Source organism: Bombus vosnesenskii, unplaced genomic scaffold, assembly GCF_011952255.1.
Source record: "Bombus vosnesenskii isolate JDL3184/JDL3185 unplaced genomic scaffold, Bvos_JDL3184-5_v1.1 scf7180000013289, whole genome shotgun sequence".
NCBI lineage: Eukaryota > Metazoa > Arthropoda > Insecta > Hymenoptera > Apidae > Bombus > Bombus vosnesenskii.
Window position 1 is genome coordinate 2633126 of NW_022882942.1, and position 72089 is coordinate 2705214.

At 36.7% G+C, this 72089-nt stretch overlaps 1 protein-coding gene across 1 annotated transcript; it reads right to left on the reverse strand.

Annotated features, from left to right (window-relative positions):
* Nucleotides 1-1886: 1886 nt before the first annotated feature.
* Nucleotides 1887-47307, reverse strand: LOC117232484. Its single transcript, XM_033491845.1, has 4 exons — nt 47048-47307; nt 45497-45911; nt 4428-4487; nt 1887-1991 (listed from the first exon to the last, which is right to left on the reverse strand). Exons 1-4 carry the CDS (start codon nt 47278-47280, stop codon nt 1887-1889), a joined length of 813 nt encoding a protein of 270 aa, XP_033347736.1. The 5' UTR covers nt 47281-47307.
* Between the last annotated feature and the right edge of the window lie 24782 nt (nt 47308-72089).

Sequence of the window (72089 nt, forward strand, 5' to 3'; positions counted from 1 at the left end):
TCGTTTGTCTGAAAATTATATATAATAAACGTGTAAAAATGTTTCAATTCTCAAGCTTCGAAATTATTTATCCAACTTTTTGCTGCGTTCATAATTATCATTTTTGTCGTCCCGTACGTAATGTCTAGATTCTTACAGAACGATAGATTATCGATAAACAATCAAATTATCGGTATAAGGAATAAGAAAACGGGAAATAAAAATCAATGGTGTGAACAATTCCAGTGACTAGATAGCCGCCGTTCGACCCTAATTTCAATCGGCGATACGTTTAGTAAATTCCGAGAAGAAATTACTCGCACCGTTCTCGTATTAATCCCGTTGCATGACAATGACCGTACAAGCGGCACGCTACTGCTTGCTCTTCCATTTCGGTAAACGCATGGCGGGAAAATCTGCTATGTAACCTCGAACGTGAACGTGATCACGCCGTGCGAACACGTAAATTCAAAACGATCCGCTGCTCATTCTGGTTAGCATCAATCGGCATGATGCGTCCCGCCTATTTGCGCTTCGTGCTTTTTCAATCGTGTTACGTGATCCGGAGGACTGGTTAAAGGCAAACGTAAAGAATTTAGGAACTTCTGTCCCGCTATATACATCGTTCGAATGAAAAAAAAGAGTAAATTCTATCGATTTTATCCTTTGAACAAACGTCAAAGTATTTTAACGAATAAAAAGTAACTCTAGAAATTAACTGTTTCGTTTGCCATATTTTTAGTTTCGCGTAGTTGCATCCTTTTGTCGTACGTCTCTCTCCAAGACGAATCAGTTTCAAGCAAAGAAAAATTTGAACAGACTCGAGTTCTAATTTTTAATTTTGAAGATATTTCTTTGATTTTGAGAACAAATGGACATTGAATGTTGTTTAAACGAGGTATGCTATGGAGCTTGAAAGCTCAACGTTTCTTATCCGATTAAAGCACATTATTTAAATTATATCGACTAGTAGTCACCTCCATATTATCAATTGTATAATCATATAATCTTTTCTCTTAGAATATAATCTTAAATATAAGCAATATAAGCTTAAATATAATATTGCTTATATAACATTGCTTAAATATAAGCGATAAAACTTCATACGCTCGACCCAAACAATCGACTTATAGAAAACCAGGAGTGGAAAATCTCGCAATAAGACGCTCCTTAAGGAATCTTTAAATTGCTGGCTGAATAAAGAGTTTGGAATCCATCCTCTTTCGATCAGAAGTCGAATCACGCGTTATCTCCGGTATCATTAAACAACCAATGCAGCGATGGAAATTGCCGTCAGTAAGCGTTCTCCGGCGTCGCGATAAAAGTCCAACGGATCGGATAAATTCATGAATGTTAGATGCCTGTTGGCTCGAGAGGAACGCGCATTGATCCCTGAAACGTATCACAATTTCCGCAGCCAGACACGGGTCGACTCGACTTCAGTCGATTCTGATGAATATTTAATTCACGAACCACGATAAACGGTGTGCTAGCAGAGTCTCGGAGAAAAGCGTGAATTTTTTCCCTCCAAATGCAAGGATATTCCTTGAGCGGGATCTTTAGCTTCTAGCGATGATTTGGATGAATAATTACGTGAAAAAATCAATCTTTTTGGAGCGATGGTTTGCCGATAACCAGAGTAGCTATACATCTATTATTTTCAAATTTATCCGATATTGAATATTTTTTTTTTTTTTCTTTGTCAAATAAATTTTGAGACGTCGACTTGTATCGGTAAAGGTGCAAGAAAGCAGCTGGAGAAGGTGTTTTACATGATCGAACATTTGGTATACTAAGCCGATTAAACGTGAAATATATCCCTATGATAAAGTGTTAGTTTGGAGTAGGTAAAGTGGTGCGAAGAGCGTTCTACAATTTAGCAAGGCTCTATGATTTATGATTCAGATTTATTGGTCTTTGTCAAGAGATCTGTGGTTCATTGATGCTCGTTGATCGATTGTGTTCAAGGATTTAATAGTTAATTTACCATACACATTTAGTGCCATCTTTTTCTGCAAAGATTATATAATTACAGTTCGTAAGATTATGTTTCGATCGAAAAGATTATGTAATTATAGCTCGTAATATTGAAACGTGTAGTGGGTATTCGTCGATATAATTTAATTTCAAGCTTACGTAGAATCTATAAATTTAAATTAAGATCTGAACGTTCTTTTACAATTAATGTCGTAGATTTAACTGACCGAGTATGGACAAGGAAGGTCCTGAAAAATTTCACTGTACCCTCAGTAGAGTATCAAATACATCCATTTTGTTAAAACTACAAGTGCCCATCTTAATGTTTCAATTTTCTTCGCTTTCGATCAAAAGCGATTTAATATTAATAAATACCAGGATCTTAGTATTAACATTTCCCAATGCTTTTTAAATTATAATATTTAAAAAGTCTCTCATCCGTACACATTCCATAGTTCATAGAGAAATTTCTTTAAACGATTAATTCCATCGGAGGGGACACTCCATTGCCTTCGAACGAGTAATTGGAGGTACGACTGTCAAAACGATATACGAGTCACAGAAAATCGAGCATAGCGACTATGAAATGAAAATATTTATTTGAGAATCGACAAATCGCGACGCTCACGGCGATCGAACGATCGAGTATTTTCAACGTTTACCAATTACAAAGGAAAATAGCGAAATTTAGAATCACGGTGTAACGAACTTTCCAGCTGGAGAGCGCTGACTTCGCGAAATAACAACCAGTGTTCCGATTAAATTAGTTTTCGGCTCGCGTATGTGTCCCCGCAAACTGTAACAATATTTATCTCTGCACACACGTGAATTGCAGCATAAAAGGAAAGAGTGTCAACCAGACAGTTGGAAAACTGCGGCTGATAAAATACGCAGGAATAACGAAATTAAATGGATTATGTTTCGATCACTAAACGATTAATCGTATTATTATAAGAACGTAACAAACGATATCTCCGTAATGAAATTTTCATATTGTCAAATTTTTATTTTTAATTGTCTACTAATTTTATTTCATATTTAATTTTGAAATTTTAATATTTAATTAGATATCAATGTTCTAGCATTTAATTCTTCCTTATGAAAATACGTGGAAAAAGTGGTAAAATAAGAGTACCAAGAATATCAAAATTTCTCTAAAAGCACGAGCTTCTCTACACATGCTGTACCAAGGAGCCGTGATACTCTGCATGATTTCGCAATTACGAAAAATTTATGGAAGGTATAAAGCGACTTTGTGCGTTAAGAACGCCGCAGAAAAGGTTTCAGGACTGAATGACTTGGTTGCCCCGGCAGTTACTTTTAATTAGAGCGCTAGAAACGCTCTATCTTCGAGCGTTTAAAGAGGGAGAAAGCAGAACAGCGACTTAGCAGCAATTTTTACCCATTAAGACTCGAGCAAAAGCCCCACGAGACTCGTTCTATGAAGAATAAGACGAAGATTTTCTTATACAGATCTTGTCTGCCTTTCGTCCCATTCTTAGAAAACTTTTGCTTTCTCCTCTCTCATAATTACTCGAATATTCGATTCGCAATTATTCTCACCATTATCATGAAAGGTTTACTCTGCAGAAGGAGCAGAATAATTTCTTATCTTCCGATCTATTGTTTATTAATGAAATGCAGAATGTTATTCATAATAGGGTTCGACAGAAACGTAATGATAAAAGTGGATTTTATGGAAATTGTTTTAATATCAATATTAATTTATGTCTCCATTTTAACACAATTTATGGCGCATTGATACTTTTTCGGAAAGATTTCAATAATTTTCATCAACATAATTTTCATATGAAATTAATACGTTTTGAAGCAAACGTATTTTGCGAGGAAAGTTATCCTATTTCATCGCCTTACTTTTGATATACACGAAGTTACTGAACTTTTGACAAGCATAACTTCAACGATATTTCCCTAATTTTTTTAATCGTAAAAGTTACGCTCTATCTAGCCAGTTGTCATTCTACTAAAGTTTCAGGTAATATGTTATAATACTGTACGTATTTATAAATATGGCAATGATTTTTGTGATGATCGTTGATTGCCTCTTTCGTATATTGCATATTTCGTTTATTAATTTATCGCAATAAATATGAAAGTGTATGTAACGAGATACGAGATACGGCCAAGTACTATTATTTTATTGCTAATTATTTATTAATTAATTATTAATTACCGTTTAACTGCAAGTAATTACATTAACGTCGACCTTGCAGAAAATTTGAAATATTCCAACAAAACGTCTGATCGGAAAGTAATATTCATGTTTTAACCATATTAAAAGAGAAAATAAATTGATATTTTTCATTTTCAGTAACTTCTGATAATTTAAAACGTTTAATATCGAACAAAATATAATTACGAAATGTTTAATTTATTAGAACTGAAACCGAGTCGCGTCAAAGAATTAATTACCATCGATATATGAAATTTTATCGTTCTTTGACACTCACCCTTCGACTGTTGCCATCCTTCGGGGTCAGATCCGAGGCCACCGTGCCGAAAATGGTTGGCTGTAACAGGAAACACATAGTTTCTAATCGATCGGAATTAATTTATGTAAAAACATTTCTACGTACACTATCGTTTATAGATATTCGGACGCACTGATTAATTATGTTAATAATATATAAATTTGATCAGAGTGTTCAGATTCTTTCCTGTCAATTTAGAAGATCATCCCTAATCTGACATAAATGTGAATACGATTGCTTAAACATTTTCACTTTACTCAAATGTATAAATTCTGATCGAATAAGTACACTTATACACTTTATATATATTTTTATAAACATGTTATACGATATTTTTTAATTTTTCCTTATCGCTACGAACTCTGCAAAAAACTCAGTGGAATAATTATAACGAATAAAACCGCTGCAATTCTTTTTATCCGTAACTTCACAATTAAGATACATTTTATCAAAAACAAGCAAGCGTCCGCATATTTTTGAACGGTAATGTATATAATTCTAAAGTAAGAAACTTCCAGGATAATGGAAGGAACTGGTGTTTTGGAAATAGAAAATTTCGCGAAAGAAACGCGTTATCGGACGAAATTCATAGAAGAGAAGCGAGTCGATTTAGGGAGGCCGGAAAAACTTCGGCGATCGGCCATTAGAAAAGCGGCAATTACATCTCGCAGCTTTTAGGTGGCCAGAAATATCGTGCTTTTTGACATCGATCGAAGAGCTGTCAATTCGAAATAGAGGCATGATTTCCCTCCGTGAAATCGTCCGGATGTTACGGGCAAAACTGGGAATCCCGAAACGCGGCCTGTAAAAGCTGTCGCCTCGTAAATCTGCGGGATGCCATCTAGTTCGGTGGTTGCAGTCCAGCCATTAACTGCCCCTGACCGAGAAAATGCATTCGCCTAGTTTCATCGAACAAGGAACGAGTAAGGGGCAGAGGAGCAATGTAAAATATAAAACAGGATGTAGAACGGAGTGGGAGAAGATAAGAATTACAGTCTGAATATATGGTTTATGTAGAAAAAGGAAGCGGAAAGTGGGTGATTTAACGATGCAATTTCGCTTAATTCGACCCTCCTTCGGAGCAAGTATATACCGAAGTAACAACTGCGATGTCTCATTATTTGCGCAATGGTTGGTAGTCGTACTTAGATGGCGTAACGTTTCTGAGAACTGGACACGGTTGGTTTTTGTGCATCTTTATATTTTTACGAATGTAATTAGAAAATGGAATTTAAATAGAAAGAATGAAGTAGTATAATAAATACTCTGTTTTGAATATTTTATGTATGATATATTTTTGTATATTATATGCTTTATGTGGATTTTTACACCTTCGATTTTTCCACGAATAGATAAAAATCCACAGTCTAGTGATAACTATAGAGTTTGCACGATGTACTTTATCGTTGAAGATAAAATTGCAGCAATTGTTAACGTTAGATCGTATCTTTTTCGTTTTAATTTATTGGACATTTTTGACGATATTACGAAAAAGTTTTGACAAAACTGTTGCGATATCTTTGGAATTTGTATGATATTCTGTTTGAAAATAAAGTCGTAACATGTGTAAACGATAGACTCGATGTTTGAAAAATTTTCTAGAAATTTTGTATAATTTTATGAACTGATGAAACGACGTTACGTGTACTTAATTGTTTCTACTTTAAAATAAAGTTGCGGTAGATATAAATGTAGTACTGTATTTTTATTAAAAATTGTTGGAAATTTTTTTGCGAATTTTGGATGAAACGATGTTGCACGATGTTATGAGAAAGTTTTAATGAACGAGGAAAATGCAATTTTCTGATCACATATCAGATATCTACATGTATTATAAATAAATATCACGTTAAATGTACGCATGAGCAAAATTAATAATGTCCATTTTTTAACATTCCTTTATATACATCTGGAATATTTATATTATACATTTACGCACGTACATGAGCGATGCTTCCTTCATTTTACACTTACCATTTTGCCTCGTTTATTTTTGAGCAAACAAATTACAGCACAGTCCTGGATTAAATTTTGAAAATCAGATAATTAAACTGTATTATCAATTAAATCTCTCGAGCGAAAATCCATGTAGCTCCAAATTCTCACAAACAAAAAAATCTCATGGTATCGTCAATTCGGTAATCTAGACTTCAATTCAAATCAATCTTCCAAGCGAATCAATGGAATCGGAGCCAAAAAATGAATACGATACATCATACGAGTGCTACTTCAAAAATCAATGATTCCGTGAATTCAAGAGGAAATAATTCCGTGAATTCAAGAGAGAATATTTCCGATCGCCACCACCGAAAGTATCTTGATCAAGCTAAAAGAAATTCAGATTCATTAAGTGTTCTTCTACTACCAGAATAACAATTTCCGATAATAATTATCGTTGTACGAGACAATAAACAGTGATTAAAAAGTACGTAATATGATCGCGAATTTTACATCGAATTTAAATATTCGTGCTGTGGATAACAAAGGAATAGCAATAGAAAAGAATGCAAGAAATTGGACTTCCCATGAACTTCGCATAAATTTCCATCATTGTCTTGATGTCTGGGATATGATAATGATACTTAGAATAACAAATACATAATATTATAAATATTGTTCGCTGTTTTCGACACGCTATGTACTAGCTAGTGATTATAAATTGAAAATAAAGGTATAGGTTGATCATGAAATACGAGTTTCGTGCATAGAGCACGATTATTCCATCAGAAAATTGATCACGCATAATTTACCACGCTACTGTGTGCAAATGGCCACAAATCACCCAGCAGCACTCAATCAGTCTCGACTAATTTTCAGATGAATTGATTTGATCGACGATTATACAATCAGGATTTCCCTCGTGACCTTTAAATGACCCATTTAAATGATCTTAAGTCCTAACGACGTAACCTCGATGAACCTGCGATCTTCAAATGGCTGCTAACGACACGACCTCAATGACTTCTACGAACCTACAAATGACCGTAGTGTTTAACTATGCTTTGTTTATAAAGTAACGCAATTTAAGTGTTATGGAAAATACTGTAAGTTAATTTGCAGGATGTGTAAAGTGTTAAACAAACGCACGTTCCATTTAATTCAATTCATCTGTTTCACGTTCGCAATAACGTTCCCGTTTAACGCGCAAAGAAAACAAAATATATGATCGGCTGACTTATAAACGATCACCGATGACAGAATGATAATATTGACCTGTAAATTTCAAATAAATTTCGACGCAAATGATACGATTTCAATGATCTTCAAATAGTCGCTAATAACACGATCTCTCGAAGAATTTTCTTTTTCATTTCACGAACTAGATAATATGGGATACGAATATGGGAAGCATTGAATATGAGAACATAGTTAAAACAGAAAATATAGTTAACGCAATTAATTATTTGTCGATGACGTGCTATTCTAATCCATTGGACATTCGCGATATTTACGCGAGATTTATCGTTAAATGACAGAATAGTGCAGCAGATTGAAACACGCAGTCCGATGTTGACAACAAACGACAATCGTAGTAACGCTATTGTTTGTAATTCCAAATGGGATCGAGTCAGTTGTGAATCGATCTGACGAATACCGAGTTCGTTAATTATGATGAATCGATGGATCAAGTAGTCAATTTGGTAAAGCCTATTTCATTAAAGAATTAAGGAAAATAATCTGTTCCTGTCTTCTGTAATCTCTTATCGATTTACGTAGCAATGCTACGTTTCTTACAACATTACATCCTATATCATCAGAGACAGAATTTATGCAGCAATTCGATATTTAAAAGGCAAAACAGTAATAACTGTACCGATAACGATACCGATATCGTTGAACAATTTCTATGAATTATAAAATTAATATCGGATTTTTTCAATTATGTTTCTATAAAAATTTTTATGGTTCTGTGGAAACAGTGAATCGGCGTACGATAGAAAAAATAACTATTATCGTGTTCGGAATTGGTGGAACATCAGTGGAGAAAGGAGAGCGCGGGAATAGCACAATATCAAGCAAACAATTGCAGTTTGTAGCGCCGAATCAATATTGCGTTTCACATGGATAAATGGGACCACGGTGTATGTTCTGTATGCTACACGATGAATCGAGTTTTCCGTTATTGCGTGCATGTTATAGCAACTATGAAAATTAATTAAATCTCCGCATCCCTACGCTTAGCATTATTTATCCGGTGTTTGTACAAATTTCAAAACATGTAACTCTTTGGATCAATGAACAGCGCGTTGCCACGGACCCAAACGACACAGTGAATTATGAAACCGTTTCTCTATGACACATACGCTCGCTGCAATTATAAATCAACGAGATTAAACGAAAATAAAAATCGTCGAGCCAATAAGACGACCATAATATCTTTTTAAAATGTAACTTTCATTTCGCATGGATTAAACATCCAAAGAGATATTTTCTTTTCCTAGTTGGTAGATTTCAATCGTTCTTTATGAAAGCTTCCCATATAATTGAAAGATACGATACAATTTAATCTTCTGTAATTGGATCCTTTTCCTAAGAACGATAGAATTTTCCAATTGATTACATTTTCATTGGGGAAATTTCAAGTAATAATTGTTATAAATGAATTACTCGATAACGACACAGTGATATAATGATACAATAAAATGGGACAGTAACTAGTAAAATTATGTAGGTTCTAAATCACATGATATTATAGTGAAATCAATCAATCAAAAATTCTCACGGTATAAAAATTCGTTTGGAGTAATCGTTGTTAATATAAGTACACATTGTTATCGATTTCGAGTCAAACAGAACATTCCTATTGTCATTTGGATACGAACACTTTTGTATCCAGTATACGGCTAAACACTGAAATTTCTAAAACGTTGAAAAATGTCAAAATCTGTTGGAAATCTCTGTTGAATCGAAAAGTGCATGGCGCATTCTACAATTCGTCGGCGATATCAGGTGAAGATCCTAATGGCACTTTATAATTTATGACGTAATACGGTTAGGTACGACACGTCGAACGAGAAAAACAAGCCGAATCGATTCGAACAGTGGAACATCCGCAACACGGAATCCGCACTGAATCGCTTCATCCTTATCTATATTCGCTTCGACGGATCGGTCAACAATCGCGACCCTGATTCAAAAAGGCGAGCAGGAAAAGGCTCGGCCAACTTTCTCGCAGAAATTTCTTCCAGGACTTTCTTCCCGTGCATATCGTTACTCATTGAATCGAATTACTTTTGATACGCGCGAGCAATTGATGCACGTCGTGACAATTGGTTTCACATTAGTCTGGTAGACCGTTTTAAGAAGATGTAGATTTCCACGTTTTCAATGTATTAACATCCGTATGACTTTGCTCATTGTGTATAAAATTGTGAAAATTCTTTTAAAATCTATCGTTTGAGTTGTTAATTCTAATTTTAGATAGACAGTAGTTAATTAGGATTAAGTTGTTCGAATAAATGAAATTATTTGATAATAAAACAACGAGATGGATTTTGAAGGTGTTATTAGCAAAACGAAGTTTGATAAGATCTTTTCATTTTTCAAGAAGAAAGTTTCATACAAAATGGTACAATCGAATCACTCAGTCGCATATTTGATTTCCAGGTGCCGAAGTAAGTGCAGTGCTGTTCTTTGCACTCCTCTTACCAGAGTGCATCCACTCCCACTTTATGTCAAATCCTTTGGAGAACACCCTGTCCACAAAGAACTCCATCACTAGGGTTTTACGCGAAAAAATGCAATTTAGCATATTACACAGAGTTTTAATACTCGAGTGGTACATATGTATTTATCGAATTGGCACTGAGAAAGACGATCTGATATACGTATACACTAAGAAGATGAATATTTAAGTGGAATATAATACATTCTGCTAGTCATAAAAAAATTAGCGAACGTATTCTCTGAATTATCCACTCACAAACAGATTCGATATTTTCCACGCGAAATCTGATATAAAATATTGTATATAACCCGACATTGATTTCTAATTATTACGTTATAGATTCTTATCCAATCTCATATTGTTTATGAAAATAACTTAAAAAAGTGCAATCGAAACAGGGATTTGTTTCAAAATAAAATAATGAACATTTTATTTTGAACGTCTTCGATAGTAAAAGCTAATACATGTAATTATCGTTAACGCAATAAATGCAAACGACAAAACGCTTGAATTATTAGCTTCGTGAAAGATGCTTCGTGAAAAAATTGGATTTTAACGTATCGGTCGAAATATTGAGACGATATCACAAACTCTACGTCCAAATGCAATTGTATAAAGAATGTAAGAGATGGTTTCGTTATCGGTATCGTGCCAATTCCATTTCTCTTTGTTCTTCGTCGAATACCATCTACAATGGAAACCTGTTCGACAGCGAAATCCAGGAAACAAATGAAAACAAATATTCGAAAATTCCTAGTGAAATTTTATTCTGCAAAGAGAGGTGCATGTCACAAATAGTAGAGCCATTTTTCAGATATAAAAGTTAACCAAATGAATGCTTTTCACGAAAATAACGATTAAGAGAATAAGAGATGTGTCTCTTCTTTTTAAACAAATTTCGTTCATCTTAGAGGTAATTAAATGATTAAGTGCAATAGTCATTAGAAGATATTGTATCAATATAACACAATTTAGTAGAATTAGATATTTTACGAAATTTTGCTTGAAATTTTCTATAAAATAATATTTTTATGTGCATACCTTCTGCGACACTATAATGTGCAATCAAATCAAACTTGTATTAAATACAACTAACAGATCATACTCTGGTAAAATTTTACGCCCAGTGGAATTTAGCGAATGAAACAAACTCTTCCATTTAATATCGGCGCACATTAACGAAATAATGTTTCTACTAAAAAGAAGACAGTAACACATGGTTTGAAACTTAAGAAATAACGTAGCACCATGCGATTCTCTACGACCTCGAGTCTAAGTGGTTCTTTGAAACGGCTACCCCACTGGTTGGTTGTAAATCTTTCAGCTCGTTAAGTTATTCCGTGTTCCCAATGCAGAAGGCTCTCAAGCGGGTGATTAAGAGACTCCTTTGAGAATCCAGTAACCGATGTCCGTCTTATTTACAGAGTACTCCGGAGCCAGGTGTTCTGGGAAAAACTTGTGACGGTGACACGGAAACGTTTAAATCGGCTGTGGACCATCATTTACGAATGAAAAATTGTCCAATGAAATTTTCAACCAGAATTCATGGGAACGAAAGTTTCCCGCGCGATTATAGGCGAAATTCGCTGTAACGGCGTCGATAGTTTTTTGCCAATATCTCGGAAATTATGGCCGACCGATAGTCACGCGTGAAGGAGAAAGTTATTCAAAACGTCGAGCTTCACAACATATTAAAAAATCATCCAAATTGGAGATGACGTGGCTTTTTTACAGTTCCGTCGAATAAAATATTTGACAAATGATCGTTTAAACGATATACTGTCTTATTTGACTGAATACTATTTTGAAATAATTACGTGCTAATTTATTTAAATAATCAAATGATTTTTGTCGAATTATTTCGTTATTTAACTATCAAATGACACAATTTTGTAGTTAGATGTGATTGGACGTTTAGATAGATTTTTCTTGAAACAATGTGTCATATCGATATTGTCAACTCTGGATCCTTCTGAATTTATTTAATTTCGTATCGGACGAAAAACCGGTTCGTTATCGTTTCACTGCCATTAGAATTTTTTAACGAAATACATTTAATTATAGAACAAATACGCTTGCGAAACGGGAGAAACCATAGATATTGCCTTGGTTATCCGTGGTATAGATATAGCTAAAGGTAGAAAAGGAATGTGGTTTTCTGTTATAACGAGCTGAATATAATCTAGCAATTATCTCAATTAAGACCATAATTATGAAATACGTCAATTAGTATTATATGCAAAATAATTACATTACAATGTATAGACATAAGATATAAGTATTGCGAATAATATGTAATTTTTGAAGAATATTAAATAAAAATGTAATATAGAAATAGTAGTCAAAGCTTGTTTATCCTTTAAATATTCTTAAATTTTCGTATGAATATCTCGGTTTGTTTGAAAAATACTGTTTACGGTAAAAATCGATAGATAGTTACCTATGTAAATTGATAATGTAAATATATACAAATATTTAAAAACCCTATCATTTTTTCATCGTATCAAATATAGTATTTGTTAGTTGTGGCTTAGGTTCGGGCATCTTATATATCAGTATATATATTTTCTCGCAACATACAAGGAGGTGAACAGATCTTGTTACTTTAATGTGAAATAAGGGGAAAACTGATAAACGAGTGATCTCCTCACTGGCATGTCTGAACAAGAATTTCACGAAGCCGTTGACTCATGTCAGAAAGTTTAAAGAGAGGATATAAGAGTTAACGAGGCAAAAAGGGATACAAAGAAGGACTACAGACACGAGAGAAATGAAAATCCAATACCTGTGGGTCCGCAGCAATCTTGATGACAAGACTGCGAAGAATAGAATTTGCAGAAAGCCGAACAAAATAAGAGGCGAAGTAAAGAAAGGTCATATTCGAACAGTACCACTGGAGGAAATATTTGAATTTTTAATCATTTTTTACTTGCCTGATTGATGCGATAAAATCATTCCTAATGACGGTGCTAATTTATTCAAACGGTGTATCATTACAATTTTACTGAACTTTTAATGTTCTTTTTTTAATGTTGAATTTTATTTTCAACAATTTTACTGAAGGCTGTAGTTATTCTGTAACTAACATTCGTAATGAATGTTCGGAAAAGGAATGCTTTAAAAATGGCATTACGTGACACAATAAACTCGTATTTCTTATCGGAGCCATTTGAATTCTCGTTCGAAGTTTGTCACCATAAATTAAAGAAATCACCCAGCTACTAGTTCTTGTTATTTTCGCTAGAAGTACGACTCGATCGTTTCACGATTGTTCTCCAATAGTTCGCAACGGGTCGTAATGAGGACCGTTTGAAGGATACCTACGAAATCACTCGATAACAGCGTTGGAATCATCGTTATTCTCGAACCTCCTGTTCTCCCAAGTGTCCTGGTGGTTCAGAAATTCTGGTGGTGAACGCTTCACGACAATGGACCAACGTCTACGGATTTTGCCCGATCCCTTTTTCTTATATTTTCTTTTGTCTTGTTCATTTATTTTAGTGTCGTTTTCTTCCTTCTCTTCTCCATCCTCCCTTTCGGAAAATTTCGTGCTTCCTTCGCAACTCTGCTGAATCGACGACCTGGATGTTTTTTCAAGGAATTTTAGTACCCGTCGATCGTTCCTAAAGCTTTTGCCTCTCATTCATCCGCAATGCCTATAGGCTTTCCTTCGCAAACATCGAAGATGGATTTTTCGCACTTGCACTTACCGATCGTTTCTAGATCGATTGTCAAAGCGTTCGGAGTTTCTTAATTTCGACAATTTTTACGCGATAATCGGCTTGGCCATTGAGTAGGTAAGATTTTCGAATATTTTACTATCTTTTTAAGAAAAGATCGAAACAACTCAAAATAAATATCCTTAATTTAGATATTATTTTAATTGAAATAACGTTTCGAACGACTGAACACGTAATTCAACATACAACCCTTTGAAACGATTGCAATTTTACAGTGACTGAGAAATAATTAAACTGTACGAATTTAATTAATATTGTTTTTTTGCCAGAAATAAACATCGCATCGTGGAAGAATACATAAAAAAAAAAAAAGGAAATTCACTTCTCATGGAAAAAATTTATCATGTTTTCGTAAATGTACAAACGCACACGTGACACAGTAATAAATTTACAAAATAAATTTCCGCCGGTCAAGAGACAAACAAATTTTCGATGCTCGAATCCGACGATCCTTGCAAAATGAATGTCCCATCTCCACTGGATTTCGGCATCGTGAATACTTTTTTTTTTCAAGAGCGGAAAAAGGTGGGTGAAAAATATTTAAAAATAAAAATTAACGAGGGAACAACGTCGTTACGCGAAGTTACACGTGAAATATCGTAATTTCGAACGAGAAGAAACTAAATGATATTTACAACTGATAATAACATTATGCATTTGATACGAGAATATAAAGTTGAAGCTGGATAATTTCACTCGTGCGTAATAACACTTGCTTCTAATGAAAATAAACATTTGTTACTACTGAAACTTTACATCCGTTACAAATTAGTATGTGTTACAGCTTTGTATTATATATCGTAGTATGTTTAATAACTGAGAGCGAATTGCATTTTCTGTTCCATCAAACGCAGAGAAAATTTAAAACAGTCTATGACAAGAATCGTTTTTAATATCCTAAAAATTGAACGACGAACAAAGACGATAAAAAAATGAAATATTTTATTGAAACTAGAAACGAGAAATTGTGTAAATACATGGTAGATCCGAGGAGATTTTATTTGAAACAAAAATAAAAGATTGCAACCAGAAGCGATGAAATTCGAGATTAAATAACTTTTCAATTTAATTCCTTCTTTGAAATAAAGTAATAAATGGTTTCGAGTGTTAAATATCTAGTTTTATTTACATTTGAATTATAAACAATAAATTTGGATTATCTAATATGCTCTTGACATTACTCATAATTTTTTCTTGAATAAATATTTGATTAGATAATCGAATGAGTATGTATATATGAAGCATTATAGGAAAATCTATGTTTTTGATGCAAACGATATATGTATCAGAATTAGAGATTATTTGAGAAATTGTTTCAGGAAATATTTATTCGGATAAAAAGCAAAATAAAAAGTTATTTTATTTGATAAGGAAGTAATGAAATAATTCAGAGAAAAGTCATTTATTTTTAAAAATATCTCATTTAAATAATGTCGAATTATTGTACGTACAATACACGTACACGCATACTTATGTACACCGCCTGTCGATTTTCATGGCGTAAAATTGTCAAATATTCTAAATTAACTTCGATAAATTTAGCGAACCATAAAATTGTATCGAACAAACTTCAACCATAAAAATATCGCCTAACCTGTTTTCAGCTTTAAATTGTCATTTATAAAATTCTCGCAAACCAGTCAAAATTCGGAGCAGAATTTTATTTCGTCCGATGATACACGATAAAAGTTTTCGAACGTACGAGAGAAATTGCTCATTCTCTGTTTATGGGCTTAATTATAGCTTTTTCAAGCCTAACGAGTACGCGAAACTCGAATTCCTTCTGCGCTTCTTATTTCTTTCGTTTCTTCCTTTTTTTTTTTTTTTTTTTTTATTTTTACGAGCTCCTACTACCTTGTTCTTGACGAGGCCCCAGCAAGGAAATGTAAAAGCAGACGATCGTCAAGGAAAAATAGCGCTGAAAATAAAACGTTGTCCTGGCAGAATAAGCCACGAGAAGGATCGTCTCTAAAGTGGAAATCCCTGGGCACCGCAATAAATCCAACTGGAACGCTCAAAATTTGTTCCGTTTGACGTTGCGCGATTCTTTTTTTCTAGCGTTCGAGCCGAAGCTTGGAAGCCACTCACGAGAATTCTCGTGACTCGAATTTTCCTGATAAGTCGCTTAACGCGATTATCCTTATTAACCTATTGCTTCTTCAAAGAGAAACTATGTTTCTTATCTTTCTGTGGTAAAATTTCTATTGCTTTATTTCGTGAAACTCGCGAGACTATGACTACTGATAGGCTCAACAAAATTAATAAAAAGTCATTCCAATGTACTCTACTATGTATATAATTGATAAACAATTGCGATATCGCTATATATTTTTCAGAAAGATTAAGAAAGTATTAAAATTTTTCAATCTCGAATAATTGGTATTAATGAACAATTATTATTATTATCATTTCACGCGTAATGATTTCAATACAGAACATCAATACGTTCTTATTAGGAGTAACATTGAAGATTATCAATTCTTCGATACATTTAGTGGCCTATACGTAACACGTTATTTTCATACGAAATACGATATAAATTACAAAGAAAATATAAGTCGTAATAATCATCAGGATTTTTCAGATACTTCTAGCAATCTGATAGATAAATGCTATCCGTTTCAAGCTTTGCCAATATCTTTCTCTCAATCTCTGTCTCATCTTATTCAAACTGTTTCGCGTACACACGTAATATATTCGTAAAAGATGTCCACGAATGTTCGAATATTTTCACAAGCCTGTACATGTATCCAATCCGCAAAAATGTTTACTTCGTTTCTTAACATCGATAGTTTTCCAACTTTAATGTCATTCACTTAACGCAGTTTCGTTCGCGCGCGGAGCTGGCCCGGAGCCTTTGTCGACGTTACAATCCCCTACCTCTCAATTCATCGAAGTCGCAACGAAATTTCCTTTTCCCCGAAAAACCCGTCAAACGAAATTTCCGTCTACAATAACCACAAAGAGTCGGTTCCAGGGAGTGAAGAACACGTTCCTTGCTGGAATCGGTCGATTTAGCAAAAGGAACCAAAGGGGAAACGAGAAAGGGAGACAGAGGGGAAAAAGAGGGAGAAAAATCGTTTTAGAGGCGCGTAATGGAGAAACCAGGCTGACGATATTTACTCGCGATGGTATTTCGAATCCCTGTGCCCGGATTTACATCGCGACCCCGAGAACCCGTCTTTCGAGCTCGTGAAGAAGTCGTAAAGCGTCCACGACGCTTCATCTTCCTATCTATTAGGCACCTCTTTGCACCTCGTAACCCATCTCGTTTGATTTCATGGTATTACGACTATACGGGCCTCCACGAAACTCGAGCATCTCTTAAGAAAATAGAAGTTGTTTCTCGTGGAGCGAATTCAAAGTCTGATGTGCCATTCCTGAGTGAAATGATTTTCTAACAAACAGTGTCGATCATATTATAATTACAGAGTGAGTCACGAATGCATGTCCATACTTGAGGAACTGAATCCACATACTAGCAAACTACGAACTAGTAAAATACGTCGTATGGACATATATGTACATTCTACGTGTCGTAATTTTCCAGTTATGAATGATTAAAGAAAATATTCCAAGTGTCCGCCTCGTGCCTCAATAGAAGCTACTCCACTGAGTGTATACACTTGCTGGAAAATACATTCGTCAGATGGTTTTCTTCATTTTAGTGTATATATTCACACTTTGAAATGTGGACATGATTCGCCCATTCGCGTTTACGATTCACCCTGTATTAAGATGTCAATACTGTTATTTTATTCATATCATACGTTGTCGTATAATACAAAATACCAAGTAAAGTGAAATTTTAGATGTCAAAGTTTCACGACGATTGTCAGTTTCAGGTCCGCTCCGAAGAAGGGAACCCGCAATGTTCACGAAATTTCGAAACAAAGCGCAATGCACGGTCGAAAGCCGAAGAGCCACAAAGGCGTGAAAATAAAATTTGTTACAGTTTTCCAACGAATGTGCAACTTCGATAGAACGTCCGAATTTATCAAACTACATAGAGTGTGTTATCAATAAATCAAATTTATACATTTACAAGAGTAACGTATAGCATTTGGAGAGCAAATCGTGGAAGAGAACGCGAACTGGGAAACTCGAATTTAATGTTAGTGCAAGTAGAAGCCTGTTCTCGATCCGTGGACACGATTTTCGCGATGCTCGGTAAGCGTCGAGCACTTTAAGGCCATATTTCGTGGCTCGTTTGATTTGCTAGCCCCGTGCTTGTCGCGGAACGACGCGATAAATCTCCATGAGCCGGACGGATGTCCATTGTCGCAGCGATCGTGACGAGATTTTGGCGTCGACGCCAATATTTCGGCCAGACGCGGTTCCTACATAGTTTGCCACGCCGTCTATTAATTATTAAAGTGATAACACTGATGCAGCGCGGTACGTTGTTCCCCGTTTGTCGCTTCGTGCGACCTCATTCCTCCGAATGCAAGAACTTTGAGTGGATTGGTTATTTGTCGGACAGACTCGACTCCGTTTAAGCGTATCGAATCCTTTAACTTTTTTATTTCTTAGCATCTGAGAAATTTCTATCAGCATGATAATCCAGATTGATAAAGATAAAGCGATTTCGAATGGATTAATTTTACGTTCTCCGCATAAAAATACGGTAGAAGGATCGTTTCCAGCAGAATTAAAACAGCATTAAAATACTTTCAAAATTTGAAAGAAAAGAGCGATATTCGAACTATTTATCATTTTGCATCCGACGTCTCGTTTTATAATTATACTTTGATTCGTTCGTCGATGTAACTTCATATTTCTATTTTTCGACGAATTTGAAATAACTACGTTTACTGGTATCGTATTTTTAGAGTGTGTCACAATGTTGTGCTTGTCAGTGAAATCAATTTTCCATGCAATGAATATTTCCTCGTGCGTACACGGGATTTATTTATTTCCCGGTACAATAAAAACTTCGATCACAAATTCCATTTCGTTCTATAGTCACCGCAAATGTACACATAATACGATGTGTAGCTTTGCATAAGGATCCGAACAAGATTCTCCTTCTCTTCTTCCTCCTTCTTTCCGTTTTACGAGCGGCGATATTTCACCGAAAATAGATCGCATTGCGAGATTCCAGCTCATACAGCTTGTATACATCATACATATTAGTCAAACATACTCGACACGGCACAGACAATATCCACTATCGACCGAATTTCAAGTACAACTTTCTTGAATTACATTTACAAAGTACGAGGAATAAACGATTATCCGAAAACACGAGAGAATCATTCGTCATTCAAAATCCATCTTTTTGTGAATTTTGCAATACTACGCAACGATGGAACATATTATTTTACTTATTATGCATGGAATGCTAACATCTTTAAGAAGAAATTTAAAAAAGCAATAAACTACAGCAATATTGTATCTTAATATACAGATTTAAGATTTAAGATTTTATATCAGTTAATTATGAAAAACATTTTGTGTCGATAAATTGATGTTCGAATATGTCCCCTTTCTGGGGAGAAACTTAGAGCGTAACACGAATTAGCACGTAACAGAACTGCGAAGAAAACAAGTTAAAGCGAAACAAGAATAGCATGAATGTTCATTTTCTTCGCGTCAATTCATTTGGTCATTCCAACGAACGAAGATTAAGCCATAATCAAATACAATACTTCAAAGAAATCTACTGTATATACTTATTTGAAAGATATTCCACTGAAATATCAACTAATCAAATTTTCAGCCCGAGTTTATCGAAAATAAGGTCTTCAGGGATATAAAGTTTATTAAGCACTAAAAAGCGAACTTAAAATATCTTCGCTACGACTCTACTATTCGAAAGCTTATTTACATTTACATTACTCTATTTATATTTTATGTTTCTCAAGAAACTTCGATCGAAGGAAGAAATATTGACTGAAGTATCTTATTTAGCTACAGGCGCATTATTAGGAAATTTGTTAACGTGAAATAAAACGAGAAATGCACGATACGAATAAAAAGAAACAAGTCTTCGTAAAAAATCAATCAAATTTCGATGGGTTACTGTAGAGACGATAAAATATTTATAAAACGTCTGACAAAGAAATAGAAAATTTTGGAGGAACGTAGTGCAATTCTGAAAAGCGGAATCAAATCAAGCGTAAAAAGTGAAAATGATAAAATATCCCGATGAAATTGCTACGTGGATATAACTTTAAAGGACCGTGAAATATAAATCTGTTAAATCTGTTTCTCTCAATAAGAGGAAGGGAAAATGATAGAAAAGATTCTGACGAAGAGCAGGAAATTATGATATAAAGAAGGACAAGTACAAATATTCTTTCAATAATAATCTCAAATGAAAAGAACGTGAATGGAAACGAGTTATCGGCATTGATTAACACGATATTCGTTCTAATTAACGAGTTGTAACTCAAGTAATATTTACGCGAAAGTATTACGATTTTATAAACGTTGCACATGGAGCGAAATTTCATTGAACTGTCATTGAAAAATTAGTAAACGGCGATTAATATTTGTATCTGGTGTATAAGAACTGAGGGATATCCTCTTTTTTCGTTATATCAAATTCGTATCAAAGTAAACGCCTATCATTTCGCTGGAGCAAATATTCTATTAATACTTTAAATATACCGTAATCATAACGAGACGAGTGTAACGAAACGTCGTATTACTTGGTTTTTATTTGGTTCACTCAAGAGGCTTCATATACCTTGGTACTTGTAATGAGATATAATGTGAAAAAGAATCAGAGCTATGCTAATTAATTCGAATCGAGTGAAATATACGCAAGCGTGCGTGCAATTGCCATCGAGAAGATGTACGTTTCGTTCATTTAATCAAACAAAATGAATCTTATTTCTAATTAATTTTCACCATATTTCAGTTTAAAACTGAATAGATTCGCGCGTATGTGTATATTTTCCTCTGAAGATTAATTTCTGATTAAAAAACGGAAGTGTTCGATTTCTGTGTTTTAATTTACGATCTTAAATCCCGTCCGTTTCATTATATTCAATATTCCCCGTATTCCGGTCGTAAACTTGCTAGAGGGACAAAACGAGGAGAAAAGATACATAAAAATAGTATTACGGATACTTTATACCGGTTGCATTTTAATCCAAAGTGTATCGCAGACTGCATCGGCTTATCGTAATCGTACTTTATACGAAGCAAGGCCCGTTTGCTTCAAAGATTTTCCGTTGCATCGATGGAAAAACTGTGAAAGCAGTCACGGTTCGCCAAAGGCGATTAAAACTGTTCTATTTGGAAGCGTGTGAGCGGAACGACGACGAATCGATCGACTGTCGACTTTTGTGGCTGAATTTAGTCGACCGTGCCCGACATCACAGCGCACGGAATGAATTCTAAATTGCCGCGTCGCATACATACGTGTAAGCCTTATTTGTCCGGCAGAAGAGGCGAAAGTAAATCGAACGTGACGCATAAACGGCTTGTAATTTGCGGTAAATGGAATGGCGTGGAATTCTGACACGATACATACGCAAGGGTATTTAGTATGCGAATTGCGTTCTAACGCTTTGTATCAAAGTATCGAGAGACGATTATCCTGTAACCAATTACAAAAAAAAAAAAAAAAAATGAAATATGAATTTATTTCCGGTAAATGCGTATTTTGTACGATGATCAAAAGCACGGGATAAAGAATTACTCTCGTTGAATTTTTTAATATCTGTATTGAACAACTTGGGATTTCATTCAGTTATCGAACGTTACAGAGATGGTATGGAAGAACCTAATGGATTTAAATATTAAATAAATTTAAACTAAATCTCGGTTTGTAAGAAACGAATAATATTAGTTTATTTGTATTAAATTAACGTAATTGGTATTATCCTGCGTATAATCAACGTTATCGGTATCTTTAAATATTCGGAAGAGTGAGAAAAACATATTTTTGATTGGTATTTGATCTCAAGATAAAACAGGAAGATAGTCTTCACGTGGAATTACTTATCAACGTATTACATTTTTAAATTTCTCTTCTATAAAGGAGAAAAAAGAATTTATCGTGCGTTTCACCTATGATAGCTTCATATTCGATATAAACTTCACATTTTCCATTCGCCACGCGTAATAAGAAACCTCCGCATTACCCGTGACGAGATCACTCAATGCAAACAATCTCGAACAAACAAACAAACGAGAAATCAAGTCAAACATTACGATCCTAGTTCCGGATCAGAGACGTTAAAATTCTCCTCCATAGACGGTCTGACAGAGAGAAATCTCGCGATAGAACCACCGAAGGAGCACCTAAGTCTCCTAAATCACGAGGAAGCGCGGAAAAATCGTTAGCCCGTGTCCTGAGAGAAAAGTTAGAGAATCCGTCTGGCAAACACAAGTTCCGCGCGAAGCAGCTGTATTATTCACGGAAACGGAGGCGAGAACGGTACGAAGAGGAACAGGGCGAGAACGGTACGAAGAGGAACAGGGCGAGAACGATGAAGAAACGTATACGTCAGCAATGCCGGAAAGTATCGAACAAATCGTCGTTTTATGCCGTTCGCGGATATAAATAAAACTGAGCTCGCGAGATCATGGCTCAAGTTCGATCGTAAAGACTCGATATTTCGAGGTCCTTCTGAGAGACCGGAAAACGTCTCTTCACGGATATATTGTCCCAGATACCGCGTGCCGATTTTCCTCTCCCTCCTCTTTTTATTTCCCCATCTACCGGATTACGTCGACGTGTTTGTGGTTCGCTTAACCTGCCCGCAAGTGTTGATCTTAAAAGTTGCATCGTGGATCGCTGTGTGTCAGTGATTTTCATTTATATTATTTGCTACTGCGTCGATTTTTGCTTGAAAATTATGGGAATATACGAAAAATGTTTAAGTCTATCAAAATACATATTTACCGTATTAACGAAATGAAACGTAAATATTAGTTGATTTAATTAGTTAAAATTACGTGCTTCGGTAGTTAGATATTTACAAACGGCTCAGGTGAGATACAGTAATTGCAAAACAGAGTAAGAGTTGAATAGCGAGAGAGACATTAATTAATTGCTCCTTGAGTGCTGAAATCAACAAAGGTAAGCATTATTTCTGAGAGCTTCCCTTTCCTCCGTTGCTTCCTTCCTTACTTTCTCTTTCCTTCCTTCTCTATTTTCCGCTTCCTCCCTTCACATTCCCACCCAACTTCCTTCCTCGTCTTCCTCTTCTTGCTTATCCTCCCCTTTTCCCAGCCTGTCGTAAATTCTTCTTATTCGTCTGAGAAATATTTACGATATATGTTCCTCCTTAATCCCAAGAGATACGCACACAGGAGGATTTATTGCTAATATACATATCGGTTACTCGTCGTCTACAAACTTCACGACGTGCCGATTTGGAAATATTTTTGAGAAAATGTCGCATATATCTGTCAGATCAGTCGTAACTTCTACGTGTTAACCTGACCGTATATAAAGTTTGTTTCAGGAATAATGCGAAAAAATGTCAACGCGAGCGTGACAATTTAAAAACAATTGAGCGAGAGTACTTGATATTAGAATAAATTCGTTGTATAAGCTTGTGATGTTATGGCCGAAATTTTGTTGGCTAGCATATTGGTTTATGTATATATATGTATGTATGAAGAGTCAGTTGGATTTTACGATTATACACGAAAATTATCTAACAGCGAAATTGAAAGAAATAATTAGAAAGATATCATGGGGAAAAATTAAAGTTTCTCTCACTCATATACTCGTCAGTCTTAAGTTCTGATTTATAAAACGACGAAGAAAGTTTTATTGAAGTCGCAAATAGAATGAACTTTATTGCGTATGCCACAAACCGGTTAAATTTTAAATTTATCAAAGACGTATTAATAGAACGATTTTAAAATCTGCTGCAGTAAGATTCGGGGTCGTATCTTTTCAAAAATATCGAAGGAAAATTACAATCGAATGTACAATTATTTTCAACGTTACGTAACATCCGCGTTCACTTGCCCAACAACATAAATATATACCATGTCCTTACACGAAACCACGTTATGCATCGAAACGATGCTAGTATTCTTAGCCGGACTATAAATACGCAAGTAGAGTTCGCTACCAGCAATGTAACGAGCTTTGAAGATTTCTGCATATTCTATTTGGAGTCGAGGAGCAGCAATCCAGACGAGCCCGATTGAGAAATAGAACGTACGACCCTGAACGAGTGAACTAACTACGATCGAATTGAGAATATCGTTTAAAACGTTGCACGAAGTACGCTGTGAAAAAATTCTCAATTCCATTTTATCGACGAAACGAACGATAAATTCATTATTATTCGCTTGAAAACTCGTCGATGATGTTTCACCTCTACAAATTTAATCAGAAACTTCCGATAACAAGTGCGAACGATATTATCTTTTAGATAAATTCAGCATCCAAGAAGAAGAATTAACGTCAAGATACGTAAGTTCGGTTTAAATTTCCCGCCCATTTCTATAGTATCATCGCATATTCTAAGAACGTTGGTATATACTGTCTATTTATTCTTCGTTACACTCCGAGCAGTCGGGAATCATGAAACTAAAAGAGGAGAAATTATAATAATCACAGAAATACTACGTATTTGTTTTAGATTCTGAAAATATATACAATAATAATTTCCACTTTATTCGCCAGAGATTGATTCGTATCTCAATGTGTTTTCTATCTACACGGTTTCATTACCGTATTTGAATAGTAAGTTTCATACTAGTAAACACTACGTATGTGGTAAACTTATGTAAACGCTACAGTAAATGATGTATCAATGGCCACCGCGTACGTCCCTTACGTGTATTTCCAACCCAATTTCTGCCAATATTATATTGTTTATTACTTGTATAATTAAAATATGAATGGAAATGTCGTATAAGAATCGACCTATTATACCTGCTTCCACACACGAATCAACGTATGAATATAAAAATTCCATTTTGACAAACCGCTTCATCCATGTAGCTACAATCGCGAACCGATCGTACATAATCGTACTCGAACAACACGCGTAGCATTTGCTCCACCTGTAATTACCGGTAACAAACGATCGATGGCCATAATGCAGGCCATAATATCGTGTCATTACGTGATTACGATAATGGAGTAAGACGTAGCGCCGTAACCTCGTGACGCGTTCGTATCGAGGTGTTCCCAATGCCACGGAGATTCCAGCGGCTTGAGAAACGGTGAACAACTTCTCCGTTGGTCGCCTCGTCAGCCACTCGCATCGGTCTCGAGATCTATTTGAGTTGCTTGCTTACGCGCAGACTCTCGTGAAATTAACCACCGGCTCTCTTGCTTGTTGTTTAACGGCCGAAGATTAATCGCGCGTCTGAGTCGCGCGCAAAAGTTCGGGACACGACGTAGAAATGTTATGCTGTAAATATCGTTCCGTGACAACATGATAATGGAGACGGAAAATATAGAGAAGCTCCGAGGTGCTACGGCATTCTCAGGAATCCTTTTCTGGATTAAATTTCTGGCGCGGAGTAATTTATGAAATCGAGTACTGCCAAGCATGAATTATATGTACAACGTTGTTCATAAGTCACGGGACACTTAGCTACTTGTCGTTGGTACATTTAGAGCAGATGTAAATGGATGTTGGAATTATGAAACGAGCCTGACTTTTATTAGAAGTGTCTATTATAGAGAATAGTAAATTATACTACGGTTCCAAGATTTTATCACGTACGCAAGTAACCCAAGAAAGTCGATATACAAATCTACGAAAAGCAATCAATTTGGAAAAAGGGGTACAAATTGTACGATCGCGCGTACGTATCTCTAATCGCGTCGACCAGCTACGAAAATAATCTATTATGGAAATATTAGTGGTACACGTATTATATCATACAATGTGTATCATATAAACCGATTCGAGCGAGTATTTTTTAAACACTCGATGGCATCGATAAATATTTCAGATAAAATTGGAATGGTGTAGAGAAGATAACGTAACTGACCACGTAATTTAATAGGATCAATCTTTTTACTGGTCGACGTATTAAAAACACGTACGAAGATAAAATGTGCATTAACGAATGTAGCTTGCCATTCCCTGGAAAAAAGATACTAAACTAGATATTCAATTAATAGATATTAAGTTATCTCATTAATCACAGAACTATAATCACAGTTTCATCAAACTGAGGCAATAGCGGTAATGGCAATCAAGGCAATAACAATAACAATAAAATATGATAATAATGAAAATATTTTGCATAAGAAATACATATATAAGATATTATGAGGATCGTCGTAATCGGTAATTCACATTAGAAACATTAACGAACAATTAGCTATTTCTCAAACTTGATGCGATATATCATTTGAATAAATAATTAAAAATTATGATAACCCTCGTTCTCGCGTTCGAAATTGCTATTCTTTCACGACGTGTACTACAATTACGCGAAATAACATTAGCATAGCGTTATTGTTTGTTACGCATGTTAAGTAATATTTAAACGCCAGTGAACCGTGCATTAATTACTTCGTAGATTAAATATGCTCCATTAAAGGTCGCGTTGATTTTGCCTAATTATCTGCGAACGTTCGCAGCTTTCTGCTAGTAACTTTCTGCTCGCTGATACGTTTCAACGTAATTGTAATAACGACTGTGTCAACGCGCATAATATGGTAATTTGTTGGAGTCGTTATTTCGCTGTGACGCCATGTAACGATTCAAATAACACGGAAAACGAGGATAATCGTCGTTTGTTCTCCGCAATTTGCCTCGTGAATCATTACAAATGTTTGACGTTTGCCGGTGTTACGATGGATGCAGGAACGAAGAAACCTTCGATCGATTATTTGAAATATAATATTTGTTATGTATAAAACTTTTAAGATGTCTGCTTAAATAGAAATTGTAAGCTATGATTACCATAGGTGAATAATACGAAACTTAATTCAATTTCCTTGAAAGATATCGTCTACCTTTAAGTTGTTTAAAATCCAAGTACTACGATAATTTTTAACACGATCCCTAAGTTTATTTTAACCAACAAGAAACTAGACAATCTTCAAGACACGATCAAGCAAGTGTCTATTATTTAATTATTATTTTATCATTTATTTTATACCTGCAGTTATTCTCTGTACATCGAAAATCACTTCTTCTCAATTTCAACGAAGCATAAAGGAACCAGCTCTCGCGTAATCCCCACATCTACAAACTCAAAGCACAAGTTCTCCGTATCTCTTCCGAAGCCTCAAACACAGAACCTATCGACAGTCACAAAGAACTCTTTCCTTTTATAAAAAATCTATCCCTACTCTTCAATCCTTATCCGAACAAAAAAAAAAGAAGCGAATGTAATCAAGTCCATGAAATCCTCGTTGCCGCTCTCCGTTGGAATTTTCGCCAACAGATCCAGGAGCGATCGTAAAAATTCCCGCGCACAGTCGAAACAATATCGACGATGTAACGACCTGAATCTTCAGCCTCCGATCGCTTTCCGTCAGTTTTCAATGATCAGAACGAAACGATCCGACGGGATGCCGTTGAATTCGCGCTTGGAAAAAACATAACGATCCTCTTTCGCGGCTGGCCGGATTTCCTTTCGCCAGGCTGCGAGGGGGTTAATCGCTCTTTGATGCGCCGCCGCTTTTCCCCAACGTGCAACCTGCACTTTGTCCCATCCTCTTCCGCCAGTTTTTTTCTCCCTCCTCTTGCCTCGATGCACGCTCACCTGACCTGACCGCAGCAACGAGAGCTGATTGCTGGCGCGGCGTAACGAGCGTGCAGGCTACGCGTAAACGCAGCCGCGGTTCGCGTCGAGTGTTGAATGCACTCTCGCGGCTCCGATCCAATGGAGTTCCTGTGTCCTCGCGGGGATCGTATCGGCGAGATCGTTAGCCGAGCCATTCGCTTCGTTGATCCACTCTGACGCGCTCGATCCCCGCTGAGATCGGCAGCAACGACGAGTCACGTCGAGGATTCTTGGCGGTCATATTTATCGGTAAGTATAGTATGTAAAGTATTGGATGATCCGTTGTACGGACGATTGTTTTGGAAAAATTGATAAAAAGGCGATTGATAGAATTTGAATAAAGCGATAAGTCAAAGACGCGCTATGGCATATTTTTAAATCTCTGAAAATAATCACTCGAGAAAGAAACGAAATTGTTACTTGGCTGAACTATTTAAAAGTTGCACTAACGAAAGTAAGTCGTTTTTTTCTTCTTAAAAATTGAATATTAATTGCGGGCTCGTACATGTAGTAAAATTGACAAATTAATAGAGAGTTACAAAGTTATAAAAGTTAAGGTTAACGAGTTATACAAGCGAAGTTGCAAGATATCATCTATCTTGAAGATATTCAAGACTGAGACAGGACGATAATTTTCAATTAATTAACTCGCTAAAATTTTAGTATAAGGAAGTGTAAACTCCTTGAGGAATCTAACTGATCATAAAAATTGTTCGTCGCTTAATTAGGTCTTTTATATCTCCGGATATATTTTCAACATCAAACGTTCCTTCTCTCGTGACTCTACCGAATAGCGTTTCTGTGTCCCCACGGGGATCGAGTTGGCGAGATCGTTAACCGAGCAATTCGTTTCGTTGATCCATTTTGGCGTGTATTCGATGCCCGCTGAGATCGGGAGCAACGGTGAGCCGCGTTGGAGATTCTTATTGGTCGTGGTTATCGATCGAACAACGACCTGAAGTATGGGGTATTAATTGTTGGATGGTCGCTGATCGGAGGATTGATGTTTTTGGCTAAGTTTGCTGCGGAATTTATACAGTCGAACTTTCCAGGTACGTGCTCAACTGTACTATCGCGGCGACGTAATTAATCCTTGATTACCGTTTCATGTATGTTACGAATATCTATGATCTTTTAATAACGAATTAAATTGTTTCAGCATACGATTTGTTTTAGGGAAACCGATAAAAATTTTTGTAGGTTTAAAAGTGTACAATTTGAGGCAATTTTTAAAAACACATAATAAATTCAGTAAAGAAATCTCGGTAAAAGATAATAAAAATGGTACCACAGTGCAAACTTAGTATCTTTAATATTTCGTGTCTTCTATACGAATAACGTGTATTTGATACATGAACGAAATTTCTAAAGTGCAAACGTCACCTTTGACTCAACCATCCGAAGTAAAAAAAAAAAGCGAACACTAAAAAAAGTAAACACCAGTAAATTCATCGGTAAAAATTGTATATACGTTAACTGGTCCATGCCTCGAGTAGGCGAGGCAGTAGAAATCACGATACACGACGTACTTTAATGACGTTAATGATGTTAAAACAAAAGAGGATAGTATGTTATTTAGAGCTGCAATTACGATATCAAACTTGCGATTAGGATAATTAGTGACTATATTAGCTTTTGAATGTGATTACTCGGATTACGAGGTGACGAGGGATGCAAAGTCCAAAGTATCAATTGGTGGCTAGTTGATGATAGGTGTTGGGGACACAACACTAATGAGAGTTCCTTCAGCGTGTGGCGATCTAGGGAAGGTCATAAATCACCTTGCGAAATATCCAGTCTCCATTACCTACGTGTAGACCCATGTCTACCAATGGTAAAGCTCGCATAATGGTAGAACTAATCACAGATTTACATCCTGATGTCACTTCTACGACCATTCTCGTTGTTCGAGTCCACCTTTCGAAATTAGTTAGAAGTGCAAACTCTGGGGAGAGCTTTAATACAAACGGTATGTAACACAACAGTTCACGGTTCAATTAGGCTAAGAATTTCAACTTGAATCAATTTAAACCAACGATTACTCGAAGAATGAAATTAGCAGCAGCTAATCCATAATGTAACTCGTTCCATCGTAACTTTGCACTGAATTTATAATTCACTTTAGACGGTACACAGCAAACGTTTTTTCGGATTAAACGTACTTCGTAAGAACGTACTCGTAGGGTATCAAAAAATATCAACTTATTTGATACGTTAAAAGTGGGATTATTTATATGTATTTCCACAAAAATGTATTATTCTTAGTTGCAAAAAAATATTCAGCTTCCGAAAGTATCTGCAAATGACCGTAGTTTGAAAAAACTATTCGATCCTCGAAATCAGCCCGAAAGCAGCACAATCGGCCGTTTGCAGCTCGAGTATCGGTAATTCCAGCGATGCAACTAATTCCATTGGGTGTAGGATCATTTCCGGAAATATCATCAGAGGCAACTAACTATGTAATTCACGAAGAGCGAATTGTTGCGAACAAAAGATGATGGAGGGCGGAGAATCGCGTCGGGACGAGCTGAATATCGGTCACCATCGGAATGTAAGTTAACCCTTGTTCCAGCGTTGCGTTGCTGGACCGGATGAAACAATCGACTCGCATCTTAATTACGCGGCCATAATTTAACGGGCACCGCGTCGCATTCGCGAAATGCACGCGTGCCAACGGATTATGGTTGATGCACCAAATGCGCGCGACGATTATGGCAAACAATGCCGACGATATTGAGTGGCCCTGGTCCAAACAAGAGGCTGCGTCCGCTCTCATAAGTGGACGTCGTTGAATGATGCTTTGACTTCAAACATCGAAATAATTTCTGATTAATGCTCCACAGAGTTGGACCGTCATACGCGGTAGCCCAATTTCGTTCGTGTTGCTGATTCGTCGACTTGTTTGCTAGCGATCGATGAAAATACTTCCAGTCATACAATATGCATATTATTCCGTTTTGGAAAGTTTAATTAGACGTAGAAAAGAAATTCTGCGCAATCGCTTTTATATTTCATAGCATTGCTTTAAAGCCGGATATTTTTGTACGTTTCAGTGCTATACCGTTGTTTTTAATATAAATATTTTTCCATGCTTTGGTATGTGTTTCTTTTTTATGGTAGCGTTATGCGATATCGATGTTTAATTTGCAAAGGAAATCTTCGTTTGGAATTCTGATTGAGATATTGAATAAATTACGCTAAAGTTACGTACGTGTAATAAATATTATATAAACGTTATTTATTTTATATCTTCGTTTCACGATAAATCTGTCAAAAAATGTATTATAAGAATTTCTGATATTCAGATACGGTAGAACTAAGTTTTGCCGAACTCTGTGTATGCGAATCCCGTTTATACAAAGCAGATTTTGTTTACCGTCAGTTACCGAGTAACCGAACCTCTATTATTCGAACTGCGCTCGAGCATGCTTTTAATTATACATATACTAACGCGTATTCCGAAGTCGAACACGTCCGTGTGTTTTGTCTAAGCTGAGATATATATTTAATTTAATGGAATTCGCGTCGAAATTGTAGTTGAACCTCATTCAAACGTCAATCTGTATTGTCGAAACTCATAGCAGCGACTGACGAGGGTAGCAAGAGAGTCTCTGTTATCCGAATTCGTCGGTTATCCGAAATATTTTGTCTCCCGTCCGGTTCGGATGAACGAAGTTCCACCGTAATAAAATTTCGTTACATTTTATCTTGCCGAAAGTTATTCCAATTAACAACAAAAACAGGGGAATAATTTTATGCATGAATTTCGCCGCCAGTTCCAACAAACACGAGAAAAACGTTTAACTGGTAATTAACATCCACGCGAATCGAAGTTATTACAGTGTTAGTCCCGCGTTTACATAGTATCGTACAATATTTTGCAATAATTGCATGTATTATACATATACGGTGTATACATAGCGCGTTATTGGATATTATGAAACAACAGAAATTCCAATTTCCTCTATACTGTTCTCGTGTTAAAATCTTCCATCACATGCTATGTCATTTACATCGTTATTACTATAAGCTATTAATTTTTAATATTCTTCGTGATATACTCTGTGAAAGAAAAACAAGTTCACTCAAACTGTAATTTTCGATAAAATAAATACAGACTTCTCTTAACGAACGAAGAATATTATGAAAAATTGTTCAACTCTTTCGGAATGAAAAATTACAAAACTAATATTTGATCGCTGTTACTTGCAAATTATTCTTTTATTTCTTAAATAATTTGTTCGCTATACGTTTCCAAATAGTTTACCTCTTTTCTTCAAAGACTTGTCCGTGTCACTTTCAAAATACGATGAAATACGACATGTTCGCCATATATAAAATCATGTTTGTCGCAATAGTAACACTTACCCACAAAACGTAACCAACCACGCAAGTGAGAAACGCGATCATAATTCCATAAACTGTCGGCAAAGTTTCTTCATTGGACTCCCCTTTCTCCATGGTATTGGTTCACCGCAAACTTCAAAATCACAAATGCCCGTTCCCTATCCGCGGCACGATCACCATCGAATGCGAAATTTCATTCGAATTATATAGGTTATCGCGTCGCTGCCCTTTGTCAATTCCGATTAATTACACTTGGAGTTTATTAACCGCAAATGGCATTTACGTGCAGCTGTCGAAAAGACTTTTAAGCTTGGGTCTGATTAAACGCTTGATTACCAAACCAGACGGTATATCAATATCTGATGGAACGCGAAGAAAAATAAATTCTATACAACCGGATAAAAGATACGTATGAAAATTATATATTCGACTAAAAAGAAGAAATAGATTGTAAACTGTAAATCATCTATTATTTGGCGAGTAAGTATCTTGAAAACGTACAAATTAGATGAAAAACGATGACGAACGAGCGTTAGTACGAGAGATATTAACGAAACAAGAACATAGCGAATCGGAATTGCATATTCACCGAAGTAAGAAACACGTAATGGTAACTTGAAAATCAGACGTAAAATACCAGGAATTTGAAAACTCAACAAAGTTGTAATGTACGAGATCCAATAGGAAACATATTAATTACGATATGCTAAATTATGTTGTGAGCGATTTAATACGACAAAAATGAACGAAAATATACTCTTCATTTTTAATTAAAACCTCCGTAAAATCATACAGGGGAAAGACAATTTTCTGATAAAGAAAGACCATTTCTCTGAGCAAACGAAAAACTAGCCGAGCCAACTCGATCATCGTTAGGAAATGACGTCCATCCCGTCACAATGTGCAGTGGCATCGTAATACGATAATAAGACGAATCGAACAGAGGTACGATACGAATCTTTCATAAGGCGGCTTTAAAGCAATCGTAAAAACGTAGCAGCGACCAGCAGTTGCCGTAAAAATCCCAGAAGTGCTCAACGCAAATCCTTCTTATCGAGAGAAAGGAAACTTTCATCTGGAACAAATAGCGACACGAATCCCCGTTGTCCAGCAACAGTAAATCGATGAGTTTGGCTCCGTGCAGCTATTTGCCGGAAAACCGTTCGACCAGGAAACTCGAAAGCATCGAAGAGAGCATGAACTATGAAGGAGGGAAAAAGTAGAAGATAGGTCAAGAGGGAAAAGGAAACAGACGATTCTGGTTAGCTTTCGAGAAAGAAGGGGAAGATTTATGGTGGTCACTTTATCGAGAGCGACCTCGTGCTCGATCATTTACGAGCTACACCTACGCCAAGGAGCATTTTTTTTTTTTCCTTTTCGAAGACTACTACGTCATTCCGAGTATTTCTCCTTCTTTGTCCTTTTTTCACGGTCGGGAAAGTGACCTAGCAGAAACGTGACCTTGATACGGTTACGTTCCTCTCGATAAACTCGTATCGATAGGGGCCGCCAGAGACGTAGGCGGATGAGAAAAGCTTCGACGGGTATTAATGACTCTCCTATCGCGTGGAAAATTTGATTCGCCGTAAGACAGTGTCGTTTTTCAAAATTCGGGGCTCGGAGGAACGGAATTATAGCTTTGGCGTTTTTTCAAGATCTTAAGATCCTCTTAAATCGCCGTTTTTACGACATTGCGATCACGATGATACAGAAAATGCAGCTAGATACGTCTAGGAGGAATTAATTGGTATTTTATTAAATTGTTCGGAAGGTAAACCCACGGAAGAAGTCGAAGAGAAGAGAAGAATAAAATAGCGAGCACGATAGAAGTGGAAATATTTGAAGAAACGCGAGCTCGAAGCTAAAAACGATTGTCAGAGATGTATATTAGATTATTCCGAGAACACTTTACGCAGGAAATGCAATAATAACCCATGGAAAAATGTATCGAATATTTATTGAAAAATTCGTAAACCTTCGGGCGAATATTTCTCGGAAGAGGGAATTAATTGAAACGAATTTAACAATTCATCTCGTTGAAACACCATCGTTGTATTTTTATAAACACGGTCAAAGAACGAATTGACACCCTTTGAAACTCTAAAAATCATACTTAATTCTCTGATAAATAAGAAACTACAGAGACTCGTTGAAGTTCGTGCGAAATCTGCGAAAAATGACACGATCAAAGAGTTAAAGGGAACCGTTGGTCGCCGCTTTAAAAACTCAGCGAGCCACATTCCACGCGTTCAACGCGTCAAAACCCGTCTGGTTCAAAGCGAAACTTGCCAAAAATCTGCCGTAACGTGCCCGATCGCGCCACTAATTCCCAACGCTTCTTCGCTTTACCGTATAAGCAGGCGCGTCACAGTGTTTGGCGAGTTGTGTACGCGCGTTTCACAAGAAACGTCGACAGCAAACACGAATCGCTCGTTCATCGTGGAAAATTCGACAGACCATGGCCACGTAGCGAAGACTCAATGACGAGGGATCGACACTGACTGATCGGCGAAGGGAACTTTCCTCTCTCGACTATTTTTAACGCGAGGGTCAAAGACGATCGAAGACGAAAGGAACGGCGATGGGATGAATTTGGCGATGTAAACGTCTCGCGCGGCCACGTAGACTCTACAAGCCACTGGTTTCTGTTTTTCGAGACGCGTGTCCGCCTCATCGCGAAATGTCGGACGCGGAAACGCGTATTAATAGTCCGGTGGAAATGGAATCTAGGTGAGCAACGGAGAAACAGACGGTCGAGCGAGCTGTTACGCGGCGAGCTTCGGCCGAGGGTGAGACGAATTCGCACCGGATTCCACTCGATGTTCGCGAATTTATTGCCCGGCCATCCGATCGATCGTCGAACCCAGTGACTTTCGCGTGTTTCCACGGAGAATTTCGGAATCTACCGCCAACGTGTTCTGGCCCTGTGGATTAAGTTGTTAGCGTGCTGTTTCCATTTAGTGTGCCGGTTGTTGCCTGTGTACCCCGGGATTAATGAGATTCGGTCGAGTTTAAGGTTTTTGTGTTTCTATTTCACAGCTGGAATTAACGCAGTTGTTACGATTAAAGTATGGTTATACCATCTGCGTATTTAAGCAGTTTAAAAGACTTTGGCTAATAGATATCGTTTATTTAAACGTAATGGTCAGTTTTGCGTTTGCCTTTTTAAATTCTTTTGACGAGATGTATAATTTTAAAGATGTAATCGTTATGTCGGTAGCGTTGCATAGAATCTAATAATAAGTATGACAATTGAATCGATGCAACATATGCGCCAGTAGCAGTGGCTGCATTAAAAAGCACAACGATCAAGTTATATATACGTACTTGTAGGTAAGAAAATATTTAATTTGAGAAAGTTGCTGGTAAAGTTCAGTTAAAATATGGAAATCTGTATGCTTTGTAAAAGGAATGTTTTTTAGAAATTAAAAATGTTTTTAAGAATCTAATATTCGTTTTCGCTTCCATATGTGTACACATTTCGCTTCTACTAAAAATAATGGATACGTTTCGTATTCCTGCAGAATGGTTAAAGTTCAAATAACCTTAGTTTCTGGCTCGTTTATGGCTCGTTAGATGTAACTTATGAACACTATCAAAATACATCACCGATAGAAACATTTTTACATACGTTTTGCAATAATATACTCGTACAGAAATTACGCGAAGCTAGTTATACGCTTTCTTTATTAATTACAGAATTTTATTATTTCCTCAATGAAAATCCTGTACAGATTATCCAATAATTTAATTCTCTTTATAACAAAATACGAAATTATCTTTATTATTTAAAAAAAAATCACATACTTAGTATCTGTTAAAATAGTATCCATTAATTGGAGCTCTTTAATACCATTTCACTAAAACACATCACGCGGAGAGATATTTCTCTCCACTTGACCCGCAAGAAATAAACCTAATTCTTTACACAGCAGCGCTAATTGTACCAACGCTATCGACCCGTGAAATCCAAATCGTTGTACGTGAAAACAAAGCGAACCTTCAGTGTATTTTCGTTGCAAACCGAACGCGAGTTTCGAGGATCGAGCTCACTATAAATCTGATCTCCATTTGCGGAAGGTTCCCAGGGGGAATTTAATAGATCAGTCGAACTGCTACCAGTAGAGACGAATCGATTCCATAAAATTGTCGCAAAAATAGAGAGGCGTGAATTCGAACATTTGGAGCTTTTTTCAACGACATTTGATCCGCTTAAACGCCATAGCGTTTAATTAAATAAATAGAAGAAAACTTTCTACGAAAGAAGAAAAAACGATGATAATTTGACAAACACGATTTCCCAAAGATTTATCTTTTAATTCGTAGATTATTTTTCTCGCGGGTTGGAAAAAAGGTCTAAATTTGTTGGACTTTGGAATTTTATTTCTATGGTGAAAACAACGTAACTGTCGAAAGGTTTGAAAAGACACCATTTACGAAGCTTTGCCAGCGATAGTACGCAATGAAAGTTCACGGTATAATCTTAATAAGGCGATAAACGAGTTGAAGGTGAATTTAATGGAGTACTCGTATTCCGCGCGTGAAATATTTCCGCCATGAATATGTTAATCGCGAAGAACGAAGAAGAAGCTGCGGTGTAGCCGCGAACAAAGTGCCATCTCCGTAAGCGAACTTGCGTCATTTACGTTCTGCAAAAGTATTCAGATGCAAATTGAAATTCTCGGTGGATCCACGCAGGCGAACAAACTATGATAGAACGAATCGAAGCTAATTTCGATGTTTTATGTATCCAAATGAATAAGAAGTAACGATTGTCTTTTCAGACTTAGATATCGGGATTAAATTCCTCTGCGAGCAAACGCAGTTTCAAATATAAATTAACGAAAGAGAATTCGTTTCGTGATAATAATAAATTGCGATAATGATGATACAATGATGCAGCTGATATACATTCTTTATGTAGCCAGTGGTATTAAAATTTAAAGCATGATTAACCGGTTGAAAACCAAGCAGTGAAATAATACGTGGAACGTTGACATTATTGATAATTTTACGTGAAAAATATGATTAATTAATTAAAAAAATATGTTTTAGAAGATCATTACAAAAATCACGAAACTACAGAAGATTTCCATAATACTCAGTCAGGTCAGTGACTATATTTCTAAGACCGAAGCTAATTTCAAACCGAATAAATGTCGCAATTTGAAATATTTGATAGCAGTCGACAAGGATCAGCGATCGTAGAACGAACTGTAAAGATGACAATGGCGGATAAGGTAAACCTATTGAGTAACAATTAAGCCACTGTAGAAAGATGCGAGCGACATTAGCGACATCGATGATTTTAATTTACAACTGTTCCGCAAACTATGACACGTTTCGAGAATTACGACCATCGGCGCAATTGCTATTATAACCTAACTCATACATTATATTTGAGGAACAGAGTAAAAACTTCTTTGAATTAACTAAATCAACCGTTTTTAGTGCGCAACAATAACACGTGTACGAGAAATCAATAAGCGTCATCGAAATTTATCGTGAGAATGGTTAACTCATTGTAAATTATATTTGCAAATATTAATATTAAACACGATACGAACGGCACCTTCCGGTCAGCCATCGTTAAAAGAATCAACGATCCATCGAGATCAATGTCGATTCCAGCTGATGTTCGTCATTTATCTTTAAATCACGTTGTTCGTTTTCTGATACAGAGAATAACGTTTCGTGGTTTGCAATGCGTTAACTAAAATTCGGTATAAAACCTTTCGTAAATGAAGGTTTACGTACTTCGAAATACTGTAATCAATTTTATTAATTCTCAATTACTTCGATTATAACGTGAACGGGTATATTGAAAACGAATAATCTTTCATCTTTTATAAACCCGCAATATATCTCTGCTCATTGCAAAGCCGAGTTATGCAGGATGCTTCCACATTTATTTCGAACTGAGTTTTTACGAGTAGGCGTTTTTCATTATTTTTCACTGAATACAGTGTTAAGGTAGGTTTGGGGTTGATAATTAATCGATTCACACAGATTTGATTTTTCTCTCTATATTTCTCCGCCTCGTACAACACGTCTTAACGCACAGAATACACTTGGTCAATTAACACGTGGTCGACTTCTAAGACAAAAGAGCGTCGTTAGAAGTGGTACCAACTTAGCTTGTAGTAACTAGCGATCATACCAACCTAACTTTTCTCAACATACAGTGGAACTATCGTAGCAGCGATGCTCTAACAATCGAAACAATCTGTCAGATATAGACAATTCCGATTAAAACGATGTAGATAATAAAGATAGATAGATATATAAGATTATTTTTCTATCTCGATTAAAGTTAAAGCACCTGATACGATACTTTTAACGATGGTAAAAGTGAAAAAATTCCTAATTTCAACAGTACAGTATAGTAGTAGCGATATATTAACCTTCTCATTCTGTTAAATTGCAAACGTGATTTAAAAGTCTAAATAAACGTGGAAAATGAGATCGTCGGAAATATTCGCAAATATCGCAAGGAATATTAAAATAAAAATATGATACTCGTGTACTATGTGTGTACTACCGTTGAGAATACAAAGGAGAGATACAAAATAGGCCGATACGCTGTAAAATAATAATAAACATAGGATAAACATGCGATAAAGAAGAACGGTGAATTTGCGATCAAAGAAAATCGTGTGTGGGAAATCGGGAAACATTTTATCGGGATTCGGCCAAGTTAATTTCACGGATCGGCGAATGCGTGGCTGTATTCGTTTATTTAAATGTAAAGTTCTCATTCCCCTGCAGGGTTTGTTTTCAACAAGCAAACGCAGTTTCCATTTGCACTGATCCGGTTTCGTATTGTAACACAATGTTAGCAACCAGTGCTACGCCCATTATGATAAGCTATATGAGAATTTATTTAGGGAACCCTTGGAACTGTTTTAGGAAGCCGCAATCTGTTGCAACAATTTCCTCTTCAACTACCGTTGCTTCTCTGCCTCGACAGATTTACAATTTCGTGCACTCGACCGGCGTGCAGTAACCGTATAACTCTTGTTCACGGTTTACTGCTATCAATCAACGTGATGTGCTTAAGCTTCGCGGATTCAACTCTTTTCCGGAGTAAATTAACCTGCGTGAAAACGAGCGCGTTGACGTTTAAAGAAGATTCATTACAACGTGGAAAATATTTACGCTCGTTTTGGACAATATTTATTTGCGCTTGTTTATTTCGTTTAATATGTTTACACTTGCATTCTGATGAATTTATGTCCGCGTAATTCTTCCTAAGTGTTTGATCTTTTGATGGTAAGAAACATCTTACCATCTGTACCGTAAAATTATACTGAAAATATATATAATGGTTACTGTACATATTTCTCAATTCTGAAAACCTTCCTATGTATTCGAATTTGTTTTTTTTTTTTTTTTTTTTGTATATTTTCTATATATCGAATGTAAAATTTCTATAACTATCACAAAATTCGCACAAATAAAAGGGATACGACGGTTTCGAAATATAATCGTTTGGTGGTTTTTGAAAAAATTAACGAACGAGGATCACGATTGTAAAAACGATGGTAAAAATCCTGATATAGAATTAATAAGCAGAAATAATCAAAAAATTAATTATTAATTAGATTAGAATAAGATAACGATAGATTGATATAAGAATTTAAATAAAACAAGGTAGAAAAGTTGTCGAGTAATAAAGAAGATTGTTAATGGATATCAAATTTTCTGTTAGACTGTTTAAGATAATTATTAGACGAACAAACAAAGAAACAGTTTTATAATTAAATAAATTTCTAATATTTATGTAATAAAAATCCATTGTTCCATTAACACACAAACATTCTAGTTTACGATATACATATCTGCATTCAATAAAAGTTATTTCTACCTAAAACACGTTATGCGATGTCAATCGCTTAACTGGACTTTTCATCGGAATAAAAAGTAACCGTAAGAAAACGAACGACGGAAAACGCGTTAGAAAAATGATCGAGACAAGCTTAGATTGCAAATTGCAAAGGCAAGCAATCGACAGCGGTATAACACGAAGATGGTCTGGCGAACGCATCAGAGATGTCCTTCGTTCGCGCATAAAATGCAATTTGGTGGGTGTCAGACGGCCGTTACCGTTGCCCACTCTGCTTCTGCAGGCAGCCGCGTTACGAAATTTAATTGGATTTATCGATCGGTTTTCTGATTCCCATTTCCCGTCCGCCCTACTATCGGTCGAGCCACGCGAAAATCCGCCGCCTCTGTAATCGATGTCGTAAACCCGACCATCGCACCGATGATTTCCTCTTTGCTCTCGTCCAAACGTCTATAGCCTATTCAGGATTTTCGTACAACTCCAAGCTGCAAAGTGTCTAACCAGTACAGGAACTTTGCAGGTCTCGTTCGCGCGGTTGTGTATATGTAAGCATTGTGATCTGAGTTGGGAGATAATTGAGTCGTTCGAAAGCCATACTAATCAACTTTTTCGAAATGTTTTGAAATATTGAATATGTAAATTATCGAGGAAAATTGTTCATAAAAGATAGAGTTAATCGATGTAGTTTTTGAGAGACCCAATTACCGTGCGTAAACATTCCTCGACATGACGCGTTGACGATCGGTTTTAGTCAGTCACCGAGCAAATGTCAAAAGGTTCAGGTCCGAGATTAAATAGCTAAGTAAATGAACGTGACGTTTTTTTTTTTGTTTTTTTGAAACTACTAAGCCCTCTCGCTACGATATTATCAAATACAGCGATATAAGTCTTGTTTGCTTTCTTTTTTTTAAATATTTATAAACACTTTTGAACGTGTGTTAAGACGATGTTTTCATAAATTTTGTCCTTTTAAATTATCGATAAAGGTAAAAAGAAAACTTTCTTATCTACATCAGTAAATAAGCAGTTCTCTTTTACCGACAGTCGAGAAGAGACGAGGTTTTCTCATCGATCAGTGACTCTACCTATCGCTGGTATCGTGCTATCAACTGGTAACTTACCATGCTCTACAGTCGGTCGGTAATACAGATTGAGAGTTGAAGGAAGAGAATTAACTGTACAAAAACCAATATGTAAATCAATAACCTACGAGATGTTATTCAAAGTACCAACAAAATTATGCGACCTTACGATATTATATTAAAAATACAAGTAAAAATGAACGGAGATACACGTACGTAATAAATCACACACTGCCTACTTTTTCGCCAGTTACTCGACATCTAAAATCTATGATCACGATTGTATTCAACGAGGAGTTTAACATCACCAGAAACACAACGGAGAACCGGGAAGCGACTAATTCTATGCAAATCAAGGAGGCGTGGCATAGAATTCCTGGATATATCATTATCATCGGCCCGATATATTACGTCCTACGTGCAATCATCTGATCGCAGGTGCATATAAGCGTGTTTTCGACCGTATCTAGCGATATACGTTGCCGCAGATTTCCTGGTGATGTGTTTAATTGTGACAGAACAATACCATATGCACGAGAATATTATCGTTCGAGAGGTTCGCCAATGGCACGATTATGTTAATGTGTCCTCGGTTTTATAACCTAACCTTGGAAATACGATTAACGAAAGTTGTATCGAAACCGTCGCTCTTTTAAACTTCATCGAGATTTCCATAATTTTCTCCGAGTTGATACTTCGTGTACCAACGAAATATAAAATTTACGTTAAAAGGTTCAGACTGAAAATCATATATGAAAAAATATATATGTGTGCGTACAAATGTAATGTAAACGTTGTAAAATTTCTGTGAAAAATTACTAATTAGATACTTTGACTATTTCGTTAGCTCCAGCGTTCATTAAATAATTACACCCCTAACGAAATAATATATAAAAATATGGTTGAGAGGAAATTACCTGCGTACATACCACAGTTCCCTCTCTTATGCCTGAAAATTATCTGGAAATGATCGATTTCACAAAATCATAGTGCCAGTCTATAACGTATCCGCAAGACACACAGACCGCGGCGGTGCAATTTTTCAATTTGCATCGCGGAAGAAGGATATTCCGGACCATGAAAGTTTCCTGCATCTGCGAGAGTTTCTGACTCCAGCGTTACTCTGTTACTCTTCCGAGACAAGCCGCGAAAAGGGAAGTTTATGTCGCGAAACTTTCACGCGGCCCGCATGCACACCAGCTATGCAAATAATATAATTTCCTTAACTTTCTTGTCGCAAATTTTCCTCCTCGGAAAACACCGATAAATTTGTATTTTCCCGTTATTCGTTTATCGTCGCTCGAGACATTCAGGTCTATCTTCTTCAGGTTTTTTTCCTACTTTCATAACAGGAACCATTTAATTGGCAAAGAAAAGAGAATCCAGGTCATCCAACGAACCGATTCGCAATCAACGTCTCCGGAATAAAATATTTTGGCAAACCCATAACGCAAACGAATCGAACATCCGGTTGAAAAATTAAATTACAGCTGACGATGAAGTCACGTCTGCATCGACAAAAGAGAAAGAGAGAGAGAGAGGGGGGGAGGAAGAGGGAGGCTCTAAAATATACCGTTGACATCGGTGATCGATTAATTGCCCGGTTCACTTTGCCGATACTCGTTTCCTGGCCAATCAGCACGGGGAAAAACGAAGACAAAGAACGACCGTTGCTGATATTCCAGATTTCCGTACGAGGAGAACGACCATTACTCAGTCTACCGGGCACGAACATCCAAGACGCGATCTCACGACGTTTTCTTGCGACGATACCAAGCTAGCCAGTCGTTTTCGCCAAGTACCTGGCTGTTCTCGAGTAAACTCGACCAGCAACCATCGCTTCGCCATTGCTGTATGGACAAGGAAAAACACGAGTCGTTAAGATCCCGCCGCACGTATCTCGAATAACGAGTGTGCGCAGCTACCCTTCGGGAACCTGATTTAACCCTCGATCGGTGTATTGCGGTTTCGACAAGTCCGTAACGAATAGTCTGCGAGATTTTTACGCGCTTGTGGAAAATTTCGAGTTGCAGAGACGTACGATACGTATCTGTAAAAATATATAAAATATGTAGCGTATAGTACTCGTTGATATACAGGGTGGTTGGTAACTGGTGGTACAAGCGGAAAGGGGGTGATTCTACGCGAAAAAAGAAGTCGAAAATATAGAATACAAATTTTTCGTTCGAGGCTTTGTTTTCGAGAAAATCGACTTTGAATTTTTGGTCGGTACGCGTGCACTTTATCGCGTCTCGTTATGACGGATCTCACTGTAGATCGTTGTCTCGATGGAACAATTAAAAAAAAAAAAATTTCATTCTATATTTTCGACTTCTTTTTACCAACCACCACCAGTTACCAACCATCCTGTATATATAAAATAATTTTCAAAGTTCAATTTTTATACAAGTACCTTCTTCGATCATCTGAATTGAAGAAATTGTGATCAATTACGAGCTTTATATTTACAATCATAGAGTTTGTATAGAAATCAAAGTACGTTTACAAGTACAACTAAGGAAACCCGGGGAAACCTAAATAGGGATTTGTCTCGTTTTCTAAATATTATAACAAGTGCTTTTTTTCTTTCTATAATTTCTATACTCTCGCATATTATATCTATCCTGTATTTTTTCTATATTTTAATTCCCCATAGTTGCGTAAACATTCGTAATCCATGTATAATAAATAACACACAAAAAATATCATTCCTTCTCTACAACCATAGAAAACAACCTGTTGTAGGGAAATCTCCTTCCGCGATCGCTGCTCGTCTACCACAGTCGAATCGATCGTCCACGATCTATTGTACGTATATCGGTGGACTCTTCGCAATTCCAAATTCGCCGTTAGACTGGCACTCGATCTTGCGACAGTATATCGAACGTCGGAAGACCTGGTCGCTCTTTTCACTAGCGCGCGCAACGCACTCGGGAAGATCAAACGGCCCACGCTATCTACCATAAACGATCTAGATTTCGCTCGGTATCCGAGTATCCAGCAACTTTGGTCGAAGACGATGTTACACGCGTGTCATGTATCCGTAATCGCGGCGGTAGTCGATTTTGAACCGTCGAATCGATCGCAACGACACCGTGAAAGCGTGTCGTCTTCGAGATCCGGAGTAGTGACCTAAAGCCAGCTCGCAAGGGTGATAACTTTCTGTGCGAAGGAGCCGACAAAGCAGCTTATATGGCAACTTACGCGGCAACTCGTTTCGCCAAAGCGGTTTTCTATCTCGCGCTATTCGCTCCCATAGAATGCAGAAGGACAGTCGAGGCCTGTCGGCTATACGTATTAGTATACCGCTTGGGCAAACAGGCTGGCGTTAGAAAAGAACCAAGACAGAGTCAGCAGACGCGACAGAAGGACAGAGACCGCGAAGAAAGAGAAAAGTCGGCGTTGCCGACGCGTGCTCCGAGGAATCCATCGAATTTCTAATTGGAGATCTCTGTAAAATTGATTTCGTTACGGTCTTCGAACGAGTTGCGAATTGCTCGATACAATTGGAGCGAACGGAATGCCAGATCAGTGTAATATTTGGATAGCAATGTGTTTACGGGCGGCCAAGTATTCGAACGATGAGAAAAGTGGACAAACGGTTGGCAAATTGTTTCTTCGTGAAACATCGTCGTTCAACGCCAGAAGTGTCGGATTTAACGAAAACGAGCTTTGGTTGTCTTTCCTTCGTTTTTACGATGATTAAGCGCGCTTTAAGTGCCGAGGATATATAAACTGTCACGAACCAGTTCCAACTCTAATTAAAAGCAACGTATTCGCGTTTACGCTTTAAAAGGTTTCGTGACATAATTCGAGTCAATTAAACCACTCGTTCAAACCGCTCGGATAACTTCAAATTTAATCGTCCATTATAAAAGTAAACAGCCTCTTAAAACAAACTTGTAAATCTGCGGCAAGATTTCCGTACAAACCGTTTGTAATGCTATTCACCGCAACATTTACGAAGAAAGTAAAATGCGATCGATAACGATCAGACATCGCTCGCAGGCGAAAGGAATCAATTACCACAACCAGTTAGTCGCATGCTTCGGTTCCATACAATTTCGAAAACGCTTTATCATCCGAGGAAACGCGTTAAGCGACGATATTCTTCCAACAATTTCGTTCCGAGCAGTTTATCGAGTGTTCGTCTAATTATCGAATCGTTGCAGCGGTATAGTAGAAAAATTCGTATCCAAGTATTATGCCAGTCTGGAATTTTGTTCGCTCGTATAGGATTAACCGAATTAATACCATTCAAATCTTAATTGCGTCAAATGATAGAAAATGAAACGATCGTAAATCGTTTTAATTAGCTGGTCGCGTCTTACCTTGGCTGAAATTTCTATACGATTAATTAGCAGATAATACCGACGTTGCAATGACACACGTTCGCATACTCACAATAGCGATGACAGGATTCTTTCGCACCCGTAGCAGGACACCCAACTTCGTTATCCATTGTATCGTAAAATAATTGCAAACGAAGAGATTCGTCAACTATTCCCAAGATTTTGAATCTTAACTTCAATCTTGACAGAATTTTTCCGAACTTTTGCAGAGTTTTATTTAAAATACCATTCACCTTTGAAACTCGTGGAATAATTCTCTTCAAATATGACCGAATAATGCCTGTAATCGCGAAGGAGAACGCGCAAAGAGAATCGAGAATCGCTTACCGCCGAGTTGGTCGTCTGAACAGGCACCTTGGTTCCCAGTCCCGTGAGTCCTCCGAGACACCTACGCGCACAATCGGGATCGTTATCTTCGCAGATAGGGCAGCCTACCGTGGAAGAACCGCTCGCTTCTCTCAGCACGTGATTACTGCTGGTGTTGGTCGTGTAACCTTGATCGGAGCTCGCGTTCGAATTCGGCCTGGACTCGTCCGAACTGTCGAACGGTTTGATGTTTCGCGGTCGATGGACGATTCCCACAGGCTCCCATATCTCGCTGGTCGACGAGGCGTAGTAATTATTTTCCTTGGTCTCGCGGCTCCTCTCGTCGACGACCTTTCCGCCCCGCGCCACGGTCACCTCCTCCTTCGTCACGATGGACGACTTTACGCTCAAGGATGTCTCGAGTCGTACCGGGGCCCTTTGCAAGCATTTCCAGTTAACAGGTATCACGGTGGATCTCTCTCTTCGAGCACCCACACCGATTCCACGAGCTCGTTACACGCGTGGGAGGATTTTCGTTATGATTTTCGAGGACTGGAATATCGGCTAATAGACGTGAACGAATCCCGGCTGATTTGGCGGTGGGTCGAAAGGAAACGAGCTTCTGGAAGTTGCGATTGGGACATACAGGATTTCTCGCGGTTTAATGGAAACGTGTAACTAAACTTAATTAGTTTGAGAATTTGCGTCTGTATTTCATTACGCGCGTATGGCGAGGAACGTTGTTTTTGCAACTCGAGCTCGAGACGAAAGGAGTGAAAGAAGTTTTTTGAATTCGCGATTGTCTCGCGTGGTTTCTTGCGCTTCGACGAAGATACGAGAAAACTTGGCGCGAAAGAAAACTACGAGCGCACGTATTTCATGCCTATGTGAAGGATTTCTTTTGCAAACTTGAACTTAAAAAGAAAGGAGCGAGAGGCGCTCTTGGGAGTCAAGATCGTCGAAAGTGGTTCTTTGTGTTTTGACAAAGGCGCAGGCAAACTTGATTTGTCAATGTACGCATTTCATACTTGCGTGAGAGGTTTCTTCGAAACTTGAATTTAAGAGGAAAGGCACGAAAGAAACTCAACTGGCAGTCAAGATTGTTGCAGGTGTTTCCTTGTATTTTGAGAAAGATGCGAGCAGACCTGATCGGTTTGTGCATGTACGTATCGTATTGTGCCGGAGTCCATATTTGCATGCAAAGTTTAAAAATTTAATGGAAATAAAATTTTCTCAGGATGGAGTGAAAGAAGCATGTAAATTACTACATTTTAAAGTATGCCTGTATCGATATTGTTTTAGAATTGAAACGAAACTCCATATTACTAAGTAGACTTCTATCTGGAGAATCCTCAATAGACGTTTTCTAAATTATTGAAACACGTCACGAGTAAATTAGCTCTGTTGCTCTAGTAATTTAGCAACTCCAGTTTATCGAATCTTCGTCGAGAGGCTCGCGAGTAAAGGACGCCAAATATAATTCGAGTAAATGACACGAAGGACGACACGGATGCACGCGGCGAGCAATTTATTTCGCATCAGGGCTAACTCGAAAAGGATCCACGATGATACCTTAGTATTCCAGCCTTGACGAGGATCTGATTGAGCAGATCGCACGGTGGCACCTGGCCGGTTATCATAGCTTCGCGGATGGCAACGCCATCCGGGCCCTCGAGGGGAATCGGTACGCCGTTTATCAACAACACTTCCTCCTCTCTCATGCTGGATTTCTTTTCGCAGTCCACCACCTTCACCCCAGGCCCGAGAATCGACTCCACCGTCGACTGGATCTCGTGATCGTCCATTCCTGAGAAAACGTATGCCACGGGTTGCTACGCGAAACTCGTTGCTGATTTATTCGTACCTCGTGCGAAATCGATATGGACGTGATCGCGGTTTTCTTTCGACCAAGCATTTATTACGCAAGCTCATGAAAGTATTCGAACATCCGAAGACACCTTATATCACGCATTATGCGTACGAAATATTTAGAAATTTCGTCAGCACCGTTGCGAGACTGTCGTAATTCTTGGACACACGGATTTTTATAGATTTATGGTAAAGTTAAGAATACATGGAATTCTTATAACGCGTAAAAATATAGAGAATATTCGAAATACGGCATGCGTTGTACCTAGTATTCGGTAGGTGAAATCGTTCTCTGCGTATATTCCACTCTTTTAGTCGTATTTGTAAAAATATGAATTTGCATAAATATCCGCAGTCCAGTAATTATGAACGTTGGTCGAGTTTCAAACAAATCTGAAAATGTACGTAGAAATTACAAGATGTATACGATATGATAAATATTATTTCTCAGTAGAGGAATTTAATTACCAGTAATTTTATGTTTAATACTGATTTACATTAGAAGTTATTACTTTCAGACTTCTCGAAGGGAGTAAACATTTTTATTCGTTTTGAAGTTAATTAGTGGAGAAATGAAATAAAACTTTGTTTTAATTCAACTAATTGCAAGAGTTTCTTAACTCTTGATAGATATGCCGAGTAAGCGGAATATTTCAAGCCAGATTTGTAACAACGTAGCAACAAAGAAGCTTCTGATGTTAATCTCTGTTCTCGAGTTCTTCAATCCCTTGAAATTCTTTTGACAGCGTTCGAGGAAACTGATGCGCGGCGAAAGAAATATTCGCCTTCGTTGTCCTTCCTCTAAACTGCTTTTCAAGCGATTTTCATTTCAAACCTTGGCGCAGAGATGCGCTAAATTATGTTCGCTAAGATATCATTAGCCCTGCCGAGTTTAATCGAATAACGCTGATTTATCACGAATATTTCTCATGACGTCAAAAATAACGAGACACGATATTTCTTGAATTATAAATCAGATACTCCAATACCTTGATACTTTATACTTATTTACTCTCTCCTCTTAATGCGATTATCAATTTAGAAAAATTCAAACACAATCCGTAAATAAACAAAAATAAAAGAGTTGTGCTTGTACAATTTTATTATTTCACGATACATCGCAGATTATATTAAAATTTTGCACAAACCTTACTTTACCTCTAAAGTAGATTTTAAATAATTTTAACATAGAATATATTAACTGTGCGGTGAAATTTGGTTAGAATTTCGTTTCCATAAGAACAGTCGTATTATAGAACATACAAGACTTTAGTGACTAATTATATTTGAGTTGTAAGAAAAATTTCAATTTGTACAATGTAATCTACGTAAATGCAAATTACTTCAAATATGATATACATAATATATGACCTGATACACTATCAGCCAGGTGAAAATTTTCTCAGTTTTGTTCGATTAATTTTCTTATTAATTCAAACTTACTGCTGCGGATTTCATAAAAATTTTTAGAAATTCTGTGTTCGGGGATTTTTCTAAGATAGTAAAAGTTGAAATTAACTCCTTTTAAATTGTTGGCTTCCATACTTTTCACTGACAGTGTACTCGTCTACTTCGCTATTGAAGGAATCCACGTATCGAACATAACTGAAACGCGAAAAACAAGGATCGTCACGTCATTAGCCTCCTTTCAAAACAGCGCAAAAGTCTTCGACTACGAACGAAAACACATCTTATTATGCAAATTAACTGGGTCGTGTAATCGTTATAATCGTATCAGAATCGTAAACTTAATCAACGGAGAATAAGCGAATGAAATTCAGTACTTACGAAGTTGCTAATATGTCGGTTAATCGTGCCGTATAATCCAAGTCGAAGATTACGAAATGAAATCCGCAAAACATCGTTAGGGGCGACGTTACAGCGACAAAACGATTTGGAAGAAATTTTTATTACAATAATTTGCACCTGGCCGACTCGTCGAAGGTAAGTCAAGTTAAAATACGTTCGAAGGCTACTCGGAGATGGAATCAGCTGCATACCGAATTGCAAATGAACCAGCGATGAGAAGGAAATCATAATAATACCACGGACAGATGTTAAAGCTCTTGTCCACGAGTCTTCATCTAACTAAATGAAATCGAGGATGACGTGAAATCGTTGAATTATTTTTAGCAGACGGATATCTCTTGGCCGCCTGCACGAGGAAGTTTTTAGATAGTGACATTTGTTTGACAGATCTAGACACTTTCACTCATAGGTAATACTTTGTACGCGTACCGCGTACATTAGGATCACGTGGCAAGTAGATTTGTAGATATGAAAAAGCTTTTCTAATGGTTTATAGTCGCCCTATTCTTAGAAGTCATGTATTATTAAATTAAACGTTCTTATTGTATTATTTTATGTTCGCATCAGATTAATTACATTTTCAAAGCAATAGTTACTTAAATGGATTTATGTAAATCTAAATTATAAATATTAGATTCTATATATTATTAACGCGTAATTTATAGGATATTCGTTATTTATACAGGGTGGTTGGTAACTGGCGGTACAAGCGGAAAGGGGGTGATTCTACGCGAAAAAAGAAGTCTCGATGGAAAAATTTAAAAAAAAAAAAAGAAAATTAAAAAAAAAATTTTATTCTATATTTTCGACTTCTTTTTTCGCGTAGAATCACCCCCTTTCCGCTTGTACCACCAGTTACCAACCACCCTGTATATCCAATGATTCAATCATAGACAATCAGAAGTTATATACATTCGTTGTTACATCCATATTTTAAAATATTCGCTGACAAAAATAATATTTTTAAACACAAAGTTTTGTAGGAAATAAAAAAACAAATTTTTAAAATTGCTTCATAGCATCGTCGTTTCTGATGTTCTAATAAAGGCATGGTAAATAGACTCGATGATTTTATTTGCTATTCGCAGGAGATGGTGCTATTCCGTAAATTTTTCGTCGTTCCGAGTGCTGAGAAAATACCACGACAGAGTTCGAGTAATTAACGAATCATGCTCGTACGAAGCTAAACAAGAACACCTGGAGGAAAGCAAACGAAAGCGCCCCGATCGATGAAGGATCGGTTTGACGAGCGCACAGCTGCGCATGCGCGCAATCGGAGCGACACGTTTGAAATAATTCAACAACCAAGTCACGAGAATCACGAGATCTCGAGACAAGAGCTGGCGGCAATCCGTGAAGGCTCAGGTAATATCTGGAGAGCACCTGCACACGTGCGTCCTACCACCTGACCCATCCAAACTAACCTAAGCTAACACTACCTGACTGAAATCGAGCACGCCTCGCACCTGCGTCCAAGGATCGGCATTTAAAATCATGCCCAGAATCATCAGGATTTCTTATTTATTTACCTGTTTATTAATCTATTAACCGGATCATCTTTTAACCTGAAAGTTCCATAATGATGGAATGAATAGTTAACTAGGACGAATTAATTTTATCTCTTTACGACATGAATTATTTGTAAGCAATTATTTGTGAAAAAACGAAACCTATATAGAGATCTATTTCGTTCAGTAATTATCATAACTATCATAACGTGTATTTTACTGTGGATATTTTCTATAACTTTTTTACATCATGCGTGTTCTTTTCATTTTTGCACGTTGCAAATAAAAGATCCATTAAAAATCAATGAATATAATACGATAGTGTTATAGATTTCAAGTTCTTTGAATTTGAACAGTCATACAGATCGTAACATTCACGTGGAAAATCTCCTATGCGAACAAAGTGGAAATTATTTTCAAAGTTGAATCAAATATTCCGTAAAAACTAGATAAAATTCATGTTAAAAATGAATGAAAAAGCTTATGTAATCGATCGGAAATTTCGGTAGACGGTACGCAAACAGTATTTTACGTTTACAAAATCGAATACCGCTTGGAACATATTTGATGAGAATATTTTCTACGAAATTACCATGTTCTTATTTTCGCTTATCAATTTATATCGTTCATCGTTCGTTTATATAATAACCACATCGTTGAATCTTCCCTTAAAAATCAGACGAAGAACAGGCGCTTATTTCGTATAACACGTTATTGCATTATTCATGAACTAATGTAACAATAGATACGACGCATTTCCATCACAACCGAGATGATTCCTGTGAGATAGATCAGGAACTTCGCCTCTGACCTGAGTCACGAATGAGGTTAAGAATGTTGCGGATCGACGATGCAAAGAATGTATTATCTTGGTTCACGCACACACGCCTATACGTCGAATCCACCTTCGTTGATTTACATCTTCGAGGAAGCAACAGGATGATCCACGGAAACAACCTTATTTATGGCGAGAGAAACACAGAAGTACGTGTCTCTGGCTGCAATTTTTCAACCACAGTTTCTCTCGTTTCTTCTCTGCGGTTACGATATAACAAGGATTTCCGTCGAAAGGATACACGTGGACAGGAGGACGTATATTATGAAAATGTTTCCAGTAGAATGATGTTGTATTCCATGAACTTCTCGAGTGGTTGTCAGAAATAAGGAACAGATTGAATATTTTAAAACAGAAGAATTACATGTCTGAAATAATTTTATTGAAAAATGATCGAGGTAAAGACGACGTATCATGTCCGAACATAAGTTCTCGCGCTTTTTTTCTGAAGTATATTTAATAGAAAATTTTCGAGATCTAGAGTCATGTACTTTATTAAGCTCAGTTAATTTTTTAATCGCTTCACTTGGCTTTGGTTTTTCATCTCAAATTTTATCTCGTGCACTAATAATATTAAAACATTTTATGGCTCCTTTTCATATAGCTACTAGATTCTCGTGTAAAGATCTTTTATTTCTTAGTGTGTAATGAAATATTCTCTAAATACCTACATCTATATTTATGCAAGTTTCATCATACCGTGAAGTAATCGTTCAACAAATACTCGAGACAAGATTTTTGTTTAAAAATACAGGAAATATATAAAACGTGAAAAATATAATTCTGATGCATAATACGTTGAGATTTCTCTGGTCCCTCGTGTTTTTCTTCTAACCTCTATTATTTAAAAAAACGGAGAAGTTCATCTCAGCAACCTCAATACCGTTATCACTCTCATCTTGCTCCTATAATTCGATGATGACAGTTATTAAACGAATTACTACTACTAATTCACCTCGCAATGCCGCGCGTAAATCGTCATTCTCTCGAAATGTTTTCAATTACCGTCGCGATTAGGCGTGATCGTCACGGCAAACATTCTCACGTGACCGTAATGAACATCTTGATAGCATTCATCGTTCAATTTCCCATGGAGAAAGGAACAAGGAATCGCGACAACCGTGACAACGAACCATAATATCGTTACTCGCGATCCGATTTAACTAACGTGTACAGTAAATTGCTGACCTATCCGACTATACACGGTAAATTTTCCTCCTTTGAAACACCGGTCGTTACCGTATTTTCGTATCTTCGTATCCTCCCATTTGTTTCGTCCTGTACAGTCGAGGATTGCCAATTGCCTAAAAATCTCGTAGCTTGCAGGAACTGCTAACACGGTTATGATTCGCCCACTGCGATTACAGTAGATCATATGTGATGATAGAGTGCAATTTCGTATCGAAGAAATTATGTTACGACTAGGGCTTGATCTTTGACACTTAAAAAAGCTGCTTTAACGATACTTTGGTTCGTTCCTTCTGGGATGAAATAAGGAGGGACGTGCGAGCAACAAATTTTACCCTGCCATGATTCTCTCAGTCGTTCTCGACCCCAATTATATTTTTGCAACTTTAAAAAATATCATCGGTTTGAACAAAGTATTACGAGAGTCTTATCGATCTCAACAGACTAGTATCTTTCGCAAGGAAATTTCAGGTAAAATTATCGCGAAAGGAAAACCAGTCTGGTATAGACGAATCAAATAATAATTTTCCTAATAACGCACACGACGACACGTTCGTAACTGCATCGCACAAAAATTCCGTAACGAACAGAACAATTCGCCAATCTTCGCAGCTCAACGACTCACGACTTTCGAAACTCGTTTCCTTCGCGATTAATCTTGCAATCTCGTAAACGTTGAAAAATCAGAAACATCGCGTGGATGTATAATTTTGCTTCAATTTTGACGTAGCTTCTGATAGCTCTCTAACTGACGCGGCTTCGTTTCTAGTCGAGAAGTCTAAGACAACCGTGACAGGAACTAGGATGAAGCAGAAGATGCGAAGAAGTGTCGTGGAAGTATAGAGAAAGACGAAGTGCGTTTGCCGAGGCAAGGAGGGCTAATTAATTGGCGGGCGTGCTAATTAAGGGCGAGAAACGTAATGTCACGGCGCTCTATTTGCACAGCACGCCAGGCACAGAAAGCCAAGCTGTTTCAGACTGTTTACAATCTTCCAAGTTCAGACGGTTTCCATTGAGTCTCATTAGTGTTAATCGCATCGCGTTCACGGTTAGTAAACGGAAGGATGTTTGGATGCGTTTGGCCGATGAAATTCAGTTCGATCGACCGATTGTCTGCGTTGCTGCAGGTGCCAAAGTCGATGGAACATCCCGTAAATCACTGTCGTACAAATGGAGACAAATTCCACCGAGAAAGTTGGAAACATGAGGACACGAATGTGGTTCGACGACGAGAAAATCGTTTGTAGAACGTTGGGACGTTTGTCGTCGGTTTGCTCGTGGTTTGCGAAGATCCGGAAGAGGATTTGCTGGAAGGTAAATCGATCTTCCTGAGCTCTGGATTGGCGAACCATTGAATTGGTTCGCAGAATTTCGCTATAAGATATTAAAGGAAGTTGATAGGGATTTCTAGATTTATACAAGCTAAACAGTAAAGCAAAAGAAAGTTTGTGTAAATGTTGTGTACAAATTATACAAAATGTTTCAAAATCGTTGGCAAAAATGTGGGTACAAGCAGTAGTTCGATCAAAGTTCGATCGAAGAGTAATATCAACGAAAGAATGGACTCGAAGTATATATTTTGTATATCGTTCATGAGATTCACGTTGTTTTACAGTAGATTATCGAATTCATATAAAGCTACTATAAAATGAGAATATTTAATAACAAAGTACAAAATACGGTTTAGCATTAGCTAGGTTTTAAAACTATTTAATTTAATACAATTCATAATCAAAATTAGCTAATTTACTTTTAAATTATCTTGCGATAAAGATTTTGTAAAATAAATATTTATACGAATCTTCTTTCCACTTCGTTTTAAACGATCTGTGTAATAGTTTCAAAATAAAGAATTAATTTTCCTTTTTAAAACACATGTATTTCCTCATTTACCGTACTTTCAATCATTCTTCTGTTATTGCAAAGCGAAGATTAGTCGTGTTTTTGCAACTATCTATGTCTTACAATCGCGTACTCCTCAATTATTGTTTACGACACCTAATTATAATTACATCATAAGTGCATCTCGATAAAACGATAGAGGAGCTCTATGAAAGTATCAACACGCGTAACGACGAAAGGCAACAAAAATCATTTCCCTGGAGTTTTATGATTTCGAAACCACCAACATCTACGCAAACGTATCCACAATAACAGAACTTCAACGTCAAAGAACTAGCAGATGACGCTCTAACTAAAAAGAAATGGCGTCATCAAGGGAAACGTAGCGGTGCACCTGCAGTACCGTAGAATGGCGACGATTTCTGCGTAAATAAAGCGAACGCTAATTTTCGTTTCGATAAATGGCTCAATTAAAACTGTAAAGTCGCCCGCGGTCGCGATTTTTCCGACACGTGCTCGCGCTCGAAACCACTGCCAAGTCACGAATTAATTAAATTCCCCAGCGACTAATTAAGACACGGAAACGGGACACGCGAGTGCGTGAGTCTTCGTTCGAATGTTACATCAGACATTCTGTCGTCCGGAACGGAGAACACCCATTGAAACGCGGCATGCTCACGATCGTCGACGCGCGAACAAAACGAAAGTTAAACGCGCATCGGCCTGGATGAAAATTCGCGTGTGAGATCTGGCCGGATAAAGAAAGCGCAAGTCGTGATTGTGTGCAAATTGCACGCCACGCTGCCCTGTCACGCTAAACACCAACCATTTTACGGAATAACGTGAAAAGGATACGTTCCTTTCTTTTCTTTTTTTTTTTTGCCGAGCTCTTACGTGTGTCGGAAATCTAGCGTTGCGTTATCCAATTGCCTGTTTCGACACTTCTTTGTAAATTTTATGAATTGAAGTCGCTTGTGTTGCGATTTTTTGATTAATAACACTAATTAATCGGTATATAGGTGGCAATTTAGATTGTAAAATTATATTATAAGAACCGTCTTTTCTTTTTTCATTTTTTTTTTTTTTTTAGATTCGAGGAACATTATGAAGAAATGACCCACACGACAAAACGGCAAATTGAGCGAAATGGGTCGGGTGTTTCAGTCCTGGCTTTTTTAATATTACCTACGTTTTTAGAACAGCTTTTTAGAATTGAGGGATTTTATGAAGAACGACCCAAACGATAGAATGATAAATTGAGTGGACTGGGTTGGAAATTTTAGACACGATTTTTTTAATATTACCTGCGTTTGAATTGATAATTACTATGACTCTTGGAGAATTTTGTACTATTTATGCTTGCAAAATAAACAGAGATTTCATTGGAATTCTATTATTTGATTGACAAATACGCCAAGCTCCTAGATACATATTTATCATCAAACCCTATACTGCAGCATTCCGCACTTTTGCTTCTCAATTTTAGAATTTTTATATGGAATGAAACAACAAGAGGGCTTGAAACTTGTAAAATTGTAGTATTTCGTTTCGTTTATTAAGACACTTTTTACTATTATATAACGGATTTTGTTAACATTGGTAATTTGTAAAATTTTCCTAATACTGTATTAGTTTAATCATGCAAGAAATTTCTGGCCCTATATTATCGGTTTCTCATTTTCTTCTTTCATGTTGTTTGTACAATAAATTTGTAAGGAAGGAAATTGGAATTCAAGTTTTCGCGTGATATCATATTTGAGATGTATGAATATTTTATGATTTAGTCTTTATGTGTAGTTTGCTCGTGGATTGTTTGTGGACTGTAGTTAACGCTAATTGGAGTTGTTTGTAATGTTGCAGTTTGCCGTGTAAATGAACAGTATAATTGAACGAATATAATGTGTAATGTGCAAACAGGCAACGAATAGTAGTTTAATACAACGTGCAATGAATTTCGTAGATGAGCGTAGTATTGTATTATGTACCTTTTACCGCAAATTTTCCTCGATCTCAGTATGTGTAATTGACTGTTCGATATACGCAGACATAATATCGACTGTTGTAATAATTTACTCCTTTCTAAACGCTTAACACTCACGTAACATAAAGACGAATATATTAAACTTTAATTCAAACGAAAATACAATTTTGACAATGTATAATAATTATTTAATGTTCTAGGAATATCACAATTTAAGTACACAGAAAGTAGTAACTCATAAAATATAATGACAGTCTACCTTGATCATCTTTTCCAAGATAATGTTCAACTCTTTCCAAGAAATACGTTTTCAAAGAGAATTACATATCTCATTTTCTTTCAATCTCCCCTATTAAACGTACTAAAAAGGAAAGACCTCTAGGCTCCGGGCTCAGCGAACCATCTTGTTGAATCAATCTGAAAATTTATATACAAGTTTCCCTTCGTTCTTTTACCTTTTAGTGTAACTACGACAAAAAAAATACGTATCTAAATTCGCTAAATTCTTCGTTATTTTAACCAACGTTCCAGCTAACTAACTTAAATTTCAAATAAACACCCGCCTATAATACCATTCCCATTCTTTCTTCTTTCTCATTTACTTTTTAATGGGTAGTTTTAATTAAAATGTATATTCAGAGGGGAAAATTGCATAAAAGGTGAAATTGTAGCAGAATTTCATCGTTGCTACCGCGTTTCCTGATCGTTCAGCTGCAATGTCTATTATCTGGGTTACTAATTAAAGTGCGCGCATCAACAAGTGGGGGACCCGGTTTTCGCTTCATTGTCTTCCTGTCTGTCCTCAGTCTGGTTTCCCTGCGTCCGCCACCGGACATACGATAATGAAATAAACCAGGCGTACGGCGCCGTCTTTATTCCGTACTTATTGTTACTCCCGACCAAGAAAACGTGGATCGCGTGTTCTTGGACGGGAGTCGTGAGAACCCAGACCGTGACTCCCTGACATTTGAAAAGGGGAGAAGTTAAGAATCCGAGAAGGGACCAAGGTGCGTCAGTCGTCGTGTTAATCATTAATTAGACCACACGCTTATTAATTTGCACGGCCGTTCTTTTTCTACTTTCGAATTATCAGCAATGATCTTATACTCTGTCATAAAAGAACGGTATAACTAGATATAATTTTTATTAATTATCTTCTTTAGGTGCGGAAGGTAAGAACGTTTTCACACTACGAACATAGAAATTTTTGTTTCTTAAGTTTGTTTCTTCGTATATTCTATATTTTTAAAGTTAAAAAAGAAGCTTTATTACAGTTTGTTTTATAGACACTTACGATTATAATTTTTATACCGGCGGTATATAATTATATGTTATTTATTGTATGACATATTAACAATTGTGAAGTAGAGATGATAGGCGCAGAATTTACAGATTTATAAGAAGCAAGAAATAAGGCGAATGATCGTGAAATAAAATTTCGTTTCTCATATCTTAAATCGAACAAGCATAATTTACAACGCACGATATTTCAACATTGGTTCCCGTAAAATGTTCTCTCACTTCGCGTAGAGTTTACGATATAATAACTTTCAGGACCACCAAGAATCTAGTCCCGATTGTAATATTTTACTTGAAGTAACATAGAACGAGACTACGTGTCGACGAATAAACTTTGTTCCAAGTTGCGTGATAAACGGAAACACAAACGGCAAGTCACTTTTCCTTTCGCGAAGAAACATTCACAAGACTAGTGAATTAATACCCTCGCTATAGCTATGAGTTTCACGTTCAACCGGTAACCAGACACGTACATTATTTAAAACATTTCATCTTATTAAAAATTTCGATGCATTTAAATCACGCGTTTAATTAAATCATTCTTCCGATAATTAAAATTCAAAATTCCTGGAAAAGCCAACGTGGAACTGAATACAATTTTTATTTAACGACTGAATTATCTAATGAATAAAACCACAGATAATTAAACAATCAAGCTACTGTTTGCGTTATTCGGCCGAATTCGAAATAACTCGTAACTGGTTATGGTGCGAAATAATTTCAGTTTCATGACTTCATTGGAAAACTAAAACTAATAAATATCACGATATTTTATAAATTTAATTCTACGTTATATTACAGTATATTCAAGATAATATACGTACTAGAGTAGAAAATGACAAAATGGAGTACACACGAGATACTTGAATATCGTCTTTAAAATAGATATCGTTTCCTTATTAATATCCTCTGATATTACATCGTACGAGCTTCTAAAAATCTCATTTTACTATTCATAAAAAATTTCACGTTTTTCTGTACACGATATCAAATATAACGTACGTAGAGATAAATTTGAAGAATCAGGTGCAAAATTTCGGTTACGCAGTTAAGCAAGCAAAATTCCGCCGTACACTCGTGACTAAACGTCTATCTACACATGAATGAACTTTAAAATAATTTCGCATTTACATTAGAAAAAAAACTGGTCTGGTGCCAGTTCTCGTCGTATGAAACGAGCTGTGTTAACGATAAGCGGTAGACGTTACGAAATATTATACATACTTTACTCCGGCCCAAGTAATTTCTTCCTAGAAAAAAGGTTGCTTACCGTGCAACAAAATTATATAAAACGATATCCGGTTTCTTAAGCGGCAATAAAAATCTTGGTATATTTCTTGATCCTTAATAGTCACGTTCCATTTCCATTTACGACTGAAAATGAAATCTATATAGAAGACAAGCAAACCGATTCCAAATACCAATAAAATAAAACTATAAACCTATTCAATAAAGTTAAATTCATGAAACTTACGTCAAAGACAATGAAGAAGATAAAAGAACAAAAATTTGCTTCTTGAACGATTCGATCAAAGTAGAATTTTAAACAATTCATTATCGATTCCAAATTTTAGCGAGGCAATGATACCAACGAATAAAATTCTACAAAGCAAAAGTAACTAAAATAAGAATAGAACAAAAAAGAAAAAGGAGAAACCATGGGATAAACGATTAAAGTATAGCTTCGAACAAATTAAGGTTTGACTTCGTAAAAGAAAAAACGTATCAAATCCAAAGGTAAACAAAACCGTATATAAAACTGCATAAGAACAGAGAGAGAAAAAAAAGCATTAGCGAACCGAAAAACGTTCCTTAAACGATTTCCAAGTCGATATTAATTTCACGAAGCACTAGCGATCATTTTACGCATCAGAACACCAGCAAACATGTGCAACTCGATGACGTTTAATATTCAGTTAATTAGTCACGGATCGTAACGTACTGTTTTGCTATAGCCGTTTGAAACCTCGCGTCTGATTAATGTGTTTTCTACTGATCCACAGATCGTCGCGCGAAATCTGTTCGTTAGTGTATGATTATCATTCAGAATCGCAGATTATCGTTTGCTCCAAGTATCAGTCTCGTACCGTGCAATCGAAAATCATTCGAGTAATAACTAAAATTTCCACGGTGTTCAACCTCGACCAAACGGATGGAATCCGTTAAAACGAGCCACACTTCCAAACCGGTAGTCTCGATTAGCTGAAGACATTTTTATGAACAAACGAAATTACGTCCAGGAAAATGTTTATCCTGCGTGGTAATTTACAAGAACCAGAAATCGAATTGCACGAATAAAAGAACATTTTGACAACTGTAATTTTGAGTTTCTCAAGAAAATCCCAGTGTTTGGATAGAAGTTCGCGTTTCTCTCTATGTTGATAGCTTACTTTGTATAGAAGATTCAAGTTTTTGGTGCGTCAAAAAAGAAGTATGTAAACTCATTTATATGCTAATAATATGCTAATAATTACTATGTAACATTTACTATGTACACTACGTTTTTCCTCCATCGATGACGTTATACATATTATTATAGACAATACTTTAGTATAGCTTTGTATGTTTGTCCACTGCACTTATGTAATATTCGCAATGTTCTTCAAAGTGTAATCAAATGACAAACACAATCTGATAAGCGTAAACCGAGTTTCCTGTTACGTTCTAAAGATATATTTCGATTTTTTATTCTTTTTTTATAGAAAAAACGAAACGATGACGATAAAAAGAAAGAGATGGTACACGATAAATTCTGAAATACACTCGATAACGAGATGCAAGTTTATTTTTTAGTTGAAATATTTTCTACAAACTTGACGTTTGATAATACTATACGATGCGAACTGGATGGCCACGCCCTCAAAGAGATTTACATAATACGATATACTAAATGCAGAGTGCAAAATTGTACAACTCGCGCTCTAAATACTTTCGGAATTATGGCTGGTGCTTGTGCGGTTCATTTTGTTGGAAGAAGGCCAGGAGTGCTTTGTTAACGCAATTTAAAATTGAAATTGTATCCAGTTCTATTGTGATGTCATCTCGTTCACGAGGAACGTGAGCGGGAGGAATTGTTTCTTACGTGAAATTATTCAGACTCGCGACAGTTAATAACAATGATCAATGCCGCTTACAATGAATAATTTAAATATCAGGTCACCTCGCCAATTATGCGTTTATGTATGTGAATATTCCTTAGTTTGGAATAAAATTTGCAATGTAAAAGGATAATAACGAAGCAGGCTTAAGAGACAAAATGCTGGCGTTAGAATAAAAACGAAAATTAATCGAGTACTTCTTGCACAATAAGCTAGAACCAATAGTGTTAATGAATTTACAAATTACAGGTTCTATTCACCACTGTTACTGTAACTTAAACAACGTAATGTAACTTAATATCGATATATTTGCATAAATTAACAACTAATATTATTGATGAATTTGACAATTGCAAGTTGTAGTTTCTGCAACTGCGTTGCGCAAACAATTTGCACGTTATCACTTAAATCATTAATATCGTTGGAACATACCATATTCTCCGCGAGATCATACTAAAATCATTGTTTAATTAATTAAATAGGGTTTTATTGATTTATTATACGACGTATATCGTGGTGTATACAAATTAACCATAAACTGAACTAATCCTCGTAAATAATATATCTATATACACAGATTTAATATATAGAGTATATATCATGACACAGAAACCAATCATCTACCGCTGAATAAAATACAAGGTGCTATTACAAACAAAGTGCAATTAATTTTAGCAATATCGTTCGGAAAATCAGGCAAGCGAAGAACATCGAAACAAAAGAGTGGCGAATACCCCGTGTAACATAAAATCTACCAGGCTTCTACGTGGATTGATTGTTTCGTTTGGCGCCGTGTTCATGAGCACGTCCGCAATTAAGAAACCAATTTACCGGCGATTCGCGCGGCCTCAAGGCGGCTAAACGCTCGTTTCTTAAGTACGGTGCACTGACGAAAATTCTGTTTGCTTGATTTTTACAGGAGACCGCCGTCTGGATGCCGGCCAGGAAGCGTAATACTGTGAAATTGCCGGTGGAACGAGGCAAAAAGCGCGCGAGAACGTGTACCAACGTCGTCGTCGATTCGCGGCGCGCTTTCCTCGCGAGTGAATCGCGAGCTACGCTCCCTCTGTGCGCCCAGGGAGGGTAGCCGGCCCGAAATTTGCATTGCAGAGTGAAATTAGCTTGGTAAAAAGTGGCCGGCCCCGTAAGGAATTTGCAATGTTAACGAGGCCGATCGCCGCGTTTCTGATGCACACCGAGAACCCGGTACGTATTCTCGTTTGCACGTTAATTCGCTTCAGCTTAAGTCTACTTCTGCAACTTCTTCCACTCGCGATTTTTATTGCGTATCCGCGTTCTACGTTCCAGGATATATACATTGATTCAGGGAAATATTTGACCACTTACCATGGAAAATTCTTATGTCTATATTATGTATGTGTTACATCAAACATTTTGAAATGTCGTTAGCATTAAGACACGATTATCATGATTTCCTATATTAGCCGAATTTGAAACCAACTTGAAAATCCTAATGAGGAGAGCAAATGTACGTAAGAGGTTTTTAATCTATTTTAGTAAGCGTTTGATTGAAATTCGTGTGTGAATTCATAGCCGTAAAAGGTTTAAATCGTATTGGGAATAGGAAGAATGTACGTAGTAAAGATACGTAGTAAATACAAATTTATTGAACAGATCGCGTGGATTTTCATGGAATCTATGATCGAGTTATTTTTTTCGTTTGCTAATTAAGATTTATACGACTTCCACATACACAAGCTTGATGAAATAGATTTACGAGCGCATAAAGTATGCCAGACTTCACCAAAGCATTTTAAACACAATCTGGCTGGATTCATGATCCCATAAATTGCACATGGAATCTAATATTATCGAATTCATAATAAAAAAGGTATAATACCAGGAAGAATAAAGAATCTCAAGAATGTGTATCCATAAATCATCGGACGTATCTTATGTCTTATATTTGCTACGATTAGTAGCAGTAGTTTAATTTCATTAGCTTTACTTTAACAGAATAAATATGTCTCGCATATTACAAATATAAAGATAAAAAAAGCATTGTCGCTTAACATTTCAATATATTCTATATTATATTACTACCAACGAGAATTTCTATAAAATCTATAAATGCAATGTCTGTGTTATTTTATTGCACACTGCATATTCAAGACACCAAACAGGACACCAAGCAGCCATTGTTAGAGAATACAATAAGGAAATATCGCTAATTCGTCGAATACGTAACAGGGCGCGTGCTAGGAATTCCTCGCGTTTGCCCACTTTCTCGAAATAGTCCGGCGGTGACAGGCCAAGAAAATCATGCAGGTTTAAGCATATTTTCGTCGATCAAATGAATTTCCTTCAAGGCGAGTGCCTTAGATAGTTTGCAAATTCTTCTCAGCTCTGAATCGCAGATGCGCAGAGCACCGCGCCGCTAGAGACGCCGAAAGAGAACTTTATTTAGGTTAGTGGAACTCGTAAAAAAATCGCTACCTTATAACCGTTGGCGTGCCGAAATATTTCTTTGCAGTCGGTTTTAAAGTGAACGCGAGAAAAAACCAGGATTGAAATATGCAGAGACGACGAAAATGAAAGCACCGGTCGAACTGCCAACGAACTTTTGCTTCGATAAAGACGTGCAGCTTGAAATTCGGGTTTTCCTGTTTCACTGAAACGCTTGTACGCTGCGCAACGCGTGACCAATCGACGAGGATAATTTCATAACACATCCAGGAAAAAAAAAGAGATAGAGTGGATAATTTGTACGAGCTAGATTTTTTATGAGTTTCCACGAAAATTTGAATTTTCCACGTCCCGAATCGCAGTCTATATTTATTCTCTACTGGTACAACATCAAAAAAATCGAGGCAATTAAATAACCTGTCGACAATTCACGATCGTACACTTGTAATTGTTTTTTGCACAAATAGTAAGGAAAATTAATTCGTTGTATACATCGGGAAGCAAAAATAAATTGACGATAATGAAACAATTATCCGGGCAATTTCCTTTCAACTATATTACAAATATGATATATTTAAAATATCATCGACTTAGGATCTCAAAAAAGTAAGTAACAGGAAATAATTTATCTAAAAATAACTTTTCAAGCTATTAAGATGTTGTATAGTAATTGTTTTCAAGGTGAAAAAATGTTAATTGAAATAACATGTATCTTAATCGATGTATGTTCGCTCATCTTGAGATTAGTATTTGTTCCTGTTTCAAAAGTGTCCACAATATGGGCAAGTTCATGTTCACGAAGTTTCCATAATTCAAAAATATAAAAAATTATTGTATTTAATATGCAACAACTTATAAAAAATTACTTTATTCTTATATATTATAAATATAGTAAATTATATATATTATAACAGTTATCTGAAATAGTTGTAGTTCTTTCTCGATAAAATCAGAGCATTAAGCGTCAAATATTTTGCATCTATCACATTCCAGAGTTAAAATTTAATTATTTTAGGGAACGTTAACTATTCTAACAAACTTGAACTTCAGGAAGCCATTCTATCTACGGTCAGACCCACGTTAAACAAACTTTATGGCTTTATGTCGTCCTGTAACGTCGTGGTTATTTATCTGCAGTATGCGGAATACCAAATTATCTCGTTACTCTCGTTTGCTTATCGTATAATCAGAAATTTTGTCCGGTTTATTCTCATAATACAGAGCTTAAACTGATCAAACACAATCGCAGTTTTTTTGGTAAAAAAATTGGTTAATCAACCAACGTCTATTTGAAATCACGGTATCCGAATATTCCAATATTTGCTTACGACCAAGCTGTATTCGACTTAGAACTAACGAAAAAAGAGGTATTTTCACGTTATGTATCAGCAACACGGAAATGATAAAAAGGAGTCAGATGGTCCCCTCCCAAAACGTGGAACACGAAAAAGCATTGCATTCGTATCTATTCTGTATCTCGTTTGTGGTAGTACGGTGGCATTTGAAGAGAGAAAAACGATCCTGCTCCGCGGCGGCTGCGAAACGTGTCAAGTAATTGGTGTCAAGAACGAGAGGCAGGAATCGTTGGAGAAACGCGTTTAAGCAATCGTCTTACGGGATGTAATGCATTTCAGGCAGTTAAGATAATCACGAAACACCGGTTAAGAAAGGGATCTCCGTGTCATATACGTAGTACGTATATACGGCTGGAGATCCACTACAAACAAAAATATTTCCCTCTGAGACACAAGCTGAACGACATTGATGGCTCACGGAAAAAGTCCTTGGCAATAATATAATAATACCTGGAACGTTAAGTAATTGCGTAATTATGCTTACCTCCTTCCATGTTTATATAGGGTGTCGCGAAATATCATATGAAAGATATTTATAGGTATCGATATATAGGTATATCGATTCTAAATATCAAGACATAGAAATATACCGGTAACCTTTTTCTCTATATCACTCCCGATTTATATTTTTAAGCTATATCGGAAAAATCATAAAATTTCATTTTTGTATTTTTGAATCCTTCTCTCTTCACTTAGCGTCTCTAGATATCCGAAATTTATAAGTTTCGAGTAAATCTGAATTCGACAAAGAAAATGAAAAAAGAAATACTTGTACCATATCTGAATATTTCTCATTCCGAGATGAAGAAACGAATGACATAGCATGTGGATAGGATTTCGACTGTCGTATTAGGTTGAGGAACATGCAGCGTGAATGAGATGAAGAGAAGACCTTATTCGCTAAGACCAATATATTTCTAACGTGAAATAACGTGAAAAATAGATCTCGTACGACACCTTTGTTCATGAATTTTTCTCGTCATTTTGATGTTTAAAATCGGCCCGATAAATATTCCCCACATTCAACATATTTTATGACACGTTTATATAATGTAAACGTGGTGAGTGTAGGTATGCGTGCACACGCAGTCTGTACGTTGTAAAATACTCGCAAATAAACCTCGTGGAATTTCATGCCGCGAGATAGTACGACGTGTTATCTCGAACTGGCGATTGCACTTACGAGAGAAACGGGATGATGTCTCCCTGTTGTCGATCGATACCGGCGGACTCGCTGCTAAACGGAATACAATTGGATTGGTTCGCTTTTCCTCTCCTAGAGTCGAAAATAATTGCTTGATGACGAACGAATTCGAGGACACGATGGATAATGAAAGTGCCCAAATGCTGCAATCGTGTGTTAATTAAACGTTAATTTTGGGATGTAATGGAACTGTGGAAATGTAAAATGGTTACGTTATTGTTCGTGAGAGTATAAGTATGGAGATTATTGGAGATTAGCTGTAGGGTAGATTAATTCAGTGGCTTTCAGGAATAATTGAAAGTTTATTTATACATATAGTATAGAATGAATTCAAATTTTATTTATGATTACAGTATAAACCTAATTATTAAAATACTTTTTATTATCCAACAATATAAAACTTCACAGATGGATTTTATAGATTATTCTTTGAAATATTTATCCATCAGAAAACGAACGCGTCGTACTAATTTACATACATACATACATAAGTAGACAGAGTCCTTAAAAACTAATTCAATTCGAAGTTTGCTGATAATGTAATTTATAACTTCTTTGTAATTTATTTTTTTCAGCTCATAAATGAAGATCATTTTGCAGAGTTTCATCGTTCACTTATTAAATCGCTGTATTATTAATCGAAAACTAATAAAAATGAATCTAATACGTTTCTTTATTTAGTAAAAGATTTTTCATACAATCGAAGAAACTCGCTTACTGAAGCTACAAAAATTCACATCTCTCTCTGAGCCGAGTGGTTTATAGTTAAAACAATTTTTCCATCTTCGAGTACTCTGAAAAATTAATATACGACTCTCGATGTTTCGTCTGGCAGCAACCCTTTTCAACCATAAAATTTCAGATCGATATGCCGATAACGCGAGCCGGTTGAACGAATCCCCGTGGAGCAAGTTTTCGTCCAAACAGTGAACGTTAACCCCCGAAAAATATGCACCCTGACCGAATCGTACGGCAACGGTGTGCACGCGTACAAGGGGGATGAACGGCGCGCACCCTCGACTCTCGAGGGATACATGAAGGGACTGTATCGTGAGATACAAAACGTAGTACAAGTGGAACGAAATCCTCTTTAACGTGGAGGATTACACAAGAGAACATTCGCCGATGTAAGAGAGAAAGCCGTGGCAATTGCGACGATTCACCCGCAAATTGGTTTATCGTGTTCCCGCTGAGGCGATCGAATGGAAGCAAAATGTCTGCCGTTCGTGGAAAATCGGCCTGTAAAATGACCTTCGAAACGATCAATCATTCGTGAACATAGTAATCGATGATAACTCGTAGACAACCGGATTAACCAATAAAGATACGCAATCTTAGGTTGATTCGAAATAAACAAGGGTTACAAGCTCGTTTGATAGAAAACTAGTTTAAGACACTTGAGAATATATCATTATATCATTGCATGAAATACTCGAGAATATGTTAATGGTTGTCGCAGATGCGAAGTCATGTTGGAATTCAGACAGCGATCCGAGGTGACTGTTAAATTATTTCGTAACGAAAAGATATACTACGCTAGTAGCGGCTTCTTACGTGAATGTAGGGTGCAATTTGCAGAGTTTTACAACTGATCGGTTTGATAAGTTTATACATTCAATATTACATACATAAATTAACTAGCCATTATACGATTAACTGTACGATTTATACCAAACAAAAAAAAATATATCTACTATCATGTATATTAGTGGAAAATCATTGCAATAATGCGACCGAAAACAGCATCAAATAATTTAAAAAAAAACTGAAAATAAGCGCACAAATTTCTTAAAAAATTGTATTTTTATAAAAACAAAAATTATAGCGCCTTAAATTTCGATTCTAAATATCATCGATATATTCTTCCCCTGTCTCGAAATGCATTTATTTCTAATATAATAATTCAATTTAAACTTACTAACTCTATGAAACGTACAAAGGTTCGGCCAACTATACCACTTCACCCTATACCATAAAAACGATACTAAAGCAAACACGAACAGCAGAGAAACACGTTCTCCCCCTGTCATCGTATAATCGTATCTTGTGCAGGTCAGTCGGTAGACCCCCTCTAAGCTGATCCTTCGCTGTATTTTCGAAAATACGATCGTTCTCCATAAATACAGCAAGAAAAACGACGTAACATCGGGGCTCGTGCGGTGGAGCAAGTATGGGATAGAAGAAACGGATGGCGCGCAGCGAAGGGACGTCCGCGACCAAATATGGCGCGCGTGCCAGCTTTGACGAGGCTACCTTCCAAGCCGATCCTTTGCGTATCCCTTCGTCCTTTTTGTCGTCCTGTTCGTCGCTGTCTATATTTATAGTTACGAGCGCGCGAACGAATCTCGTCAGGTGGTCGAAACCCGACTGGTTTGTATTTACGTTCCGTTTAACTGCATAATGTATGCGCATCAACGAAGCGCGCGCTGCTCCATTTTAATCCCCTGGCCAGCCTAACAGGGGGGGCAGTTCACCCCTTTGGGTGCAAGGGTTTCGTGCGTGTATCAAGAGGAGAGGAAGAGCCAAAAGGGGCCCGCATACGATCAATAACATTCATAATAATATTGTCTTCTATGAAGCTCGAAAGAATCTCGTCGGAAAGAATTATATGGTTTTACACTAATTTTCACATAAATTTCCAACATTATCACGTTACTATTTGATCTACATATTTCGAGGAAGTTTAAGCTGCTAAAAATCTATAGAACGAATATTGTATGCAAAAATATATAAAATATCCAAAGTAGAATGCTTATTATGTTATCTAATGTCATAAAACTTGTATAGTAACAATTGGCCGGATACTTTCGAGGTCTAATGCATGTTCATGAAAATTTAAATTTGCGTCACATCCCCGTCTAGAAATGAACAATACTATTGGCCATGTACAAGCCCCTGAAGGCAGCAGCTGGTGGGTGTGGAAATTCGTGCGGACTAGTCTCTGTGAAAATGAAACGAGGACGACCTTCGACTGTTGGACACCGTCGAAATGAACCATGACGCACGGCTCTTACGCTCTTGTTGCCGGAACACTACCAGTTATACCCGCGTGTACGCAATCAAATTAATGAATTCACTTTCTCCCTTCCTTCCCTCAACCGCTGGAACGAGTTTGTTATACTCGTTCGAGCTAAGTTGACGGTGCAACGATTAACTTGTCGCTTGGCCACTCGAGGACTCGCGGTTATTGGCCCGCTTGCTGTGTTTTTCCTGTTAACGAGTTGCCAGTTCGACTCGTGTTCCACTGGTTGTTTCGCGAATTTTTATGCTTCAACAAATTCAAGAGTACGTGGAAGTTTAGTTGGTCCGATTTGTCGCTACTTTTCTCCGACTTTGAAATTCTTCGAAAGGTACAGAAGTGGAAGTTGCAAAGTTTGTTTCCCTATCGGTTGGTTTCTACGTAAGTTTAATGCCGTAGCTCGATAAAGTGCCGAGTTTTAATGTAGAATTTAATTATTTTTGTATGCATTAGCATTAAGTATATAATGACATTAATTGTCTATTATCTTGTTGTTATATGCACGAAAATGAGAAAATTGAACATGCATGAATTAATTTATGGGTGCAGTGGGTTTATCGTTGATGGCAGGTTAATGCTATGCCATTATTTACCTATCATAAATTCATTTTGATAAATCCACTACTTAATTCTGTGCTTTCAGGCATCGGAATTTAACGTGGTTAAAATGATTACTTGAAACGATTACTCGCTTAAATAATTCATTACCTTTGCGTAAAATTATATTTTACATTTTTATTGACCCTTTGTAAATAAATTGGATCAGTTTTGTTACTCTTTTTTCGCTAAAGTAAGCTTTTTTCTATTGAAAATGAGAATTTGAAGGAGAGAAATTTAAGGGTGAAATTTCAGTTTGTCAACGATCCAGTTTATCCAGAGAGAATTAAAAATAAATTCAAAACTCTTAAGTACCTAAATAAACTCGTTTAACGCGTTCGCTCGTGGTCGAATTTTCATAAAAAATCATATTTCGTTATTTATATAATTTATTTCTATATTATAAAATCGCACGTAAATTATTCTAGAGGCATTTTTCACAGATATTCGAAAATAAATGTCATAAAAGTAGGCGTCGGATCCACGGCGTACACAACGAAAGTGTTAAAAAACCCAAAGCGTGTTAAATTATTAATGTATATTCGCGTAGAAGAAAAAGATGCTCGCGAAATGCAATTTTCCCAACCAAAGTTATTCAAACTTTTACGCGAATGTTCCCTTGCCCGGTGATGGCGCGAGATTAATTTTATGCAAGCTCTAACCACTGAAATTGCATAAAAATTCAAGGAGAATCGAAGCGCGGCTAGGCATTATCAGAGGAAACTGGGGCAACGAAATTATCATATTTCGCGCAAAAAAGCCGGTTCCGTGCATGGAACAGGGTCCGTTCGCCGCCGGAAATAGACCTGGGGTGCGTTCGAAATCGCCAACGGCGGGGAGACTTAATTGTCCAGGTGTACCTATGTAATGTCTGGCTACGTGCTAACTTTGCACGGAAGCGAATTGCAAAATTCTAATTCGCGTCTCGTTTCGTAGAACCGGCCGTGCGAGTTCCACGGTGAATTTCGATTCGCTTACCACGCTCCTTATCGGACAAAAGACAACCATTTTTTCGCGATGTTACATCCGCGCGCAAAGTGAACTCTTCAACCAGCAAATGAGGGAACTTAATTGCAACCACGTAAATTTCCGCGTCTTTGTCTCTTTTCACTCTCGCGGCCCGTGTTATTAATTCCGCGTTATTAAATAAAATATGGCAGCCACGGTACATAAGGAAATGTACCGTGTACATCGTGTGGTTCGCGATGAATAACCGTGCTACCTGGGTTGAAGAGCAACGATATTTGTTACGATTTAAATTATATCGCGTGATGACGTTGCGACGAATACGCTGTTCGTTGACCGATATTCCGGATTTTTGCAAGTTGAAAATCAGGTGACGATGGGTTAAAAGAATGTAAGGGAACTTGAATTGTCCAATACTAGAGATGATGCGAGTAGAATATTTCTCGGGATTTAGAATCGTACATTGTTGTATAGCTGCATTTTTTTAGCCTGTCTATGTCAGTAAAATTCATTATGTAAATTATTTTCACTTTTTCGTTTCAGTATTTGAAATTTCGAGTTGAATCCATTATTTCATTATTTAACAAGTACATTTCGATTAACAGATAATTTGAAGTAGTATTCGATTGTTGAAGATAATAGGAAATGTGAAGAATGAGATAAAACTCCGAGGACAACCCGACATGGAACACCGACTTGTTAAATTTTATCTTCTTAAATTATCGAAGTCAATTTTATTACAGAATGTTAGTTTGTTATAAAATATTGTAGAATGTTTCTACAAATACTTTCTAATATTTACATAATAAAGTAACGAAATGGAAAATCGTATCTTGTTTTGAGCTCTCAACAGGTTAAGTATCCAGATAAAGAAATATTTTTATTCGAGCTTCTTTTCTTAAAAAATTGTGACTCATTTTCCAGGGATGAAGTTCTTTTTACGTAGAGTCTATTATCGACAATGTTCATTAACTACGGTCGCCCATCGCGATCGATGAAATTACGACGAATTAAAACACATCGAGGAGACATTCGTGTGGACCGAACCGAAAACGACGCGTAATTCCATTTACATCAACGCGCGTCGCAAGATCGTCGGAATGACCGTGAGCCTTCGAAGCAATTGAACTGTCCACGCATAACCAACCGAGCAGATAAATCGAGCGCAATTACCATCCGCCAAATTGAATCGCGCGTCATAGCCGAATGGAAGTCAAATTTCTCTCTTATCGCTTCGAGCTAGCTCATTATTTGTCTTCGCTAACGAGATTGCCTCGTTCCTTTCTTTTCGCGAATCGTCCATCCACCAGAATGACCGAAAAGTAAATGAACAAAAAAAAAAAAAAAAGAAAAAGAAAAAAGAAGAACAAGGAAGAGAAAAATTCCAGGTTTCAATGATTCAACGGCGCAATTTAATTACTGTTGGTTGTCAAGGGTCTTCCTAATTGCATCTCAGATCCTCGAGCATCCTTTCACGTCCGTGAGTGGGCAGGGAATAATTAAAAAGAATAACTATTCGTTATCACGGAGAAAGCAGGTGGTCTGTGGTTAGATCGATCGCAATGTACACTGCTAGTCGCAAGCATTAGGACACTTGGCCCATTTTGCACAGTCGAT

Coding starts and splice junctions, on each gene's coding strand:
- LOC117232484 (XM_033491845.1), bottom strand. CDS start 47,280: ATGGACGATCACGAGATCCAGTCGACGGTGGAGTCGATTCTCGGGCCT. Junction 4,488..45,496: donor TTCAGACGACCAACTCGGCG/GTAAGCGATTCT, acceptor TTCCTGTTACAG/CCAACCATTTTCGGCACGGT. Junction 1,992..4,427: donor AGGATGGCAACAGTCGAAGG/GTGAGTGTCAAA, acceptor TAATCTTTGCAG/AAAAAGATGGCACTAAATGT.